Here is a 60,475-nt window from a genome sequence, read left to right as displayed (position 1 = left end):
CTTAGGAAAGTTTCAAATCTTCTACACGTCATGATATATAAGGCAGAGTGCTGCTTGAATAATTTGCTAGCTGAAATTACCAAGTGAGTTGGATAAATCCTAGAGAAAGATTTAAAATTTTGGGGGTGGAGCAATTAAAGTGGTTGAGTAATTAGAACATAGTGCAAATGCTTACTTTGATACTTCAATTATTATATTCATTGAGTAGTTTCACCACCTACAGCAACTTTATTCATAGATGGTGGTATTGTTTTCGGTCCAATGTTCTAGTGTTACAACTGGAACCAAGTTTTTCAATATTTCACCTGTCCATCTCATGGTTATTGACCATGTGGATATGTGAAGTTATAATATGCCATTTTTCAGGCCCATTTATTGCCACGCATGTGTAGAGCATCTCCCGTTCATGTTTATGTTTTATTGCTGCTTTGATAATCTTTTAAAGTTAATTTGAATAGAATAGAGTTGGAAGGGACCAAGGAGGTCTTCTTGTCCAGTCCTCTGCTCAGCCAAGAGAACCTAAACCATCTCAGATAAGTGACTGTCCAGTCTCTTCTTAAAAATCTCCATTGATGGAGTGCCCACAATTTCTGAAGCTAAGCTGTTCCACTGGTTAATTGTCCTCACTGATAGGAAGTTTCTCCTTAATTCTAGGTGGCTTCTCTCTTTGATCAGTTTCCAACCATTGTTTCTTGTCCTGCCTCTGGTGCTTTTGACCCCCTCTTCTTTGTGGCAGCCCCTCAAATACTGGAATACTTCTATCATATCACCGCTATTTCTTCTTTTCTTTAGACTACCCAAACCCAATTCCTGCAGCCGTTCTTCATATGTTTTAGTCTGTTTTAGTTCTGTAACAAACAAATTTTGGATTTGGTCTCTGCTGAGATCGTCAGTATGCACCTCTCCATCATATAGTGTGCAACTTCATTTAGAAGTCTCTTAGTATCTTCATTAAAGGAACTCAGATGAGGATCATTTAGTGACATCTATCTGGTGGTTGTTAGTTTTGGTACTTATCAACACTTCTTCTTATCTCAGAAATGAGGATCTATCCAGAAAAACATGCTATGAATGCACTTTAAACTCCTATTGTGTGTATTTGATCTCATTAGTATTTGTGGCATCCATAGGCAATTATTTCAGCAGATAATCAGATACTTTTAATTCATAATTTCAAGTTCAAATGATAGCAGTGTTCCAATATCTCAGGGGCTGCCACAAAGAAGAGGGCAGGACAAGAAGCAACAGATGGAAACTAACCAAAGAGAGAAGCAACCTAGAACTAAGGAGAAATTTTCTGACAGAACAATTAATCAATGGAACAATCTGCCTCCAGAAGCGGTGAATGCTCCAACACTGGAAGTTTTTAAGAAGAAATTGGACAGCCATTTGTCTGAAATGGTATAGGGTTTCCTGCTTGAGCAGGGGGTTGGACTATATAACTTCCAAGGTCCCTTTCAACTTTATTATTATGGGAAAATTCACTTGTCCTTTTCTTGGGGTAGTCCATGAAGACAAAACAGGGATCAGAGGCCATGAAGTAGTATATCCATTGTCTTTGGAGAATGTAGATGTTTGTGAAATTCAGTATGTTTGTCTACTACTTTAAATTTCAATCATTTACACCTTTTTCTTGGGTAGTGAGAGAAAAGATAGGCAACTAATTTACTGGTTGTACTCACAGTTCAGTATACTGTGTACTTTTCAGTGCAGAGATAAATCACTCCTCTCCCATTTCTTTGTTTAATGCTCATGATGTTCAGTCATTCCAACATTGTAAACAATGCATTATTTGCTAATTATATCCAATGTCGTATTCTGTACACAGATTCACTAAAAATGAAGTTGCTGGAACAAAAAGCAATCTTTCCTGAGGCTGATAAACATATGAATGATGCCTGCAGAAAGCCAATACTAGAAATAAGGATTCTTTGAAAGAAGATGAATTTGTTCATTAAATGTGGAGGAATTATCTCATTAAAGGTCACTCTATTTTCAGTGACATTCATTTTGTCCCAACCTCATCTTTCTTCTCAAACAGAAGGAAAAATGGAAGCTGAAAATTATACCATCACCAGAGAATTCATCCTACTTGGGCTCACCAGCCATCCCAAAAAACGGCTGCTACTTTTTGTGACTGTTCTCCTTATCTACTTGCTTACCATCTTTGGAAACACTCTGATCATCATACTGGTATGGGCTGATTCTCAACTGCATACCCCCATGTACTTTTTTCTTGGCCATCTTGCTGGCATGGAAATTGGGTATGTTACTAGCACATTGCCTCAGATGTTGATTCACCTTTTGACTGGAAATAGGGTCATCTCCTTAGTATGTTGTACACTGCAGGGTTACATGACTCTGGCCATGGGTAGTACTGAGTGTTTGCTACTAGGAGCCATGGCTTATGACCGCTACTTGGCCATATGCCATCCATTGGTGTATGCATTAACCATGGACAGGTATCACCAATTCTTGCTTGCCACATCCTGTTGGACCATTGGTTTTGTGTTCTCTGCAATTTATGTCCTCTGCACCTTTCGTCATCCCTTTTGTGGGATCGTCATCAACCACTTCATCTGTGAACCACCTGCTGTGCTAAAACTTGCATGTGGTGACACAAGAATCACCAAGGTCATTGGTTTTGGTCTCTCGAGTTTCATTGTTCTCGTTCCCCTTTTTGTTATCCTGACTTCCTATGGGTACATTCTGGATTCTGTATTGCACATGCGGTCAACAGGAGGATGGCATAAAGCTTTCTCCACCTGTGGTTCCCACCTTGCTGTAGTAACCTTGTTCTATGGCACTATTATCTCTATGTATATTGTTCCCCAGTCAAGTTCAGCCTCTGATCGTAACAAGAAAATTGCTGTTTTTTACCTTGTGATCACTCCCCTTCTTAACCCCATAATTTACACCCTAAGGAACAAAGACATACATTTAGCAGCACTCAAAATGTTGAAAAGACTTTGAAGAAAAAACATTCTCATCTTGTTTAATTAAGTCTTTTTAGCTTGAGAGGTGGATACTGAAGATTGATGGAGAGGTTGGAAATACTGTATTGAAAGAGAAACTTACTGTAAGAAAATTAAAATTGCTTACCTCATGGTTTTCAAATGGGGAGTATCCCCAAGATTTGTAACTATCACCTACCCTATACAGTGTAGTAAAGAGAATATAAATATACCAATGTCTGTGATAAGTTTATCTTCTTCAAATGGAAGTCTCATAAAACTCCAAATATCTCCATCCACACTCTAGGGCAATAAGTACTTGGTAAATAATGACATCTACCTCTGTTCCCAGAAGAAATTATCTCAATTGTTGAATTATTCAAGAGTAGATAAAATGTTTGTCTTCATTGTTGTAAATTAAGTAGGATTGACCATAAATCAAGGTTAAAGTACTGTCAGAATATAAATGTTGATTCAACAAGCACTGAAGTCTTTTAGTATGGATGTCAAGATTAAGGAACTAGATTGAAGTTGAAAGCCTACAGGAGAATGGAAAAATCAACCATAATTTATGCAGGGATTATTATAATAGGGCTGGAGAAAAAACACACAATATACATAATACAAAAGGAATAGGAATAGCATAGGCAAAAAGAATGGCTTAAATTACTTTTGATAACTTTTTTTAAAAAAGAAAACAACACCTAGCTCTACTATTCCTTCAATTGCTATATTTTTTTCTGGATCTCCAATTTCCAAAAATAGATTCCTGATTGGTAGAGCTTCTCCTCAATTCAGTTGTGCAGAACTTTTGTGATGACAATTCTCCCTAGCCACTACATATGTCAATGTCAGAAAAAGAAAGCAGGTCCATAAATTAGGAAACTAGCATCTTAAATTATGGAATGTATTTAAGCTGTCATTTAACTCTTTATGCTTATAAACCTGTTGTCACAACAATCTCTACACTCTTCATGAGAACAATTTCTTCTCTTTTATAAGCTAAAGTGTTCATTGTGCCACTTGACTTTCAGCTGTTTCACCTTTCTAAGTTGCCATTTTTGAGCATGGACCCCATACTTTCTTAAAATGTGCAGATCCCTTCTATAAAGCCAAGTTTTATTTTGTGTATGTATATGTATATGTGTATGTGTGTGTGTGTGGGAGAAATGAGTAAATAGAAGAGTTTTTATTTCCTAACTTTTTCCATGTTTGTTTCCTTATCCTATTGCTATTAATCCTGCCATTGTCTTCCATTTTCATCATGTGTTATTAACAGGTGTTATTTTGCTGTAATTGCTGAACCGTTTATTTGTTAATAGGATGTTTGAAGAAGACAACAGAATTTAAGGATATCCCATATCTAGCTAACATTTTATCGCCTTAATAATAAAAGAACATGAGATATGTTTTGTTGAGATCAAGGTACATTCTATCTAAAGAATTCCATTGAGTTCCAATATCTCAGGGGTTGCCAAAAAGAAGAGGAAGTAAAGCTATTCTCCAAAGAAGGCAGAATAAGAAGCAATGGATGGAAACTAATCAAGGAGAGAAGCAACCTAGAACTAAAGAGACATTTCTTGACAGTTAGAACAATTAATCAGTGGAATGACTTGCTTCCAGAAGTTGTGGATACTCCAACACTGGAAGTTTTAAAGAAGAGATTGGACAACCATTTGTCTGAAATGGTATAGGGTTTCCTGCCAGAACAGGGGGTTGGACTAGAAGACCTCCAAGGTCCCTTCCAATTCTGTTATTCTTTTATTCTGTTATTCAAAGCATTCTGATATCTGCCAGATTATGAGTGATATTAAAAAAGAAATTAAGGCTGATATCATTTATTGTTTTCAACTTATATTATCCCCCATTGATGTTTTGTAGATGTTTACAAACTCTCTGTTCAATGAAATGGTTTAAGTGTTCTATGTAGTAACATGAGAGTCACAAAGCTATATTTTCTCACATGAGATGCTACCCCTTTGTAGATTAGGATAGCATAGGCTTATGTTCCACTGAAAGCTAAACTGGCATGTTTAAGCCATGAATCAATGGCCTCTTCAAGGAATCAAGAGATAATGTCTGATTTCCATCACAAAGATACTGTACTCTGGGTCATACTGTTTCTCGTCTATATGGCTGCCCACAGAAAAGTTACTTTGAGACAGTAATATAATGGTGTGAAGACTGGAGACAGCAAGATAATTAACAATGGAACTAGATGTCACTGCTTGGGAAACATAAGCCAGGTGCAACCACCTAGCAGCATGGGAATGGACTGTAAGTAGTCTATTATCACAAAAGGAGTGAAAGAATCTTAACATGTGGAACATACATATATATAGAATTAGATTTTCATACAAGTGATTCTTCATTGCAGCTTCATAGTCTATATCTCCAATGAAGTGTCTTAATCCACTCAAATAAAGTCTCTGGCTTCCAATGAGAACACCAGGTTTCTGAGAAAGAGTGGCAACCACTGAAACCAAATCTCTTTATCAGGATTTTTCATAGAATTTTAAACTGGGGCTAGGATGCTTCAGTAATAATGGAAGCATTCATGCTTTCTTTATATTCCTCTAAGACTCACAAAACAGAAAACCTGTGATTTTGTATCTCTTTCATTATATGCACAAGGCCAAGCAAGACATTCTTTTCATACTGTAAGGCATCCGGAGTTATCCTGTGGTATCATGGGCAGCCAATAAATTTAATAAATAATAATAAAAATAATGCCCTAGTCACCCATATGCATCTCCCTTTCATAACAGCAGAGGCAAATGTTCTGTCTCAACTAGATAAAACCGTTTTCTATTTTTAAAAAATATTCAGGTCCCTCTTTGAGGGAAATGGGTGGTTCAGAAATATGAAAAACAAGCAAACAAAGAAATTCAAATAAGCTGTTGCAGATATACTTCCTTAGGCAACAGGATCTCACTTTAAAGGAGAACACAGGCCTTTAACTCCTACAAGACCAATCTGAGCTGATGCTCCCATTTTCAGTAGAACTTATTTGGGGGAAAATAGTACTATTTTGGGGGGAATTTGTCTTTTGGAAGGACAGCTATATCCTTGATGTGTCATTAGTGTAGCTGAGAATAACAGAATATCTGAATTGGAAGGGACCTTGGAGATCTTTTTATCCAACTCCATGCTCAAGCAGGAAGCCCTACACCATTTCAGACAAATGGTTGTCCAATTTCTTCTTAAAAACTTCCAGTGTTGGAGCATTCACAACTTCTGGAGGCAGGTTGTTCTACTGGTTAATTGTTCTAACTGTCAGGAAGTTTCTCCTTAGTTCTAGGTTGCTTCTCTCCTTGATTAGTTTCCATCCATTGCTTCTTGTCTTGTCCTCAGGTGCTTTGGAGATCTCCAAGGTCCCTTCCAACTCTGTTATTCTTATTCCAGTGATGGTGAACCTTTTAGAGACCGAGTGCCCAAACTGCAACCCAAAACCCACTTATGCATCATTGGGTGCCGGGTGGGTGTGGCCCATTGGCTAGGTGTGGCCAATTGGGTGGGCGTGGCCCATTGGGTGGACATGGCTGCGGTGGCAATGGCAGACTGGGTGGGACGAAAAGTTCAATCAATCAATTCCAACTTTGCAAGATCTTTTTTTTTTTCCCACGAGAAGTTGACTGATTGATTGAACCTTTTTTTTTTTTTTGCACACAGCAGCGGAGGCCTAAAGCAAAAAGGTTTTATAAAACCCAACTGAAGGCCTAGGACTGGGGCGACAGCACGTGTGCCCATAGAGAGGGCTCTGTGTGCCGCCTCTGGCACCCGTGCCATAGGTTCGCCACCACTGTTCTATTCTATTCTATTCTATTCTATTCTATTCTATTCTATTCTATTCTATTCTATTCTATTCTATTCTATTCTATTCTATTCTCTATGTGAATGTTAATTACTCAACTATTTCTTATCTTCAGAATATTGATTAGAAGGTGATTGGAGAGTCATTTTATCATGCAGATTTTTTTAATAATGTCCTGGGAGAGGAGATTATTTCCATGGAGACAAAGAGCTCAGCTAAGATTTATTGGGCAGAAAGACATTATTTTTTGTTTATTCTATGAGACCTTTTCACTGAGCATACTGCAAATGCTAATTACACAATATGTTTGCATCACTCCTAAGTTCCAGATTCTCAGGACTTTGGTGGCTGCTTCTCCAGTCAACCCAATGTTGTCCACTAAAATGTTGTCACCCACTTAGTGAAATTGCCACTAAAATTACTGTATGTAGTGTGTGGCAGGATAGACATGTTACATTGTCCACTTTGTTTGAGTACTTGGAATAAATTTGTGGGTTTCATAAACTAATAGCTATTCATTTAGAGAATTCCCAAAGATCATTATAGTTGTACTGCTCCTTAATTAAAACTCCTGGGAACCTAAAGCAGGTAAGATGGCAAAATGAAGAAAAAGTCTTTCTCTTTTGGACAATAAAAAATAAAAAATTAAAGGTAAAAAGTTCTTTCCTTCTGAAGAAAATCCCACAATTTTTTGACATTCTTTGACTGAAAAAATGTGTTCAAAATGTATGTCACAGCAACATATAGATATTAAATCCTCCAAAGAGAACATTTCTATATGTTGACAAAAGAAAGACTGAGCAGAAAGTCATTTTCTCCTTCTGCATTTAATTTTTTTTAGCTGTCAAAAAGTGAGAAAATAATCTACATACATTATTGGAGATTCAAGTAAATAAATATATATATAATAAAAAGAAAGAAAAACTGAAATGAAAAATGAAATATGGAAAAAGCTAATGTTATCCATATAATATTAATTTGAATTCTTTCAGTCCCTCAGTTTATTATTTAAAGTAGATCATATGGAAACATATTACCTCATCTTTCAAAATATTAAGTATTTTATTTTTTTTATTTTTAACCAACAAAACAAAGCAAAACATAACACACATACACACACAATATACTACTCCTTTTTTTTTACAGCAATTGCGTAACGGTAATCTATTATTTACATTTCCCTCCTTGTTCTTCTTTAGAATATTTGTCCTTATTGCCCCGTTATTTCTTATTTACATTTTTCTTCCTTCATGTTCTACTTCTTACTAAGAATCATTCATATTATTATTATTGTACATTATTATACACATATTTTCACTTTTGACCTTTCCATATTTATTCTCCTCTATTATTTCTAGTCTCCAACCAGACATACCACTTGTTCCATGTAATATAATACTCTGTGTCTTCCTTTTCTTTTATCTCTTTTGTTAATTTGTCCATCTCAGCACAGTCCAGGATTTTTCTTATTACTTCTTCCTCTGATGGTATATTCTCATTTTTCCAGCACTGTGCATATGCTATTCTTGCCACTGTTATTATATGTAAAATTAAGTACCATATTTCTTTACTATATTTTCTGTGTAAAATACCCAACAAAAAGATCTCTGGTTTCCAGTCTACGGGTTGGTCTATTATTTCTTTGATCCATTTTCTTATTGTAGACCAGTATTTTTTTGCAACTGGGCATGTCCACCATAAATGATATTATGTTCCATGTACTTTTTTACATTTTCAGCATGTTGGTGAATTGTTCTGGAACACCTTGGCAAGCTTTGCTGGTGGAAGATGCCATCTGTAAAACATCTTCAACTGGTTTTCCTTGAATGCTGCCGACATAGTCAATTTTATATTTATTTCCCATATTTTTTCCCATTTCTCCAATTCTATATTATATCTGGAATTTTTTGCCCATCTAATCATTGTGTCTTTGACAACCTCGTCTTCCATTTTATATCTCAGTAGGAATTTGTATAAATTGCTAATTAATTTTATTTCTGTTCCATGTATAGTTTTATCCAATTCTTGTGGCTCTTTTTGGATTTCATATAATTTTTTGTCTTCTGTATATTTAGATTGAATTTGTGTAAATGTCCACCAGTCAATCTCTCTGCCAATATCTTGTTCCAATTCTTGTTTTGTTTTCAAATTTCCCTGTTCATTTACTAATTCCTTATATCTAATTATCTTATTTATATCCAATAGGTTTGGGTATTTCAGAGCTTCTATTGGGGATAACCACATTGGAATTCTTATATAATGTTTTTGTTTTATTTTTTCCCAAGTCTGTAGCAATGCATTCCTAACTATGTGTCTTTGAAAGTATCTGTGTATTTTATGTTTTTCGTCCCATAGGAATGCATGCCACCCTGCTTGCAAGTCATGTCCTTTTATTGTTAAAACTCTAGTATTTTTCAAATACATCCAATCTTTTAGCCAAGTTAAGCTTGATGCTTGGTAGTATATTTCCCACTCTAGTAACGCCAATCCCCCTTTATCTAAAATATTAAGTATTTTAAACAATACATAACAGACCCATATCCTGCATTAATTCCTTGGTATCAAGAGAATAATTTTATTACCATTTACATACCATTAACCTCTGTAATGAATCCCAGATTTGGTACAGCCAACATTCTTCAGAAAATGACAAATTCTTTACTTTAGGAATATACTTTAATAATCACATTTAAATCTTTGACTATTATAATTCTTTCCAAACTTTTATTAACTTATGATTTAAAACCAAAACATAATGGCTGGACACAGCCACATTGTATGATTGAAAAAACCTTCAAATTGCATATAATGTACACACTCACATACACACATATACAAAAAAAAAAAAAAAAATCTGTTGTCCACCCCTCTAAAAACATCCTTTCAGAGATCCAGTAAACATAAAATATTCCATTCCCCAAATTAATTTCCTTCTCAAGTAATATGAAATACATTTTATATTTCTTAAACCCAGACCCACTGATTTCCCCAAATTGGATAGCCTAGTTCTTTTTTCCACAGTTACTTACTGAAGTTAACTTTAATCCTGTTTTTCAAATTCTTTATAAAACTGAACTGTTGATTTCATATTCAAGGGCACTCACTCGTAAGAATCCTAGGAACTGCAAGTACGTCTGAACCTCAAAAAGCAACGTGGAATACAAAATGCATTAATTTTAACCCAGAGACTTAACATATATTTTCACCACTGAATTATAATGATTGAAATTGCACCTATATATTTAGGCATATTTACTTCAACATAGTGTGATATATTTTGAAAAACATGTAAACCCAACCTGAACAAATTACATGTTCTCTTTCTTATAGTTGTTTGTGAAAATTTTAAATTTCAAAGGCCAAAATTAAACTTTTTCCAGTTTATAGTGTAACCAGAGTATAATTCCTATTACATTTATTTAAGTTGCTAGCCATGTCTGACTTTTTTGCAATCCCTTGGACCAGAACATGCAACCCCATGCTTCCTTCACTGTCTCCAACAGTTTGCCCAAACTCATGTTTGTTGCATTGATGACACCATCTAACCATCTCATCCTCTACCATCCCCTTCTCTTTTTTCTTTAAACTTTTCCACATCAGGGTATTTTTAAAAGAGACCTCACTTTTCATTAGGTGGCCAAAGTATTTGAGCTTTAGCTTCAGTATGTGTCCTTCGAAAGAACAGTCAGAATTGACTTCTTTTAGGATTGACTGATTTGATCTCCTTGCAGTCAAGGGACTCTCAAGAGCCTTCTCCAACATCACAATTCAAAAGAACTCAGCTTTCCTCATGGTCCAACTCTCACACCCATATATTACTCCTGAGGAAACCACAGCTTTGATTATATGGATCTTTGTCAGTAAGACAATGTCTCTGGTTTTTAATATAACTTTAGCAATGACACACATAATTATCTAAAGGGTCTGCATCATTGATCTAGAGCAGGGGTCTTCAAACTTGGCCCTTTTATGACTTGTGGACTTCAACTCCCAGAATTCTGGGAGTTGAAATCCACAAGTCATAAAAGGGCCAAGTTTGAGGACCTGCGATCTAGAGAAACAATTTATATCCAAAGTACTTTATTTCACTTATTGATTAGGGTGGAGGAACAAAGCAGAGTAAGATTTTTAAATTAATTTAATGAATTAAAATAAGATTAGTGAAATATTGAACATGACTTTAAATACTGTATTTTCCGGCGTATAAGGCGACCCGGCGTATAAAATGACCCCCGATTTTGGTGCTGAGTTGCAAGCCTAGAAAGTCATCTTATATGCCGGAAACTACCGTTATTTCTGGCGTATAAGATGACTCGGCATATAAGACGACCCCCGACTTCGGCGCCGATTTCAACACTTTAGAAAGTCATCTTATATGCCGGAAAGTACGGTAATTGGTTTGAGTCAAAAGAGATGAATTCAACAAGACAAGAATCCTCATGGCTTTTCTTCAAAGTTCCTACTTTTCAACACCTTGATCACAGCCCTGTGGACATCCTTATTCCGCAGAGTGTAAATGATGGGGTTAAGCAGGGGAGTGACCACAAGATACATAACCGCAATGTTTTTGTTCCTGTCAGGAGATGAGCTTGAATGGGGGGTTATGTATATAGAGATGATGGTACCATAGAACAAGGTGACCACAACAAGGTGAGAGCCACAGGTAGAGAAGACCTTATAACATCCTGCAACTGACTGCATTTGAAAAACTGAATACAGGATGCAACTATAAGAACATAAGATAACCAGAAAGGGAACCAGAACTACAAATACTGATAGACCATTAAGTATGTCTTTGGTGTGGTTTACATCATCACATGCAAGAGCTAGCAAAAAACGCAGCTCACAGAAGAAGTGGTTAATGTGATTAGCACCAGAGAAGGAATGACGAAAGATGCAAACAATAGTGACCATTGAGACGACGCAGCCTATAATCCAGCAGGAGATGGCAAGCAGATGTTGGTGCTTTCTGTTCATGGCAGAGGCATATCTCAAGGGGTTGCAGATAGCCAAGTAGCGATCATAAGCCATGACACCCAGCAGCAAACATTCAGTACTGCCCAAGCTCGGAGCACTGCCTCCCTGTAAAATGCAACCTATTGAGGAAAGCATTCCTTTTCCAGCCAAGAGATGGGCTAAAGTCAGAGGCAAAGAGCTAGTGACATACGCTATGTCCAGACTTGCAAGATGGCTGAGAAAGAAGTACATAGGTGTGTGCAGTTGAGCGTCAATCTGTACCAATATGATGATTAGCAGGTTACCCAAAACTGTGAGCAAATACATTGTTAGGAAGACCACAAATAGCACAATGCGTTGATTTCTTTGAGAGGTGAGTCCCAAGAGGATGAACACTGCTTCTGAAGTGAAGTTCTCAGTACTCATCTTGCATTCTGCCTACAGAGCAGAGATACTGATGGATAATGAGTTTAATAGCAAAACATTGATTGATAGGAGAGAGAGAAGTTACTATATCCACTATAACACAATGTCAGCTGAGAAATCCTTGGTTTCCAATGCATCTGTCTGGATTGTTCAACAACACTACTGTATCTTTTGATTAGTACAGAACAGTATCAACAACATTGTCAATGGATTATCACAAAGTGCTGCCTTAACTAGATAATGAATCAACTCCTATTTGGGATTGCCATTATGAAAGTTGAATGTTGAGATATTCACATATGATTTATCCTCCAAATAGAAACCACTTTATTAATATAATCTGGATTTTCTACCTAATATCTGTAGCAGAACTATAGACCATTTTCAGCAAGAGTGACAAACATCAGATGGAAGAACAGTAAGGAGTAATATGGAACACTGGCTTTCTTTATCTGAAACCTCCACAAAAGGAATATATGTCCTTAAGTAAAAAAAATCCTTTGTCCGTTGGGAAAGAATGCAATAAGGATCATCTTCATTCAAAGTTACCAATAACACAGAAACCTATAAATTGCTAACTCATACTAATCAGTTCAAAGCTCTCAAAATCTTTTGAACAATTCCTTTACATTATAAGCTAAACTAGATTGTTATTTATGTGTTTTTTAGATTGTCTTATGACCCTATAGGGATCATAGACTGCTACAGTCTATTTGATCATCCCTACTAGTATGCATGAATTAAAGTAACAATATCTCAAGGGGTTATGAAATGATAAGATTTCCTTATGTTTAGGTGACATTCACAGGCAATTGTAGGAATAGCAACCCTAGGTCCTGCTTTTTGGAACATTTTTGGCTTCTAATAACCTAATAGAAATAGGGTTATAACTGGACTGGGAAGTGAAAGAAACATACTGAGTGGCGAACGAGAGAGAGAGAGAGAGAGAGAGAGAGAGAGAGAGAGAGAGAGAGAGAGAGAGAGAGAGAGAGAGAGAGAGAGAGAGAGAGAGAGAGAGTTTGTCTTCAAGTGCCAAGAAAATGGTGTCAGTTAAATCCACAAGAGCTGAATTCAACTTGAAATATATTATACCTTTATGAAGCAATTATTCAGGATCTGAAGAGAAGTGAGAACATGTTAACTTCCTTCTTTATTATAAGGGGAGCTTTGGTCAACTAGAGACCAACTTAATGGAAATTACTCCACTCCCCTTGGTCCTCTTCAGTAAGTCATTATACATGTTTTGCTCCTTCTTTTAACCTCATAATTAATGTTTGAGGTTTAAAGAAAAAAAATCTTCATCTAATCAGTTTGTGTTAAATTTTTGGGTTGCTGTGAGCTGGTTTACAATTGGCTTTGAATGAGGCAGAATTTGGAAATTCAGTGAATTATCGGAGGTCAATGCAGATAAAAACATATGTTGAGCTTCTGATATTATATTTACCTAATTCAAACACAACAATTTAGGATGATTCTCCTGGTAATGGGGTCTAAATAGGAGGAAAAATATATGCTCCCATTACTAAACGTTCAGTCACACTAAGATGATTTTTCCATTTTCAGGAGATATCCTTCAGAAGAAAATTCTGCATGATTGTCAGATGAAAGCAATCAGAATTACTTGTGAAGAGTCTCAACAGTAGTTTATTACCATTCAACTGTTACAAGAATCTTACCAGACTCACTGCATTTCTTGGGAATGGCAAGCTAAGGTTTCAAGGATTCTGGCGGGGGAAGGGGGGGAGAACCGGCTTGTGCTTTTCACTGCAGTGCAACAATTCTAAACTTGGGCCTCTCTTGTCCTCTCCCTCCAGTCTAGGTGGAGATTCCACCACAAGGATTAGAGCTTGATGAAGTCTCTTATGTAAAGCAAAACATCTAGAGTAACTTTGATGAATAACAGTTAGATGTTCTAGAATAATAAGCCATAGACAAAGTGATATTCCTAAGAAATAGAAGATCATGCCAATGAGTTCTACTATTTCTTATTCCCACATGCTCTAAGGGGTTGGAGGAACATTCTGCGTGGTGCTTTTTAACTAGTCCTTGTTGCTGAATTAAGAAAGGAGTTGCTTTTCAATTGGCATGTCAACCTTCAGCTTGAGTATCCAAATAAAATCCAGGATATCTTTCATTTCTGAAAATTTTATTACAAAGAATTCCAGATTTATTTAATATACCGGGCAGGAAAATTCTAATCAGATAATATTTCCTGATTATTATTTCAGTTCTTTTAATTATAGATTTTGAAACTCAAAAAGCATCAAACTTCACAGACACCGATCTTGCTAATAAAATTATTAACTTCATGGTAGATGCAAATAACATTCGGTTCTCTTGTCTAATTATTCATAGCAAATTTCCAAAGATTTATGCACAAATGTTTCTCCTTAGCCAAAATTTCTGTAATATGAAACACATTGTAAAGCAAAAGAAATGATTTGATGCAATGTACCAGAAAAATTACCTTTGAATCAATATGGGAATAAATGATCCTTTTCGCAAAATATAATAGGCCAATATTTTTTTTATGTTTTCCGCAGGATGTACAAAAGTTGCTAAATCTTGATTTTTTGTTCGACCCTTTCAACAGGTTTGCTTTTATATAGACTAGAGTAGACTAGACTATAGACTAGACTAGACTAGGCTAGACTAGACTAGACTAGAATAGAATGGAATAGAAAATAGAATAGAATAGAAAATAGAATAGAATAGAAAATAGAATAGAATTGTTTATTGGCCAAGTGTGATTGAACACACAAAGAATATATAAAATATGTAAAATAAATATCAATTAAAAATACAGTGATCTTTGTCAAGCATTTAGTCAAAATCATTTTTTTTAAAAAATGGAATAATGCAAATTAAAAATAGATAATTTGATTTTTAACCTATAAAATGATGCAATTATTAAAAAAACCATTTATTTATTTATGTATTTTATTAAATTTATTGAAACCCTCCATCTTACCACAAGGTAACTCTGCACAGTTTAAAATATACATATTTACAATATGTAGCATACCATGTATATATATAAAGTTAGGATGAAGGAAATCTGCATTAGGTTTATAAAAAGTCACCTTAAGATAGACTTCTGCAGGCTATGGATTGAGTACTGGGACATTATCAGAGGTTGAGCTCTTTGGAAATCATGAATAGAATAGTTTTCCTTGGTAGAAGGAAAATCATGGAAACAAAACAGCATATTTCCAACCTCCAAAATTTTCTCCCTATTAGAATTGGATGAAAATCAATTTCTGCTCCAGAAGGTGATGGACTCTCCTTTGTTATAGATTGATTAACACAAACTGGATTGCTACTGTGAAATATATTTTGGATTCCTTGCTTTTAACAGTGGACAGGAGAAGTTCAAATTCTCCTTCCATCTCAATGTTCCCATTACAACAGACTCAATGAAGTAGAGGCTGATAGAAGAATTTGGTGTTCCAATTTAACATCCCTTTCCCTTAACATGTCAGCCTGTCTGGTCCAGCTATATTGTCATGCAACGCTCTGCCTCAATACTGGTTAGCAAAAACTTTCCATAAATTTAGGGAGATCCCTGATTAAGAATGTCAGTAAGCATAAGATTTAGAAGATGAATTGTAAAATATCCTTCACTGAAAAAAGTGAGATGAGATAACATCTTGGTCTTTATGAACTAACTGCTTGAATTTTAGATGGCCCCAATTTAAATCTTACATTTTGGGCATACAACGGTTTTAACTGCAATAGTATATGTCTATAAGCATACACAGAAAAATTGTGTGAGTGTATCATTTATATTATTGTTCAGGACAGTATTGTTAATTTTTTGATTTGGTTGTAAATCTTCCTCATCTTCTTCCTCACTGTCTTTTTTTTCATTTCCAGATTTAAACTGATACTGGATTTCATTCTGTGAAGAAAGAGAGATGAGTTAACCTCTAGGCAATTTTTGAGAACTAACTGCTTGAGTTTTAGATGGTTCCAATTTAAATTTTGGGCATGCAGTTGTTTTAACTGCAAAGGTATATGTTTACTGAGCAAAATTGTGTGAGTGTACCTTTTACATTATTGTTCAATACATTTTTGTGTGTGGTTGGATTTGGTTATAAATCTTCATCTTCTTCCTCATTATCTTTTTTTCATTTCCAGAGTTAATTAAACTGATATTGGATTTCTGGAGAATTTTAGACATACCCTTCAACAATTTCTATTGCAATTCCGATTCAGCATTTCCAAGGGTTATCTTTCACAGACAACCTTTTTTTCTGTTAAACAGTATAAAGGAGAAGTACTTGATTTCTATTGTTGATACCACATTGTGCTACAGTGTTTTACACCAAGATACTAGCATTAGGTTACATTGGCTGCTGAGAAAGCTACATTCCTTGCACAATTATGCTATTTCTTGTGAGTTTCAAACCAAACTAAGAAAATTTGCTTGAAAATTTGTCCTAATATTGTCCCATTTTTTTTACCTCTACAGAAAACTATCAGCATACAGGGTTCTACGGTGCTTTTTTTGCAGCGGGTTTTCAATAATTAAAAAAAGATTGAGATCCTTCTGCTTTTTGTTCCAAGCCTTCATTTGAACGATGTTAGAGGAATCAGAATAAAATTGCATTCCAGTTAGGTGATAATCATGTCTGATGTTTCAGAAACTACTCACAGATGAACAGCTAAATCATTTTAGTAAAATATTGATATTGACCTTAAATAATAGCCTTTAAGTCAAAATAGATGAATTCAACAAGAGAAGAATGTTCATAGTTTTCCTTCAAAGTTCCTTCTTTTCCATACTTTGACCACAGCCCTGTGGACATCCTTATTCCGCAAAGTGTAAATGATGGGGTTAAGGAGGGGAGTGACCACAAGATACATAACTGCAATGTTTTTGTTTCTGTCAGGAAATGAGCTTGATTGAGGGATTATGTATATAGACATGATAGTGCCATAGAACAAAGAGACCACAACAAGATGGGAGCCACAGGTGGAGAAAGCTTTCTGCCATCTTGTAGTGGACTGCATTTGACAAATGGAATACAGGATGCAACTATAGGAACACAAGATGACCCCAAAGGGAACCAGAACAATAAATGCTGACAGACCATTGAAAATGGCTTTGGTGACTTTTATATCATCACATGCAAGATCTAGCAAAAAATGCAGCTCACAGAAAAAGTGGTTAATATGATTAGGACCACAGAAGGAATGGTGAAGGATAAAAACAACATTGACCATCGAGAAGACACCAGCTATGATCCAGCAGGAGGTGGCAAGCAGATGTTGGTGCTTTTTGTCCATGGCAGAGATATATCTCAAGGGGTTGCAGATGGCCAAGTAGCGATCATAAGCCATGACACCCAACAGCAAACATTCAGTACTCCCCAAGCTCAGAGCACTACCTCCCTGTAACATGCAACGTGTCAAGGACAGCACACCTTTTCCAGCCAAGAGATGGGCTAAAGTCTGAGGCAAAGTGGTAGTGACATACACAATATCCAGGCCTGCAAGGTGGCTGAGAAAGAAATACATAGGTGTGTGCAGTTGAACATCAGTGTTTACCAATAGGATGATTAGCAGGTTACCCAAAATTGTGAGCAAGTAGATTGTTAGGAAGATCGCAAAGAGCAGAATTTGTTCTTTTCGATGAGAGGTGAGTCCCAAGAGGATGAATCCTGTTTCTGAAGTGAGGTTCTCAGACCCCAATCTTGGCATTTTGCCTACAGAGCAGAGATATTGATGGACAATGAGTTAAATTGCAAAATATAGATAGGGAAGAGGAAGAGAAAATTGTACATCCAATCTACTATAATACAATGTCAGTTCACACATCTTTGATTTCCAATCCATCTATCTGGATTATTCAGCAACACTACTGTATCTTTTCATTAACATGGAACAGTACCAAAGATAGTCTCAATAAATTATCAGAACATGCTGCATTTTCCAGATAATAAGTCAACTCCTGTCTTGCGATTGTCATAACAAAACCTGAATGTTGGAACAATTCATACATGATTCATCCCCAAACAGAAAACAGAATACAACACATTAATGGAATCAGAAATCATTAGAAGAGAATATTTGTAGCTCAGGGTTGAACTGTAGGGTTTTGGTGCTCCCTATTCTTGATAGTTTTCTTGCAGATTAGGCTAGAACTGATGATGTTACCTTGTTTGGTAATGAAATGTCTACAAAAAAACCAACAAACTCCATATCAAGGATCCCACAGAATCAAGCATTTCTGCCTAATATGTATAAGAAGGCTACAGACCAGGTTCAGCAAAAGTGACAAAGATCAGAGGAAAGGATAGTGAGGAGTAATATGACACACTCATTTCCATTATGTAGCCTTCACAGAAGAAATATATGTTGTTAAATATCTTGTAAGAACTCTTTTCTTCTTTGGAAAAGAATACAGCCAGGATCTACTTCATTCAAACTTACCAATAACACAGATACCTATAAACTTATAACTCATACAAATCATTTCACAATTCTTAAAATATATTGAACAATTGCTTGATGTTGTCAATTAAGATTATTATTTGTGTTCTTGTTAGATTATCCTTTGCTCTCCTACATAATTCCATTGAAATACTGAAATCCTTTATGGACTTTTTGCTGGCGAAACAGTGACATATGGATTGAATGATTAGAAAGGGTAGATTGTGGAAAGAAAGAAATTATGATATGATTTCAGTCAGGGTAACATAAAAAGTATTTATAACAGTGTTAAGAAAATTGGAAGTTATTTATTTCTTTTTTTCTTTTTCCTTCCTTTTTTCTTTATTGTTTTTTTTACTTTTGTATTACTTTTTCAATTTAAACTGATCAAAATAATACAATAGAAACCTACCTCTGTGTTTCTCCCAGGACTTCATCAGCTATCAGGGAGATCTGATTCATTCTATCAGTTTCAGACAGATGGGTAAAAGCTGGAGTAGCTGCTAGTACAATTCCCAGAGAATGATGCTGAAATATAGGGAAATCTTTGGGCACAGTCATCAGAAACTCTCATGTACATAGCCAAATATGTTCCTGATACGCCAAAAGAAATGGGACTGTAGCTAGACTGGAAAGTAAAAGAAATGGCCTGTAAAAAGAGATAGAAGTAAAAAAAAAATATCTCTATTCTATTGTAAAGAAACTGTTTCAATTAAATATACTGGATATGAATTCAACTTGAAATATATTTCACTTTTATGAGGCAACTATTCAGAGCCTGGAGAGAATTGGGAAGCACGCTACCTCCCTTCTCTATTATAAAATGAAAATTGTGTCAGATAGGGACCCACTAAATGGAAATTGCTCTGCTCCCCTTGGTCTTCTTCAAAAGGTCATTATATATTTTTTCCCTTCTTTAAATCTCATAAGTATGAGAGTGACTACCTAGAAAGCTGAAATTTGAAATTTGATGAAATTTGCTCCACTCCAGATTTGGGCTGATTTACCTCAGAATTTGAGAACTTTCCAAAGATTAATTCTAAGGAAACTTAATGAAGGACTCACAATGATCACCTTTTCCTTTATTTTATTTTATTTTTTATTATTTTTTTTCATCAACATATGTTAATTTTTCCAATCAACAAGTTGTCTGGATGATCACCTTTTCCATGTGTGTTCTTTCTGCACTTAGACATTAGTCCGCACCTAATATTCTTATGGGAATTGAGGGTTTTGGATAACTTCCATTTTGGTAGTCCTAAAAACCTAAAAGGGAAGTTGAAGAAAGCAGTACTGAATAATTAATTTGGCCAATACACTAAATCAGTGGTTCTCAACCTTTTTAATGCCGTGACCCCCAACCAGTCGTAAGTCGAGGACTACTCAACTGGTGCAGCACCGTTTGCAGAATGGGACTTTTGGCGGGCTCAGCAGGGCAGAGACAACTTGGACAATTCCTATTGGCTTTTGAAAGCCAATAGAATTAGACTCTATTCAAGAGAGTCTATTCTTCTGGTTGTTAATTGCGAAGTCGTGTTCGACCCATCACGACCCCATGGACAACGTTCCTCCAGGTCTTCCTGTCCTCTACCATCTTCTGGAGTCCATTTAAATTCACACCTACTGCCTTCAGTGACTCCATCCAGCCATCTCATTCTCTGTCGTCCCCGTCTTCTATTGCCCTCAATCTTTCCCAGCATTAGGCTCTTCTCCAGTGAATCCTTCCTTCTCATTAGGTGGCCAAAGTACTTGAGTTTCAACTTCAGGATCTGGCCTTCTAAAGAGCATTCGGGGTTGATCTCTTCTAGGACTGACCGGTTTGAACGCCTTGCAGTCCAAGGGACTCGCAGGAGTCTTCTCCAGCACCATAGTTCAAAGGCCTCAATTCTTTGGCGCTCAGCCTTTCTTATGGTCTAACTTTCACAGCCATACATTGCAAGTGGGAAAACCATGGCCTTGACTATATGCACTTTTGTTGGCAGGGTGATGTCTCTGCTTTTTAGTATGCTGTCTAGATTTTCCATAGCTTTCCTCCCCAGGAGCAAGCGTCTTTTAATTTCTTGGCTGCAGTCCCCATCTGAGGTGATCTTGGAGCCCAGAAAAATAAAATCTGTCACTACCTCCATTTCTTCCCCATCTATTTGCCAGGACTTGAGAGGGCTGGATTCCATGATTTTGGTTTTCTTAATGTTGAGTTTCAAGCCAACTTTTGCACTCTCCTTCTTCAACTGCATTAAGAGGCTCTTTAGCTCCTCTTCACTTTCTGCCATTAGAGTGGTATCATCTGCATATCTTAGGTTGTTGAAATTTCTCCCGGCAATCTTAATTCCAACTTTTGATTCATCTAGCCCTGCCTTTCTCATGATGTGCTCTGCATATAAGTTAAATAGGCAGGGCGACAGGATACAGCCTTGCCGGACTCCTTTTCCAATTTTGAACCAATCAGTGGTTCCGTGTTTGGTTCTCACTGTTGCTTCTTGACCCGCATATAGGTTTCTCAAGAGACAAATGAGATGGTCTGGTACTCCCATCTCTTTAAGAACTTGCCACAATTTGTTGTGATCCACACAATCAAAGGCTTTTGCATAGTCAATGAAGCAGAAGTAGATGTTTTTCTGGAACTCCCTAGCTTTCTCCATGATCCAGCGTATGTTGGCAATTTGATCTCTAGTTCCTCTGCCTCTTGAAATCCTGCCTGTACTTCTGGTAGTTCTCGATCCACATACTGCTGGAGTCTAGCTTGTAGGATTTTAAGCATAACTTTACTAGCATGTGAAATGAGTGCAATGGTGCGATAGTTTGAACATTCTTTGGCATTGCCTTTCTTTGGAATTGGAATGTAAACTGACCTTTTCCAATCCTGTGGCCACTGTTGAGTTTTCCAAATTTGCTGGCAAATTGAGTGTAGCACTTTTACTGCATCGTCTTTTAAGATTTTGAATAGCTCAGCTGGAATACTGTCACCTCCACTAGCTTTGTTGTTGCTCAGATTTTCTAAGGCCCATTTCACTTCACATTCTAGGATGTCTGGTTCGAGGTCAATGACCATCTCATTGTGGTTATCTGGGATGTTAAGCTCATTCTTGTATAGTTCTTCTGTGTAGTTTTGCCATCTCTTCTTAATCTCTTCTGCCTCTGTTAGGTCTCTGCCATTTTGGTCCTTTATCATGCCCATCTTTGCATGAAACGTTCCCTTCATATCTCCAATTTTCTTGAAGAGATCTCTGGTCCTCCCTATTCTGTTGTTTTCTTCTATTTCTTTGCACTGTTCATTTAAGAAGGCATTCTTATCTCTTCTAGCTACTCTCTGGAATTCTGCATTCAATTGGGTGTATCTTTCTCTTTCTCCTTTGCCTTTCGCTTCCCTTCTTTCCTCAGCTATTTGCAAAGCTTCCTCAGACAGCCATTTTGCTTTCTTGCATTTCTTTTTCTTTGGGATGGTTTTAGTTGCTACCTCTTGTACAATGTTGCGAACTTCCATCCATAGTTCTTCAGGCACTCTGTCTATCAGATCTAATTCCTTAAATCTATTTGTCACCTCTACTGTATATTCATCAGGAATATGATTTAGTTCATACCTGAGTGGCCTAGTGCTTTTCCCTACTTTTTTCAATTTAAGCCTAAATTTTGCAATGAGAAGCTCATGATCTGAGCCACAGTCAGCTCCTGGTCTTGTTTTTACTGACTGTATAGAGCTTCTCCATCTTTGGCTGCAGAGCACATAGTCAATCTGATTTCTATGTTGACCGTCTGGTGATGTCCATGTGTAGAGCCGTCTCTTGGGTTGTTGGAAAAGAGTGTTTGTTATGACCATCGTATTCTCTTGACAAAATTCTATTAGCCTGTGCCCTGCTTCATTTTGTACTCCAAGGCCAAACTTGCCTGTTATTCCGGTTATCTTTTGGCTTCCTACCTTAGCATTCCAATCCTCCATGATGATAAGGACATCATTTTTTGGTGTTAATTCTATAAGGTGCTGTAGGGCTTCATAGAACCAGTCAATTTCATCCTCTTCAGCACCAGTGGTTGGGGCATAGATTTGGACTACTGTGATATTGAATGGTTTGCCTTGGATTCGAATTGAGATCATTCTGTCATTTTGGGGATTGTATCCCAGTATTGCTTTTCCTATTCTTTTATTGACTATGAAGGCTACTCCATTTCTTCTGAGGGATTCTTGCCCACAGTAGTATACCTGATGGTCATCTGAGTTAAATTCACCCATTCCTGTCCATTTTAGTTCGCTGATTCCTAAGATGTTGATGTTCAGTCTTGTCATCTCTTTTTTGACTACGTCTAGCTTGCCTTGATTCATGGATCTTACATTCCAGGTTCCTATGGAGAAAAAATCTTTACAGCATCGGACTTTCCTTTCACCACCAGATATATCCACAGCTGAGCGTCCTTTCGGCTTTGGCCCAGTTGCTTCATTCTTTCTGGCGCTACTAGTACTAGCCCTCTGCTCTTCCCACTAGCATATTGGACACCTTCCGACCTGAGGGGCTCATCTTCCAGCGTCATATCTTTTTTACTTTTAGTACTGTCCATGGGGTTTTCATGGCAAAGATACTGGAGTGGTTTGCCATTTCCTTCTCCAGTGGATCACATTTTGTCAGAACTCTCTGCTATAACCTGTCCATCTTGGGTGGCCCTGCACGGCATAGCTTATAGCTTCATTGAGTTACGCAAGCCCCCTCGTCACGACAAGGCAGTAATCCATAAAGGGGAGAGTCTATTCTATTGGCTTTCAAAAGCCAATAGAATAAAAGGGAGTAGCACAGCTCAGGAAAAGGGAAAAAAATGGTGGACTGTGTTGTTTGGCGACCCCCGTGAAATGGTCGTTTGACCCCAAATGGGGTCCCGACCCACAGGTTAAGAACCACTGCACTAAATCATTATCTTGTAGCAGTTTGCCACAGTCATGTTCAAGAAAAAAAAAGTTTCTTAAGTTTGGGAAAAGCCCTGCATTTTAGAAATATCAATAGGCAAAAAATATTGGAGGAACCAAAGTAAAATTTCCTTCTGTGGAGAGTGTGTGATAACATCTAAGGCAGTTATGTAGGGTGGCCACTTACCTTTTAGTGGATCACAATTTAATTCTTTGTATATTTTAGATTGGCTTTAGATTGCAAATATGTATGTGTGCGCACGCGTCCATGTGTTTGTGTGGGTATGTGTAACGTGGGTATATCCTTATGCTATAGCTCAGTGCTGTCAAATTTCTTTGTAAATCTCCTTGCATTCTTCTTTGTCCTCCTTTTTTCTTCTCCAGAATAAGAAATAAAACTGACATATTATTTCAACAAGTTTTATTGGAATTCTCTGTAAGTCATTTTCCTTTTTTTATTTATACACCATATATTTTAATTGTTTTTATTGGAAATCTTGATCACATATTTACCGACAATATTTACCGACAATATTTTAAAATAATTGTAGCAGTATATTATAGTCAGCCAGATGTTTAGACTAGATTTGGCATTTTTGTCCATCTCTGGATTCCTTCCCAAGGACCTAGGATTGGCAGATATAAAAGTCCTTGGGGAAGACTCAGTAGGTGGATAAAAATGCCAAATCGAACATCTGGTTGACTGTGCAGTAGTAGTAGTAGTAGTAGTAGTAGTAGTAGTAGTAATATTTTTAATATTATTAATAATTATTAAGAGACTAGACAGCCACTTGTCTGAAATGGTAAGGTTCTCCTACTTGAGCAGGGGGCTGGACTAGAAGACCTCCAAGGTCCCTTCCAGCTCTGTTCTATTCTATTCTAATTGGTACAAGATATAGCTATAATATTTCAGGTCATTATGTTAGTAGTATCTACCATGGTTTGAGATATCAACAGTAAATAGATGATACTCAACTTTATATCTCCACCCCTGGGGACCCAAGTGATGCTGTGGCTGCCCTCCTGCAGTGCCTGGAGGCTGTGGAGGCCTGGATGGGGGACAATAGGCTTTGGTTGAACCCTGGCAAAACAGAGTGGCCTGGAGTTTCAAAGCTTCAAGATTTCAGACTTTAACCTCCTTAGTTCTGGATGGAGTGGCACTATCCCAGACAGACTCGGTCTGCAAATTGGAAGTTCTCCTGGACTTGCAACTCCAGCTGGAAGAGCAGGTGGCAGTCATGGTTAGGGAGAGCCTTTGCACAATTTCATGTTGTTCATCAGTCACGGCCTTTGCTGAATCAGGAGTCCCTGTGTTCAGTTACTCAAGCCCCAGGCATCTCATCTTTGGGCTACTGCAATGCACTCAACATGGGGCTACTCTTCGTAATAATAGTTTTATTGGTTTGTCAAAATATAAAATGCAAAGAAAAATTCAAAAAAGTAATAAAAAACTAGAATAAGGGGGAGGGAAAGAAAAAAGAAAAGAAAAGAAAAAAAGAAAAAAAGGCACCAACTCCCAACTCTCTTTAGTATAGTAGAAGATGACATTACAACCACAACTTTTCTATAACAATAAACCTATCTAATTAAGAAAAACGAAATCAAGATTTCATTTTATTTTTTCATTGCAAGCCCAAAATCTGGAAGCAATTTCAAAAGAGATACAGGGATTAAATATATTCTTTTCTTTGGATAAAAGAATCAGTTTGACCATCTCTGCTTCTCTTTGCGGTGGGGAACAATATATATCTCTATTGACTCATTAATTTTTATCATAATTCCTATTAAGGGAATCCTCTATAAAATTTCAGTTTTTTTTTTTTAAATCTGGACTTGCAAATCTTGCTGGAAGAGCAGGTGGCAGTCATGGCTAGGAGAACTTTTGCACAACTTCATCTTGACTGTCAATTGTGGCTTTTGCTGAATCAGGAGTCCCTGTGCTCAGTTACTCAAGCTCTAGTCATCTCATACTTGGGCTAATGAACGGGTAGACAACCTTGGCTCTTTTATGACTCGTGGACTTCAACTCCTAGAATTCCTGAGCCAGCTGGCTCAGGAATTCTGGGAGTTGAAGTCCACGAGTCATAAAAGAGCCAGGGTTGCCTACCCCTGGGCTAGTGCAATGCGGTCTACATGGGGCTACTCTTGAAGAGCATTTGAAAGCTATAGCTGGTGCTGAGTGTGGCAGTGTGGGAAGTGGTTAGAGCCTGCAAAGTGGCCCATTTTACACCACTGCTCAGTGAGCTGCACTGGTTGCTGGCTTTTAGCAATTCAATTTTTTTGGTTATCACCTCTAAAACCCTACATGGTGTGTGTTCTGTTCTGTGCATTGGTAAGGCATTGAGACGAGGCAGAGGAATAACAGACGCTTCTTTATTGACTCTCCAACAGAACCAAAACAAAATGGCGTGGATTCCTTTATATATCCCTTTGCAGGGACAGTGTCAGCCAATCAATGCCACGGATTCTCCTGCCTTGCACGTGCGCAATAGGCTGGAGACAGCCTGTCTGGTCCTGGGCAACCATGTAGTCTGCCCGGGTCTCTTTTAACTTCCTGCACCTGCTAAGTCACTCAGCAGGCCCAGGACATAACAATGAGTGTCCTGGATAATTGAGGAACCATCTCACTCCAATGGAACTGGCCTGCTCCACCCATGCCAGTAAAGGGAGCATACTGCGGATCCTTAAAGAATTACAGCTGGCCAGGTCCAGGAAAAGAGCCTTCTCTGTTGTGTGTCCTGCCCTTTGGAATATCTTATCATCTGCTCTTCTGCCCTTCTGCAAGCGCCTTAAGACCTGGTTCTGCAAGATGACTGGGGCCCCAACAGGGGAACATCACACTGGAAATGGTTGATTAATTAAGAGCTAATCCCACTTCCCCCCATACATCCATCTCCCTCCTTCTCCAGCTTGTGACAATGATTTTGTTTTGATGGTATTTTGATTTTGATATGGATTGAATGGATTATCTTTGTTGCTAAAATTGATGCAATTCTTCTATTTCTGTAGCTCTGTCATTTTATCCTAGACTTTGATCAACTAGAATAGAATAGAACTGTAAGGGACCTTAGAAGTCTTCTGGTCCAGCCCCCTGCTCAAGCAGGAGAACCTATACCATTTCAGATAAGTGATTGTCTAGCTCAGGGTAGGCAACCTTGGCTCTTTTATGACTCCTAGACTTCAACTCCCATAATTCCTAAGCCAGCATAGCTCAGGAATTATGGGAGTTGAGTCATAAAAGAGCCAAGGTTGCCTACCCCTGGTCTAGCTTCTTCTTAAAAACCTCCAGTGATGGCGCACCCATGATTTCTGAAGGGAAACTGTTCCACTGGTTAATTGTCCTCACTGTTAGGAAGTTTCTCTTAATTCCAGGTTGCTTCTCTCTTTGATTAGTTTCCAACCATTGTTTCTTGTCTTGCTCTCTGGTGCTTGACCCCCCCCTTTCTTTGTGGCAGCCCCTCAAATACTGGAATGCAATACTGCTATCATGTCACCCCTATTTCTTTTTTTCTTTAGACTACTCATACTCAAGTCCTGCAGCCATTCTTCATATGTTTTAGTCTCCAGGCCTTTGATCATCTTAGTTGCTCTTCTAAGAATTTATTTGCTTTAAAATCTTTCTTAATATTGCCCCACTATTCCTACCTCTTCAGAAATCCATCACCACAACTATGCAGTAAAAACAACAGAACACCAGCACTTTTCCCAATAATGAAGACTAATTCAATACATTTAGATTTTTCTGATTTTTTGTTTCAAGCAGTTCTTGTCATTTGAAGATCCAGATTTAAACATCATTCCAGACAATTAAGAACCTCCCCACAAGTTATCATCTGGAGAATATTAAGAGTGTATAGCAGACTTTAGTTAAAATAGACAAATTCAGCAAAAGAGGGATATTCCTGGCTTTTTCTCAAAACTGCCTCTTTTCAACATCTTACTCATAGCCTTGTGGACATCCTTGTTCCGCAGGGTATAGATGATAGGGTTAAGGAGAGGAGTCACCACAATGTACAAGACTGCAATTTTTTTTCTCCCGGTCAGGATATGAACTTGATTGGGGGATTATATATATTGAGATGATGGTACCATAGAACAAGGTGACCACAACAAGGTGGGAGCCACAGGTGGAGATAGCTTTCTGCCAACCCGCAGCTGACTGCATTTGACAAATGGAATACAGGATGCAACTATAGGAACATAAAATAATAGAAAAAGGAACTAGAACAATAAATGCTGACATACCACTGAGAATGGCTTTGGTGTGTTTTATATCACCACATGCCAGCTTCAAGACAAATTGCAATTCACATGTGAAATGATTAATGGAATTACGACCACAGAAAGAATGATGAAAGATGCAAACAGCACTGACCATTGAGAAGATGCAACCTAGGATCCAGCAGGAGCTGGCAAGCAGGTGTTGGTGTTTCTTGTTCATGGCAGAAGCATATTTCAAGGGGTTGCAGATGGCCAAGTAGCGATCATAAGCCATGACTCCCAAGAGCAGGCATTCTGTACTGCCCATGCTCAAAGCACTGCCTCCCTGTAACATGCAACGTATTGAGGAAAGCATTCCATTTCCGGCCAAGAGATGGGCTAAAGTCTGAGGCAAAGTGGTAGTGACATACACAATCTCTGTGCCTGCAAGATGGCTGAGGAAGAAGTACATAGGTGTGTGCAGTTGAGCATCAAAGCATACCAATATGATGATCAAGAGGTTACCCAATACTGTAAGCAAGTAGATTATGAGGAAGACCACAAAGAGCAAAATCTGTTCATTTCTCTGATGGGTAAGTCCCAAGAGGATAAACTCTCTTCCAAAGGTGAAGTTCTCAGATCTCATTTTGGCCACCTCAGGAGAGTGGAAATGTTGATGGGTACTGAGATAAAAGACAAAAATCAGAAACAGAAGAGGAAGAGAGAATTCTGTTTTCAGAGCATTATGTTGTTGTTGTTAATTGCGAAGTCGTGTCCGACCCATGGACAACATTCCTCCAGGTCTTCCTGTCCTCTACCATCTTCTGGAGTCCATTTAAATTCACACCTACTGCTTCATCAGAGCATTATAGTATAGTATAATCTCAGCTCTGACTTCCTTAATGGCATATCAGTAGCCATTACTGATCATACGTTTCTGGAGTCCTTAGTGCTCTCTGAGCTTGGTAGTTTCATTACCAAACATCATGATGTTACCTAGTTTGGTAATGAAACATCTGCAAGAAAACCACCAAGCTTACAGAGCACCAAGTACTCCACAATTCAACTCTGAGGTGCAAATATTCTCTTCTATCAGGATCATAGTTTGTTACCAGGAGGGCCATATGTTTTCAGTAATACCAAATTATAGTAGCAATCTTTCTACCCATTAGACTAGTGCATTGCTTTTGGCAAATAATGCATTAACTATCTTGGGAGAACAACAGTAACAGTAACGCAACAGTCTTACCTATGATTTATCCCAAAGACAAAACATTTTACAAGCTAGAATTTCTACCTAATAGTTGTAGGATATGTATGTAGATACGTTTCATCAAGAAAGAAAAATATAGAATTTGTAAGGAGGAAAGTAAGGAGTGATATGACTGACTAGTGTCTGCCATCTTGAATAATTTTCCATTTTCTTCTTCTGAGATGTTTCATCAACTTCCCAATCCAGTCTATAACTATAGGATCTCTTACTGATTTCCTGTTTGAGTTCTATCTGATCTTTTTTCACTTTTTTCACTTTTGGAGACCAATTACAGTTATATGCCACTTACTCAGTCCTTCATCCATAAACTGATAAAAATAAAGTCCTCAGGAGCCAAATTCAAATTGAAAGACTCTTTACCTTGATTCAAATGCCTAAAGGGAAAGGAGCAGCACACTGGCTTCCGTCTTTGTTATAAGAAGATTTGTAAATTTTTTTGCAGGTGGATTTGATGATGTAGAATTGCTTGACACCCTTGATTCATCTTCTGTAGATCATTATAAGTGTTTGCTCCTTCTTTAAAACTCATGGGAACCTGGGAGACTAATTTAAAATAAATGATGTAAACTTAATTAGTCTGCTTCCCTTAGCAGCTCCAGATTTAGGCCTAAATCTGGAGTTGCTAAAGGAACTTCAGTTTTGCTCATTTCCTTGCAGTTACATAAATCTCCAATGATGGAGCTCCAAGATAAATTCTTGGGGATAGTAGCCATCTTCTTCTTCAATGTTGATGGTGCTAGTGGGGAAATTGTACCTTCATCAGCTTGCCATATGGATTTGGGGTCTTCAAAATCAGTTGTCCAATATTCTAAGATGAAGGTACCCAGAAAGCTGCAAGGACAGTTTGGGTCAAGAGGCTAAATTAATCTGCCCTCAATACCCTTATGTAGCCCTGTAATAGTATTATGGAACTGGATGGGTGATTGTTATGGGAACATATACAATAATTGAAGAGAAGTGAACTAGATAAGATGACCATAATAACTTGATTTATGATTAGATAGAGCCTGAATGGGTTAGGGAAGCTAAGACCAAAGAAATAAAGATTAATCTAATTAACCAGAAGTAAAACCTTCATTTGCTTCCTTCTTTGTTTCCCATTCATATGTAACAAAACTGAGGAAGTGAGGGTAAGACTAAGGGGAAAAAAACCCAAATGTATGAGCTGTCTATAGGTAAAGAGTAAGTGTCATATTTTAAGAAAGAACATGAGACATCTAAATAGGTTGGAGAGATATTTATTTGGAAACCAAGTAATCTGAAGAACAATTATAAACATTGATTCAGTGGATTTGTTAAATGGTGCTTCTGACATGAATGGGTTGGGGAGTGGGTTTCTATTTCTATAGGTTGGTTATTTTGATTTAAATAACAATTCCCTACATTACTGAATGGTATATTCCGAAGGGAGAATTACAATTAGTTTCAACTGAAGGTGAAGAAAGGACCTCATTCAAATGCTGATTGAACTGTTGAAAGAAAAATCTTTATCAGGGTCCAGTCCAAGCTGGGAATAAAAAAAATGGAGACTGCTTTAGAAAGAAGGTTGTAGTTTATTGAAGAGGAGAGCCAGACAGAAAGATGGCTCTGGGAAAGCTGACCACATGTAGCTAGGAGTGGTGGATTTTTATACCTTCTGGGGCTTTTGAGGTTGTTTCCTGTTCCTGTTTGAGGCTTTGTATTTCCTGTGTCATGAACTTTGACCTGAGTCTGAGTGTGCCCTTTTGGTACTGGTGGATTAATCCTATTATGTTTCCTGTCCTTAGAATTTGAGTGGGGGTATGTAGATTTTAGGGGTCTTTGTCTTCCCAATTTCTTCAATTTCTAGCTGGAAGGCTCAAATCTTTCTGAAAAGATTATTGAATTTGCATTTCTAAAAGCTTGCCTCTGCTGAGTTTTTTGCTTGGGGGAGAGGGGCTGGGGCTCAGTTTCTGTCTTTTTTAAAGGTCTTTTCCATTATTCCTTTGGGGAAATATATTCTGCTTTTTAAATATTCCCCAAAATAGGAACTGAGAAATAATAAGACATAAGTCAAAATTAAGAAAAACAGTGATCAAGCCATCATTTTCTCAAGAACAGCACTTCCCCTTATAAATAACTTACATAAATCTTGAGTAATTCCCTCATGATGTTTATTTCAGATTTTAATTTGGAGGACATTCGTATACACTTCTTAGCCACCTTAAAAGTAAATAAATGCCAGGGCATCATACTCTACTGACAAGACTATTCTATAACATTTGACTAATTTAAAACAATTTTTAAAACAAATATTCTCTCATAAAAGTGAATAAGAACGGGGTGGTGGTGGTGGAGGAGGAGGAAATGGAACAATATCACTTTACCAACCTTAATACATAACATTGTCAGCCTCTTTGTTCATTTTCCCAAAAATGCTGAAGGTGGACCTTTCAGATAGTTTCTCCATAATGAATATAAAGCTAAAAAATGGTTGCATTACCTCCGAATTTGCTGAGGGGATATCAGAATTGTGCAAACCTTTGTCCTCTCTTGTCTTCCCAAAACACAATGATCTATGAGCTGTGGTGGCGCAGTGGTTAGAATGCAGTACTGCAGGCTAATTTTTGCTGACTGCCAACTGCCAGCAGTTCAACTGGTCAATTCTCACTAGCTCAAGGTTGATTCAGCCTTTCATCCTTCCGAGGTCGGTAAAATGAGGACTCAGATTGTTGGGGGGCAATATGCTGATTCTGTAAATTGCTTAGAGAGGGCTGTAAAACACTGTGAAGTGGTATATAAATCTAAGTACTAATACTATTGCTATCAATTCAGTATGCAACAAGGTAACCTCTAAACCAAGGATATACTATGAAGATCCCAGTGCTTGCCTTTTCTAGTGTTTTGTATTTAGCATCTTAGCCAATGCCCCATGAACATCCTTGTTTCTCAGAGTATAGATAACAGGATTGAGCAGAGGTGTGACTACAATATAAAAGACAGCAATTTTCTTGTCACTGTCTGGAGTTGTGCTTGAACGAGGTCTCATATACATAGATATGACGGTGCCATAGAACAGGGTGACCACCGCCAAATGGGAAGCACAGGTGGAAAAGGCTTTGCTTCGGCCAGCAGCTGATTGCATATGTAATACAGTTGATAGAATGAGCCCATAGGAAGTCAGGATAACTGAAAGAGGAATCAACAGGATTAGAACTGCTGCTCCAAAAATTATGTTCTCAGTAGCATAGGTATCAGCACATGTAAGTTTCAACACTACTGGCAGCTCACAGAAGAAATGGTTGATGTGGTTGGGGCCACAGAATGGGAGGCGTAGGGTACATCCTACATTCATCATAGAGAGCAGAAAGCCACCAGCCCATGAAGCTGTGGTGAGCTGCAATTGGCGCCACTTGTCCATGGCAACAGCATAAATGAAAGGATGACAGATGGCCAAGTAGCGATCGTAGGCCATGACCCCCAAGAGAAGTCCTTCAGTGCTACCTAAAGACAATGCAATGTACATCTGAGTTGCACAACGTATGAAGGAAATGGTTCCATTTCCAGAGAAGAGGTGGGCCAACATCTGGGGCACAGTGCTGGAGACATAACAGATCTCCAGACTTGAGAGGTGAGTCAAGAAGAAGTACATAGGAGTGTGAAGCCTGGAGTCAGCCTGCACCAGTATGATGATCACAAAGTTTCCCACAAGAGTAAATAGATAAAAAATGAGAATGACAACAAAAAGCAAAATCTGGGTCTTACGGTCATTAGTGAGTCCTACTAAGACAAATTTTGAGACCATGGTGAAGTTTTCAGCCTCCATCATCAGCTTCTGCCTGGACAAAAAAATCTATTAGTTAGTGAGATTTTCTCATATTATATCACTTTAATCTTCCTTTCTCAGTACTCTTAACATTTCTTGGATGATAGCTCTCACATCCCACAAGACTGTTTGGAGGAATCAAAGCCTATCAAAAATGAACCTCCATTAAAATTAATTAATAATGGGCTAGGAACACTTTATAGTCAGAAATACAGTAAGGTATAAGAATTCCTGGCTTTGCCAGAGAATTAGATTGAATGGAAGAAAATAGTTATGAGCAAAGGATTAGACAGATAGAATGGAATCACTTTTTTAGATGACTGATTTGTGTGCTCCTTTTCTTTCTTTCTTTCTTTCTTTCTTTCTTTCTTTCTTTCTTTCTTTCTTTCTTTCTTTCTTTCTTTCTTTCTTTCTTTCTTTCTTTCCTGCATGAAAATATCCTGAAACCTCTGAACAAAATATATGCCTGTTGATCAATATCTTAGAGCAAACTAAGCATTATCTGGACAAGTGGCACTCTTTTTAAAAAATTAGAAAGAAATTGGTTAGATTAAGTACAATGTGATGCTTTCCAGATGCATTCTATTATAACTTTTATAATCTCCAGTCAAAAGGAACAATATAGAAGTAGAACTCCAATACATCTAATTGATGCTACTTACAGAAAACTGGTCTTTCACTTGCAATTGAGAACAGAGAAATTCAAAAGTTATTTAAATGTAGGTTTATTTCAAGGTAGACTGTAAATTAAAACAGTTTTGAAAGAGGGAAGAAGGAGAAGGAGAAGGAGAAAGAGGAGGAGGAGGAGGAGGAGAAGAAGAAGAAGAAGAAGGAGAAGGAGAAGGAGAAGGAGAAGGAGGAGAAGAAGAAGGAGAAGGAGAAGGAGGAGAAGGAGAAGTTAAAAGGGAATCTCTTTCCAAAGGAGACCCTTAATTGAAATCTGAATACCTTTGATATAGTAACAATTTTGATCTCAGTGAGAACCGAGGCAGATCTTCTATAATATTGCCAGCCAAAATATATCTGCAAATAAGTGGTGAGCCTTCCTTCTGCTGTAAGTTTGGCAGTTAGAAGGATAAAGCAATCTCTCATTTAGTTCTGTTTTTACAGCCTAGGGAAAGCAAATATTTCCTTACATCAATAATAGCTCTCCAGAAAATCTTCCACTATATCCCATTCCTGAACTGGAGACTCTATCAATCTTAACCATGCAAAAGATGTCCAGTGTCAATACATTTAGTTTGCAAAATTACTTGGATATAATTTCTACCAGAGTGTTCAAACACTACATTATCTGGAAGATAGCCCAATCAAACCTGCATCATTAAACTGCTTGTTCATTCTCAGTCAATACTTGAAGGTGAAAAATGTGCTATCTTTCTTTCTTTAAGTTATTATCTGGCTGAAGCTTCAAATATAATAAAGACTCTGAATCTATTCTACAGGGACTTTTTTAATTCTTTTTTCAATTATTCAGAATATTAACTCACTCTATGGGGATTTTCTTTAGCTAAGAACACAAAAGAAGATGCTAGAAAGCCAATTAGCTTTATTTTTGTTGCATGACAATTGTGTTAACTTTAAAGCAAAGATGAGGATGACAATGATAAAACATAAAAATAGTTGCATTAAAATTGATAGCAATACTGAAAGAATTTCCATCCTTTTGTTTTAGTATAGATGGAAGAAGACCAGTTGTCACTTCTTATCTAGGGAGATTAATGGACAGAGTTGAGTAGAACAGGGAGATTAATGGATAAAATTGAGTAAAACTTTATTCCATTTGTATGACCACACAGAAGCATTTTCTCCATGATGATCTGTTCCTGACCTGGTCCTATCTCTTTTAATGACAATTCCACTGCCACTTTGTTCTTGTATAAATCTACTGATTAAATAACTATGTCCTTGACCCACTTCCTTTTAATTTTCTTATAGACCAAGAGAAGTCTCACAGTGTTCATATGGGTAGACTTATATTCAAATAGGACAGAGACTGATGATAATAACAAGATATTGGGGAGGGTCATATTGACCTATACAAATGTATATACTAAAATAGTATTTACCTCAGAATTCTACATAGGGATAAATTCTGCACAAAGAAATTAAGGGATATAAGTTGACTTCAGGACTCCAAACAAGACAAAGCAAGGTCAGGGCATTTTAGAGCATCCCAGGAAATTCTGTTGTGGGTCTCAAAGTCTCTCATTTAGAAAAAACAACAACTTTAACAGAACAACAAAGTAAAATTTGCATCTGTATAACCAGTTTGTTTTCCCCTTTCCTCCACATCATCCTATCTGATCTAAAAATCAGATGATGACTCTGACTGTAGAGAACAGATGTGCCAAACTGGTGGCCCTCAGGCTGGATGCATCATGTGCAGGCCACACACACCCCAGCTCCGCAAAGGCAAAAAATGTTATGATAGGTCACATGATGTGATCAAATTTGACACCCATGGTATAGAAGCCGCTTCAACAGGACTTGTGGAATGTCGGCCTCAGGAAACACAAAACCAAGAATCACAGTTACAGCTGGCTGCAGTTTGATTTAAAAGGAAGCCTGAATCATGATCCCTTGTTGAAAGCAGCTGTCTGGTTTCTGGATCTTGTGTCATGTTTGGACTCTTCTTGTGGTATTCTGCTCTCTAGCCTGGATGATAATCCTGACTTGACTCTCAGAACCTTGGACTGGATTTTGGACTATTATTCGGTGTATTCTTATTAAAACCAAACATTTAGCTAAGCTCTTTTCAGAGGCTCTGGTTTGCTTTGTGTTCCTTGTCTGCTGTTATCATCATATCCTTGAGGAAATCACTAATTACCATAGCAACTATGTGTGTACATGTGGGCATTTGAAACTAGAAGCAGAACAATCCTTATTTAAATCCCACCCCAAGTTTAAACACTCCATTCCTCTGATGAGGTTTCTGCAGTTCACAGATACTGTTTGTTTATTTGTTTAGGATATTGGTAGTCCATTCAGCACACAGAAGATCTTGATATTTGTTTGCTTGTTTGTTTAAGATATTTACAGTCCACTCTCCACACAGAAGATACTAATGCATAAATTCATGAAAAAGCAAAATGAAACATGAACATCAGATAAAATAAGTAATGCATTAAAACACAACATAATCCATGTAATAACTTTGACAGAAAATACATCTGCAGAACATCCAGTTAGAGAAGTTTGCACTAGAAAATTTTTCTGGATTTTTTTTTGAGTCTTAGCCTTTGCCAAAGTCTTTGTTGAATAACTGGAAGGTTCTGGCATCTGATTGCTTTAGTTTCATTGTAGCTTTCTAGGATACTTTAATTTTAGAATGGAGTTGGAAAGCCACCATTTCTCATGAAAAGGGAACTACCATATTTTCCGGCGTATAAGACGACTTTCTAGGTCACAAAAACCTTCTTAAAAGTTGGGGGTCATCTTATATGCCGAGTCGTCTTATACGCCGGAAAATACGGGTATTCTATTTTATTCCTTTACATATGTGGTTTGGTATAGTACTCATCAAGTTTTCTCTCCCCCCCTCACTCAAAAAGAGTCCTTGATTGGTAGAGTGGCAGTGGGGAGAGCAATTAAACTCTAAGCTGTTTGTTTCAGCTATCCGTCCCCGCGGCTCACCTCTAGCAGGCTTGTGGTTTGCAGCTGCTTTTTGCTAACTTGAAGTCACAGGCTGGTAAATGCCTGTGGGTCTCAATCTGTCTCCTCGCTGCTTCGCACTTTCCAAGCTGGAGATCAGGGTGGGAGGGAAGGATTGGAGGGAGAGGGAGGAGGGAAAGGAGGCGTGTGTGTGTTGTGTGTGTGTGCGCACGCTTCTCCTCGCTGCTTTCTGAGCTGGGAAGGATTGGAGGGAGAGGGAAGAGGGAAAGGAGGCCACGCGCATGCACACACACGCTTTGCATTTTCCGAGCTGGAAATCGGGGTGGGAAGGAAGGATTGGAGGGAGAAAGGAGGCGTGTGTGCATGCGTGTGTGTGTGTGTGTGTGTGCGCGCACACTTCTCCTCGCTGCTTTCTGAGCTGGGAAGGATTGGAGGGAGAGGGAAGAGGGAAAGGAGGCCACGCGCATGCACACACACGCTTTGCATTTTCTGAGCTGGAAATCAGGGTGGGAGGGAAGGATTGGAGGGAGAGGGAGGAGGGAAAGGAGGCATGTGTGTGTGTGCGCACGTGTATATGTCAGAAAGACGGGCGGGGCCCGAGAGAGTTGCAGTAAATACTAGCCTGAAACTGGCTAGAATTCATGGGATGGAAGACCAAGCGGAGGAGATCCAGTCTCCGGAGATCCCGGTGCGCAGCCCGGGGGAGTCGCATGCATGCCACGCGCACGCACACACACGCTCAGCACTGGCATAAAAGGGCGCCTGCAGAGGAGAGAATACTGTACTCATTTGGGCTTACAGGTGGCCAATGAGAACTCAGAAAACTTCACTCCCTTTCCTCCCTCCCTCTCCCCTTCTTCAGCGAAAGGGTGTATTAGCTTGTCCATTTTTTCCCTAGGGCATATAAGACGACAGGGAGGGCTGGGCAGGCAGGGAGAGCTGACCCACCCAATCCAACCAGGCTTTGTATACAACAACAAGCCAATCACCGGTAAGGTACATCGCTTGCCAGTGATAAGGTATATCGCTTGCCATGATTGGCTGGTTGTTGTATACTGGGTACGTACCGGTACAATACAGCACCAGTATCTGTACCAGTTCATACAGTAGAGCATCAGTACATACAGTACTGTATACAAATGTCCAACAGTCAAGATGCCATCATGGCTCCACCAGCAAGAAGAAGGAAATATGAAGCCAGTTTCAAACTTAAAGTTGTAAACTTTGCCATGGAACATAATAACTGCGCTGCTGCAAGACAATATGGAGTAACAGAAAAGATGGTTCGGGACTGGAAAGCAAATGAAAAAGCGTTAGAGAGTATGGCACCCTTGCCAATGTGGGTGCCTCTTCTTAATGCACACTTACCCCTGTAAGTGTGCATTAAGAAGAGGCACCCACATTGGCCAGAACTTGAAAAACATGTAGCAGACATGGTGAATGACCATCGCCAAAATGGTTATGTAGTGACACAAAATAAAATATGTTTGTCTGCACTTCAGTGGGCCAAATCTAACCCAGATCACAGCAACAGATTTAAGGCCACAGTATCTTGGTGTACTAGATTCTTGAAAAGGCATAATATGGTACTGAGGCAAAAGACAAAAATGGCACACAAATTACCTGCAGATCTTGATAGCAAAGTAATTAGTTTCCATCGATACGTAATACAACAGCGCATTAAACATGGCTATGCGTTAAGTAGTATTGGAAATATGGATGAAACTCCAATGAATTTTGATATGGTTGGAAATAAAACTGTCCATCAAAAAGGTGAAAAAACAATTTTAATTAAAACAACAGGACATGAGAAGTCCAGTTTTACAGTGGTACTAGGATGCACAGCTGATGGTGCCAAACTGAGACCAATGATTATTTTTAAAAGAAAAACAATGCCGAAACTCAAGTTCCCTGTTGGTTGTTTTGTACATGTGAATGAAAAAGGCTGGATGGATGAAGAAGGGGTAAAGCTATGGCTTGATAATGTATGGAGCAGGCGACCAGGTGGACTTCTTCAAAAACGTAGTCTACTGGTGTGGGATATGTTCAGGGCTCATTTAACTCCCAGCACCAAGCAAAGGCTTGCAAGAATAAACACAGATGCGGCAGTTATTCCTGCAGGATTGACATCGTTGGTACAGCCACTGGATGTGTGCCTAAACAAGCCATTTAAAGATCGCATTCGAGAACAGTGGAATGAATGGATGGTTAGCGGCGAAAAGTCATTCACAAAAGGAGGAAACATGCGTGCTCCACAGTTGGATGTTTTGTGCAAGTTTGTCATAAAAGCCTGGAATGATATTGATGCAGAAACAGTAATCAAGTCTTTCAAGAAGTGTGGCATATCAAATTCATTAGATGGTATGGAGGATGACTACTTGTGGCAAGATGAAGAGGAAGCTGAAGCTGAGACCACACCATCTGATACGGAATTCGATCCATATGATGACTGCCTTACAAATGTACCACAAGATGTCATTGATATTTTTATGATATCAGATGATGAACAGGATGATTTTGAAGGCTTTTAAAGGGAAACTGTCACGCAAGCAAAACCTGTAAAAATAGCTTGCAGTTATGATGGGCGTTGCTGACTCGCCAGGGACTTGCCCGGCACTTGCTCTTTCTATTGTTTTTTATCTTCCTCCTATCATCATCAGTTCAGTTTGGTTAGAAAACAAACAGCATGGCAGCTCCCATGGTTTTATTGTCTTATCCTTCCTTTCAGCTTTAGAGTGAATTAGGAAAAGTTTAATCCACTTGCACTGTTTTATGTTTATATGTTTGATGACAGCCTTATGTTTATAAATGACAGTTTTTCTGCTAAGTACTTGCATGTCATAAGCATTTGAATTAAAATTACCATATTGAAATCAAATCTGATGTTTTTAAATTTTTATTTGGTGTGCGTTGGAAGAGGGGTAGTTTTATACAGTGAGTATAGCCCAAACTATATTTTAACTGGAAAAGTTGGGGGTCGTCTTATACGCCCAGTCATCTTATACGCCGGAAAATACGGTATTTCCCATGAAGAGAAATAGGATTGAAGTAGATGATGACCAGTGTTCTGCATGAAGCCATCTTGGAGTGATATTTTTTGGAGACAATTTAAGCTAAAAGGGTAAGGCAAATGAAACAGGTCCAAATCTGGAGTCATCATCTTTTGAGATTAGTCTCTCAGATGCCCCCAAGGTTTAAGGAAGGAGAAAAACATTGATAATGATGTACAGAAGAATTCCAAAGGGAGTGGAATTCTCATGGGGCTATCTCCATCTACTTATGATCTTGCAAAATTTTCTGCACATGTAAAAGAAGAGGCCAGTCTGTTGTTCACTTCCTCTCAGACACTAAATAGGTGAATTCATGTAGTGCTTTCCTCATCACCACAGAAAGATTTAAAATTTCATTTATCAACAGATGGCAAGGTAATTCTGGAATAACAGCTTCATAAAAGTAGAGTCATCTTCAAGTTATGCTCAGTGCCTACTGATTTAATGCAATTTCCATGGCAACACTTTGGGTGTGTTTTCCCACTGCCTTTTTCTAGGTTGTTTATTTGATTTCTCAGTCAAGCTCATTGCGTTAGCTCAGATAGCATTTTTAGGGTATATGGATGACAGTGTAAATCACTATATTTCAGCATCATTCCCTGGAAATCGAATTAACATCTACTTAGACTTTAGCACCTTATCTGAAACTAGTAGAAAGAGGCGGATTTTGCTGAGTGATGATGAATGCCTGGAGAAAGGAAAGAGGTAATTTTTTTATTTTATTACTTGTAAATGTTTATGGATGAAGGATCAGCTAAATGGCTGATTGCCTTCCAAGATCTCAAAAAGCTAAAAAGGATAAGGCCTGGCTAATACTTAGTTGGGAGATTTATATGAAACTCCAAGACCCAGATGTAATGGCTATGTGTCGCTGCCTTGAGTTATTTGTAAAAATAATAAAGGTGGGAAATAAATATATGTTACTGTTTTAACCATTAAGTCATGTCCAACTCTTGGTGCTCTCTATGCTACCCTGTCAAGCACAACTTATTTCAGTTGTTGGATGTTCATCTTTGCTATAAGTTTTGAGGTTATGCAAGCCAGCATGTTCTTTGCTTGTCCTTTCTTCTTGTTCCAATAACCATTCCTAGCATCACTGACTTATCCAATGAATTTGCACGCATGACGTGGCCAAAATAAATCAGATGCAGCCTTCTGAGTTTGGCTTCTAGTAAAGTGGCTGCTTTTATATGATTCAACATGTCTGTTGGTAGCTCTGACTATCCATGGTATATGCAATAATTTATACCAGTACCGTATTTATAAGGCATTAAATCTTCTTCAATCAGCTGTTCTTAGTGTCCAGCTCTCACACCCATACATCATTATACGGAAGACTATTGCTCTAACTAGTCTGCTTTTTGTATTTATATCAATATATCTGCTTTTCAAGATCATATGCATGTTGTTGTTGTTGTTGTTAATTGTGAAGTCGTGTCCGACCCATCGCGACCCCATGGACAACGTTCCTCCAGGTCTTCCTGTCCTCTACCATCTTCTGGAGTCCATTTAAGTTCTCACCTACTGCTTCGGTGACTCCATCCAGCCATCTCATTCTCTGTCGTCCCCTTCTTCTATTGCCCTCAATCTTTCCCAGCATTAGGCCCTTTTCCAGTGAGTCCTTCCTTCTCATTAGGTGGCCAAAGTATTTGCATGTTAAAATGTACCAAAAATTAAAATTCAATTTAATTTAATAAGGTGAGTCAATTCTGAAAAGTTTCTGAGAGTTGTAAACTGATTGGTAAGGGTGTGGAGGGACACATGTTTCTGTTCTCAGGAAAATTTGAATGAAGATAATGTTGATGACATACTGGTAGTTTCTCTAAGGAAAAAAGAACTTTTCATGTAACAGTTAGGCATATACATTCTGCTGACAAATATATGACCATTTTTTCCCCACAATGATATATTAGAGATTAACAATGAATGAACTGAGATTTTATTGCATTGGAGTAGATATATTGTAGTTGTCTCCTTTTCTCCCTCTCTCCCTCCTTCCCTCCCTCCCTCCCTTTATCTCAGTGTGTTTCTGTGTCTCGATTTTGTAGGCAAGATGCCAAGATGGAATCTGACAATGTCATCACTGAAACAAGGTTCATCCTCTCAGGACTCACCCATCACCGAAAGGAACAGATCCTGCTCTTTGTGGTCTTCTTCATCATTTACTTGCTGACAGTTTTGGGTAACCTTCTGATCATTGTATTGGTATGGATTGACACCCAACTGCACACTCCTATGTACTTCTTTCTCACCCATCTTGCAGGCATGGAGATTTTGTATGTCACGAGCAGTTCACCTCAGTTATTATCTCATCTGATGGCAGGAAACGGAATAATATCTGTAACACGTTGCATGTTGCAAGGAGACAGTGCTTTGTGTATGGGTAGTACTGAATGTTTGCTATTAGGTGTCATGGCTTATGATCGCTACTTGGCCATCTGCAATCCATTGAGATATGCCTCTGCCATGGACAGCAAGCAGCAATATCTACTTGCCAGCTCCTGCTGGGTCATAGGTTGTCTCTTCTCAATGGTCAATGTTGTTTGTATCTCCCGTCACCCATTCTGTGGTCCCAATCGCATTAACCACTTTGTCTGTGAGCTGCAATTTCTGCTAGATCTTGCATGTGGTGATATAAAACACACCAAAATCATACTAAATAGTCTAGCAACATTTATTGTTCTGATCCCTTTTACGATTATCTTATGTTCCTATACTTGCATCCTGTATTCAGTTTTTCAAATGCACTCAGCTGCAAGTTGGCGTAAGGCTTTCTCCACTTGTGGCTCCCACCTTATTGTAGTCACATTGTTCTATGGTACCATCATTTCCATATACATTCTCCCCCAGTCAAACACAATTTCTGATCGGGACAAACAAATTGCAGTCTTATATGTTGTGATCACTCCCCTACTGAACCCTATCATTTATACCTTGCGGAACAAGGATGTCCATAGGGCTGTGGTCAAGGTGTTGAAAAGATGAAGTTTCAAAGAAAAACATGAACTTTTTTTTTAGTTCGGGTCTACTGGTTATCAATAAAAATACCTTCAGATGGTGATTTTGAGGACAAGTTTATTTATTTATCAAGGGACTTCCGGTTTTGCGCGCTAACGACAGTCACGGGCTTGTGGATTCTCCACACCCCCATGGCTAATTTCACCCTGCCAGGGGACCCTAAATGGGTCTAAGTCACCCTGGAGAGGTAGTGAAGAAATAATGGAGCTCCAGAGATTCTGGAATAGCAGCGGCCATTCCGTTCGACTTGGGGAAAGCCTTCTAACCTGACAGGAGAAAGGCTGGCCATTTTGCATCGACCAGCCCAAGCTACTAGCAACCAAAGTCCAAAAGCATTAACCAGCACAACTGTGAACAGCGTGCTTGAAACTGGGTGAGGAATCCGATCTTCTCTTTTCTATTTTATACGTAATTTCCTGGAAAAGATCCCCAAGAAGCAAAATACCTCCGAAAGGGAAGGAGGGGGATTTCCACCCCACCCTTATACTATCAGAAGCGGCGAATTAATTTTTTTATGGAGGATCAAAATACATGGAAGTGAAATGTTGCTGACACCTAGTGGTGGATGAAGACTATGATGGCTATGACTTTAATATAAGACTTGGCAAAACCTGGGAAAAGCTAATCTGTGTCTGTGACCTTCAAAGCTTTTTTTTTTTTGTAAAAATTTTTATTTCAATTTTCAATACAATTAATACTTTCAATACATTATATATATATAAAAAATAAAAAATAAAAATATCTTTAGAATAAGACCTTAGGTGTCGCTCGTCTATCTCCCCCCGACTGCATCCACCCTCTCAACCTTCCTTCCTACTTCCCTACTCCCTCTCTCCTCTCATCTCCTCTCTCTCTCCCCTCATCCCTTCCTCCCATCCAACTTCCTTCCATCCCTTCCTCCTCCCCTCTCATCCCTCTTCGGATACAGTTCAGGGGAAATACCCGAGTGGCACCTCCCTCTGAATTACTCTATTTTATACATTAATATTTCTATATATCTGATCTACTTAATCCCACCCATCCACTCCCGCCCTACCCCTGCTTCCCGGAGCAAAATACAGGGTTATTGTAAACAAAACAAACACAAGCTATAGCTTTAAAAAAAATATACAATAAACAAATTCATACTTAACCCTTAACTCCCTCTAAACTTTAAAAATAATAATATAAACAAATCTACTATAAATGGAATATTACAAAATTCTATAAATAATAATTATTACATCAAGAAAAAGTTAATCATAAAATAAATGGAACTTTAAAGTTCCTTATTTATTCTGAATATAATCTATCCACCTTCTCCACACTATAATAATTTTTTCTTGTGTATGGTCCTTTAAATAAGCAGAAATCTTTGCCATTTCCGCTAAAGTAGAAACCTTAAGTATCCATTCTTCTAAAGTAGGCAGAAAATCCTTCTTCCAATATAAACCTACAAGTAACTTTGCTGCAGTTATTAGATTCCACATTAAAATAGTTTCATTAACATCTAAATCCATAAAAATACCCAATAAAAATAATTGAGGAGTAAACTTTATCTTCTTTTTAAAAATCTTTTGAATGTTCCACCAAATCATTATCCAAAAAGCTTTAACCTTCTTACAGGTCCACCAAAATGAAAGTAAGTTGCATCAGTACTACCACACTTCCAACATTTGGGCTGTAAGTTAGGATACATACAAGACAATTTTTTGGGATCCAAATGCCACCTATAAAACATTTTGTAAAAATTTTCTCTCAAATTTTGGGCCTGTGTAAATTTAACATTTCTAATCCAAATATTCTCCCATTGATCCAATAAAATCGGTTCCTGGATACTCTGAGCCCATTTAATCATACAATCTTCAAAGCTTTAACAACAAAGAATAGCTGTGATAAAAAAAGACAATATTCTGGGCTGTAGACAAAGAGAGGATTATAAATTTCAGAAAAAATTTTGAACTATTTGGATTACAAATATTTATTGGGACTCTAAAGCTATTTACAGAAAAAAGAAAGGAAGAGAAAAACTTAAATTCTTGGTCATCACGAATCAGAGACATGTAGAAAGATCATATCAAGAAAACATAAATACTTCACAGGAGGAGGTATAAAATATACTGCAACTAATTCAAACAATGACTTTAAACCACAAAAAATTCAAAATAACTTTGAAAATATAAATCAATCTATTTCCAAATTAATTCTACAACAAAAAAATTCCCAGAAAACAAAAACAGAGAAGGAGCATATAAAACAGATAAGAAATGGAAAAAAATAACTTATCCCATAAGACTACAAAATAAATCTGAGGACAAGAAAACAGATTGAATTAAATGGACTGTAGCGATGTCAGGAACATGAGAGAGAAAGGAAATGACATTAGAAGTGGAGAGAAAGAAAAAGAAAAAGATCTTCAACAAACATGGAAAGGCAGAAGCCCTATACAAAGACACTTCACTTGATTTACTTTTTATAACTACAATAAAATTTACAAACATATGGAAAAATCTTTTGCTTCAGCAAAATACATTGATTATGAAAGATATTGGGCAAAGGAAAAAGATTAAAGTGGAAACCAAGAAAATAGATGATGGGACTTACCAGAGAGAATACTTAAAAAAGATACATTTGTTTGAATATGGTTAAAGAAATAGAAAAGATTTGGAATATATATGTTATTCTAAGAGGGATGAATTCCCTAAATAATATAATATATTCCCCCCCTTTTTTATTCTCTTTCTTGATATGAGTAATTTAAAAAAGCTGAAATGACTTAGATAAAGGAAATTTTTTAGATATTTAAATGTGATTGAATTTAAGAAAATTATAATGGATTAAAAATGTTTTGAATAGAGTTAAAGGATTAGATTATTAGATGCATTAACTGGAATATTTAAAGATTAAACATATTTTTAATTATAATTAATAAAGAATAAGAAATCTTGGAAACAAATATATATTAGCTTAGGAGGGATACATATTTTAAGTAGTATATTATTTTTTATTTTTCTTTACTCTTGCTCTCTTTTCTTTTCTTTCTTACTGTTTTATCTATCCCTTAGAAAATGTAAAAGTGTGAGATGGTTCATAAGGAAAAAATAGAGTCAAATTTTTAAATGTAATTAATTTTTTTTAAAAAATTAACCAGTAAGAATACTAAGAATTACCTTTTCATTTTGACTTTAGAAGTGCTATTAACCCAAATTAGAATTAATAAAGAGATAAAAGGATTACAAAACAGAAGAATATAAGACGCAGGCATTTGCAGACGATATGGTTTTTTTTTTATAGAGGAACCACTAGAGACAGGAAATATCCTAATGAACGAAATAGAAAAATATGGAACAGTGGCAGGACTAAAAATTAATAGAGAAAAGACTAAAATGTTAGTTAAAAATCTAACTGAAAAACAGAAAAGGAAACTAGAAGAAGATTTGGGACTGCAAATTGTAAAAAAGATTAAATACTTAAGAATTTGACTTACTATAAGATGTTCTTCAATAAAAGAGGACAACTACAAAAAATTGATATTACAAATGAAAAAAGACTTAGAGGTTTGGGGATAATTACAATTATCATTATTAGGAAGGATCTCTGTGATTAAAATGAATGTATTGCCAAAATTATTATATTTATTTCAGACAGTCCCAATAAAATTAGAGATTTTTTTTTTTTTGAAGAATTAGACAAAATAATTAACAAATTTATTTGGTTGGGTAAAAAAGCACGAATAAAGATCAAAATGTTACAAGATAGTAGAAGTAGAGGCGGCCTTGGGCTCCCAAAATGGGAAACTTATTACCAAGCAGCTGGGTTACTTTGGATTAGGGATTGGATAAATTTAGATAATAAAAGGGTTCTAATGATTGAAGGACATGATTTGCAGGCTGGTTGGCATGCCTTCTTATTGGGAAAATACAAGAAGACACATACATATTTCTACCAGCACCAGATAAGAGATGCGCTGATTTGGACGTGGGAAAAGGTTAAAAAGAGACACTATATGAAAATCCCAAATTGGGTCTCACCGATGGAGGCAACGATTCACCCAAATACATTGGATAAAAAAAGGATGATAAGGTACAAAAAATTATTAGATAACCAAGGAAATCTTAAATCAAAGGAAGAATTAAAAGAACAGGGAATAAGTATAGATTGGTGGCCATACCTACAGATACAATCAAAATATAGTAAAGACATGGAAGAATATGGAATAAATTGGGTACCACAGCAATTGGATAAAATATTAACAGGTAAGGAAGGAAATTTTTTAACAAAAACCTATAAACATTTACTGGAGGTAGAATTGGAAGAAGAAATAGTAAAAGGTCCAATGATAGCATGGGCACGAAATGTGGGCCGAAATATAGAATTGGAAGAATGGGAAAGAGTATGGAATAAAAATTGTAAATTAACATTGTCAACCACATATAAGGAAAATCAATATAAAATGTTTTATAGATGGCATTTAACACCGGCAAGACTGGCTAAGATGTATAAAAATATGAATCCGGATTGTTGGAAGTGCAAAAACAAGGAGGGAACATTCTACCATATGTGGTGGCAATGGTCCAAAGCAAGGATTTATTGGGAACAGATAAGGAGATGGACACAGGAGATAACAAATGAACAAATTGAACTTAAACCTGAATTATTTTTATTAGGTATAATTAATTCAAAGATTAAAAAAAACAACTCCAATACATCATTGTACACATAATAACAGTGGCACACATCGTATATGCGCAGTGTTGGAAAAGTGAAAATATACCAACAAATGAGATGATTATTCACAAGATACTAGAATGCATGGAGATATACATGCTTACTCTAGAAATAAAAGACAAGGAAGCAACAGAATTTTGCGAGATATGGAATAAATGCTATGTTTGGTTAGAACAGAGAAATAAAATGTATGAAAATTAATGTAAATAATTGTAAATAATATGTAAGAGATATATAACACAGTACTGTTAAGAAAAAAAAAGTATTTTATTTTGTTTGTTGTAAAGTGAAAAAGGAAAAAAAAAGAATACCTAGAATTTGGTGGGAGAAATAAATTAAAATAAGGACTATAACAGGATCTATGATAAGGCAACCAGAATGATTGGATAGAAAAGAAATATTATATTGATGAGATTATTATTTTTAGGAATATTGGGAAAAATATATATTTAGTTGTTATCTATTGAAACAATAAGAATTGTATTAACTCAGTGTTTGCAAAAGATGATATTGTAGGAAAAGAGGAAATGAACTAAAACTATTATGTGGATTATGGATTATGGAAATCAATTGTTAGTGATTGTTTTATAAATGTAAACCCAGACAACACACTGTTCACCAATTATTAAGTGATTTATGTTTTTAAAAAACCAATAAAATATATTACAAAAAAAGTTTATTTATTTATCAAATTTATTTGCCACCTATCATGTGATTCAAGCTAGGACATATTAGGAGCACTTATTAGTGAACAGGAATCAATTTTAATTCTGGGTCTACAAATTTTGCTGAAAAGAAAAGCTGACAATAAAACAAACATGTTTCAATTTCTCTCTTGATTATTTAAGAATCAGCTTCCTTGAGTTCTTTCTAATTTTAGCAGAAAAATGCACCACCTTGCATTAGTTTCCTGAAGAAATTAGAAACTGAAACAACATTGAGAGGGATTGTGAATATCCTGGAAGGAAACAAAGGGAAAGAATCAAGATCATATGAAGGATTACTACCGCTTTATAATGCCTTGGTAAGACCACACTTGGAATACTGAAACCAGTTTTGGTCACCACAATATAAAAAAGATGTTGAGACTCTGGAAAGAGTGCAGAGAAGAGCAACAAAGATGATTAGGAGGCTGGAGGCTAAAACATATGAAGAACAGTTACAAGACTTGGGTATATAGTCTAGTTAACAACAGAAATTTTGGGCTCAATTGTGGTCATAAGTCAAGGACTACCTGTACTGTAAAACAAGAGTCCTAAACTCCTGGCATGCCAGCAACCACGCAAACAAGCTAAACTCCATCCATAGGATGCAGGCAGCACACAAAACTACACCCCCTATAATCTGCGGAAAAAACCCTCTTTCCATGGAACCAGTCCCTGATGCCCAAAAGGTTAGGGGCCATTGCTGTTGAACCTCACATTCAACAGAATGTTTTACTTCGACTCCTCTTACAGGGAATGATAATACTGTTAAATGGAGGTTTCCTCAGATTTCAGAAGAGTTTTTGCTAGACATGACTATGGCAAAATATTGAAGAGCAATATGGTTGAAGCAGGTTCATGTTAAGGCAATGGGATATAGCACAGGAGCATTGAATTCTCCTGCTAGCATTTATATATTTCATTGGGTCTGTTGTAATGGAAATGGGGACATGTAAGGTTGCTTGGATGGGCCCAGTTTATTTCACTGTTAATTTAGTGATTCCAATCCTTAATATATTAACCCTAAGACCATAGCAATGCCTATTCAGTTTGTGTTTCACTACATACCCCGAAGATGTGCCCAGCATCTTCAGGGCTAATGTGCTCAATGTGCTTTACATTTTGCCCAACTCCAATTCCCTACCTTTTTCATCCTCTGACTCTGCTCTTTGCTGTCTGGCCTATTTTCTTTCAATTTTTATCACAATAATCCTTCGGAGATTGGAAAGCTGATATTTGTGGGTGGAGATTCATTCTCCAAGCCTGTAGATTGGTTTCTGAACATTTTGTTACCAGGCTAGGTAACATCTTCAGCGGAGTTTAGGGAATGTCAGTGTTGGTGGTGTTTTGTTTATAAGGGCTTTGTGGGGTCAGTAGATTTTGTGATGGGAGGGTTATGTCAGGTGAAGGTTTTGTGATGGATCTAGTGATAGGTCTTGTGATGGGTATGATAACTTTCCCAGATAATTCCCCAGATACCTCTCTAGATGTCAGCTCGGGAGAGGATGAACCAGTTCCTATCAGAAACTAAGTTGACTGATGGCTCTGAACAGCTGTCTGGAAGGAATTTTGCAGACAGTCAGTGAAGAGGAGGAGGAACTGCCTTCTGCACCAGATCCGAGAACACGTAGAGCAGAAAAAAGGCAGGAACAGAGAAGATTAGCTAGACTATTCAAGAGGAGAAAGCCTCACCCTTCTTGATGGGCTGCGTTGGAATCTGACTATTTAGCATAGCAGACAGAGTGAGGCATTTCTGGAAACGTGTTTGTTTTCTAGCTATGTATTTTCTGGTCATCGTGATTCCTGCCTCACTTTGGATTGACACCGTAATTGAATCGTGCCTTGGAAACTCTGGACTTTTCTTGCCTCATGAGCTCTCTTGTGTGTAGATTTACAGTAAGTTTGCCTGATGGATTTAAGTTTGTCTGGTGGATTTATTTTGTTTGAGAAACTTTCAGGTGCTTTGTGGACTCCGGCCATTGCTCTGTGGACTAACCTTGGTCTGCTCATGGCTGGACTTAACTGAGACAGTTCTGGGTTTTGGTGAAGGGAATTGCTGAGGAATATTAATAAATTCACTAAACCACAGTTACATCTGTGCGTGAGTGAGCAGACAGCACAATAGGTCAGGTGTAGGTCATGTCAAGCAAGGTTCTTGTGGTGGGTCTTGTGATTGGGGGTTCACATCAGGTGAGGGTCATTGGAAGGTGTAGTGCTGATTAGGGAGGTTGCATGTGTTGATTGAGGGTCAGTGCTGTCACTGTTTGGCTGTGTGGTTGATTTGATTTCGTAGGCTTGCTGTAGGTCAATGTGTCTGTTGACGGAATTGCTTGTGGAGTGCCAGGCTTTGATAAACTTGTGAGTGTGGTGGGTGGTAGCATGGCTGATGATTCTTGTATTGCTCCAATTGAATAGTGCTGTTCGGTGGGTAGAAATTAAGGATTTGGGATCATGACATTTGACTGCCAACTGGTGTTCATGGATTCTGGTTTTCAATTGACATGATGTTTGTCCCATGTAGAATTGGTTGCAGCTGTTACAATTGATTTGGTAAATTACATTGTTACTTTCATCTTTCTATATCTTATCTTTGGTTCTGGATAATTCCTCATGGAGTGTGGCTCTGGATTTGTGATCTATTACTATTCCTAGAGGTTTAAGAATTCTGGCTGTCATTTTCGACACTCTTTTTGTGCATGGTAAGGTTAGTTTTTGCATGTTGTATAAACAGAATAGTTTTCCCTGGTGTACTTTTCATTTTTCTAATAGCCAACTTCCCCATTTAACAGTTTGTGTGTACAAAACTCCTTCATTTTCTTTATTTATAATCATTGATTGTTGAGCCCCATCAGTTAGGCACGATATCAGGGAAAACTTCAAAGTGTCTTTAACTCTAGCCTGGGTAAATATAGAATACTGGAAACAAATTTCCCAGCCATATTTATACAAAATCAATTAAGACAGAGTCTCTGAATGATGTAAAACACTCTTGAAAGGTTTTTTTTTTCTACCTAAGGATGTTGTCATTTATGAAACTGTTTGGATTACTATCTCTTGATGGTTTATGCCTTGTGGTTTATGGAGGAGTTCCCTCATGAACTCTTTGTCAAGAGCACACATGTCAAACACAAGACCCGGGGGCCGGATGTGGCCTGCTAAGTGGTTTCATGTGGCCCGCGAAGCCACATGAAACCACTTAGTGAGGGAACGGCCCCCACTGCTTTGGCCCTGGCCCAGGCTGGCCAGCTGGGAGCCAATGTACAATTTTGTGGTGGCCATCTATGCTGAAACGCATTCAGTCTCCCTCTGACTTTGCCCTGTTACCCATCATGAACAACCTGGCTAAGGAGAGCAAACACAGCAGCAGCAGCCTTGAGGAGGAGGTAAGTGCAGCTGGGTGCCCTCCTGGGGAAGTGGGGCTGGGCTTGGTGCCACGGGTGCTCGAGGGCATTTGACTTCTGCTGCCCAGGGCTCCGGGCAGCCTGCAGCACCATCTAGCCCTCCCTCACATGGCCTGAGAGGAACAGTGAGGCTCCTCCAGTGGACCATGCCTTGACACTTGCCCTGGTCCCACCCCCTTCTGCCAGAGACCCTCAGATCTGTCCCACTCCTGTCCAGGCCCCCACAGGCACCATTAACGTGAACAATGTAGAGCTGGCCATACCCACCCAGTAGGCCACACCCACTCCCTCCACGCCCACCCAGTAGGCCGCACCCACCCTGGTCACACACCCCCAGCCCCCCAACTGCAATGCTGATGCAGTCCTCAATGAAATTGAGTTTGACACCCCTGGTCAAGAGTATAAATGATTTTTGGGAAATCAGGCAGGCCAATTGTACAATGAAACTTGGAAATTCATATGTATGCCACCTTTGCCTTTTTGCAATTACATAAATGGAAGACTCTCTATTCAGTTTCCTTCCCAGCCTCTGTAAAGTATCACAGTGCTAGCAATTTGGTTCAAACATATCTCCTTTAATGATCATTCCATAGGAAATCAATTTCATATTTTTATCCACATTTTTATTCCAAATATTCTCATGTTATTCTATCCACATTGATTTCTAATCTAGAGATTACTTTGCATACCCATATGTATCCATATTCCACTATTAAGAAATTATTTGTAATGTAATGTGTCATTAAATAAAAAAAAGCCACTATGCCTAAATATATTGAGCTTTCCCCTGTGGGGGATATTGGTAGTTTCTAAACATGATAAATAAGTAAGCTACCTAGATGTTGTGATTAGGACAGCAAAATCATGTAAAATAAATGTGAATAAATAAATAAGGAAGGAAGGGAGGAAGGAAGGTTTTAACTGGTTTGTTTTATTCATTAATGAACTGTATTTATTTGAGCTGTCAAAGTTTTTCATTAAAGTAATATCATGTTGTTTATAAATATAATGCTTGCACCTGCTTTTGCAAGTTTGTGTCATATACCCACAATTATTACAAATTTGAATTTGGATCCTAAGAATTGAGAGAATACTTAGAAAGAAGAGACAAATCCAACCCATCACGATCACATCTGTTTCAAACATGGATGTCCATTTTCAACCCTCTTGACTAGGATATGAGGAAAGACATGCCTTATTAATCTAGGAACTGTTACTCAGCATAATTAATGCTAAACTCAAATCCATGACAGTTTGGGCTATTTTATGTATTTACAAACAAATATAGGCCATACTCCAGTTGATAGGTGGATGAATGGATGATGGAGCCTTATGAAATCTATGTAATAATCTAACTCCATCTTCTCTGTAGGGAAGTGATTAAGCATTTATTTAAAAATGAAGCTATGTAATGTTAGAAATGATCAACAGCATTTAAAATAAAATCAGTAATAGTACATGAAAAATTTTATGTAGAGGGACTCTAAAAGTCTCTGACTGCCAACTGGGTCAGTTACTCAAAGAAAAAACCCTAAGTCTTACAAAAAAAATCTAGACAGATGTTTCACAGTTCTTACCAAGAATGGAATTCAACTGACCTATCAAGAACTGGATAACATTATCATAAACAGTTTTGTGGGTTTGAATAAACATGTTCCCATGTCCACGTTGTTTTAGATGCCTAAAAGGCAAAGGTCCATCTTGCAAAAAAAAAAAAGGAAACTACTTTAACAATATATAAGTATGTCTGTGGAAGTGTGGGCATATTTGAGGTTCAGGAATATCAGGAATAGAGAAATTGTGATAGACTAGATTTCTACCAATTGAGAAATATCAATAAGGACTTAACATGGTGGTCCTATTTGCAAATTCAAACAAGATATGAAAAAGACATAAAAATAATGGGATTTTACAAAAAGCTGACTCCACTTGATAAAATACTTTTAAAAACAGATGAACATTTGATTAAGAAGCTTTATAAATACTTATTAAATGGAAGATGGAAGAAGAACAAGTAAAAGAGACAATGATAGTATGGGCGAAGAACTTTGGATATTCTATAGAATTAGTAGACTGGCAAAGATTGTGGGATAAAAATATCAAACTTACTAAAGCAGTAACATACAAAGAAAAATTATATAAAATGTTTTATAGATGGCATATGACACCAGTTCACTTAGTGAAAAATGTTTAAAAATTTATCGGATACATGTTGGAAATGTAAGCAAAAACCGGGTACTTATTATCATGTCTGGTGGACATGTTCTATTGCAAAAAAATATTGGTCTAAGATTCATAGATGGTTAGAAAAAATGATGAAAATCCAGATAGAATTTACAGAACTGTTCCTGTTAGGTATATTAAGACCTAATTATGGCAAAGAAAATGATTATTTAATATTACATGTATTAACAGCTGCAAGAATAGTATTCACCCAATTTTGGGAAAATGAAAACCTACCATCACACCAGACTATAATTTTGAAAATCCTAGATTGTGCAGAAATGGACAGATTAACGTTAGAGATGAAGGAGACAGAAGATTCAATCTTCTATAAAACCTGGGGAAAATTTTATCAGTGGGTTGAAACACGTTAGAATAAGAAGAAATTTTAGAGCTTTATTATATTAAGTATTAAGCTTGATGATTGGAAATAGTTGTTATGCTATCAACTATGTTAATTATTTAAAGGAATATTACTGTTTTACCAAATGTCAGTTGCAACTTTACCGATTTATTCTTATAAATGTCTACTATTATATAAGCAATAATACTCAATATGAAGACCTGGATGACAGCTTGTTCGCTGAATTACATATTTACTGTAGTTATCCACACCCTGTCCCCTTTATCCCTATTTCTCTGTACCCGCACCGACCCCACCTTTTCCCTACTGATATAAAATCTAATAAAATATTTTTTTTTAAAAAGAGTGAAATATCAATAAGGATTTCTGACCAGCTCTTCATAGCTTACAATGAGATTAATTCATTTTGCCAATTTTATCTCCCAGATTAGACTACAACATAGATTATTTTGTGATGACTTCCCATTCAAGTATTAAACAGGTTTTGCTTTTCTTAGTTTTAAGCCAAGAATGGTTACTACTCCAGTTTGTGTGTCCCAGAATGAAATGCTGATGTTTCCTCCCCATGAGAGATCTGAAGGAGAAGAATTTCTGGTTTCTCAGCAACATCGACAAGCCTGTGTAACAACTTCTCAGTAGAAATCCAGAAGCCACTCCCAACATTTAGGTAATCCTTAGAAATTGATCTATTGACTTCCAGTTTCAGGAAGGTGAGCTCCGTCTTCCACGCTCGAATTCATCTCACTGGGGGACCTTGGAAAAGGTCAAAAGTTGCCCTGTAGGGACGATGAGCAAGGAGGGGACCCCTGTTTGATTGTGGGAGGGTGGCAACTCTTCTGCTTGATCCAGGGCAGCTTTCCAAACCGCCGGGGGAAAGACCGGCCATAGCAATATGGCTCGTCAATAAGCTGCTGACAGCTGAAGTCAAAATTACTACCAAGTACCTTTAAAGCAATGCAGATGAAACTGGGTGAGATCTGATCTTCTCTTTAAGACTTTAAATATCTTTTCCTTTAAAAGCTGCCCGAAGTACTTTTCCCCCTGTGAGGAGAGAGGGAAGGGAATTTCTACCCCACTCTCTAAGAACAGCAGTGACTAACTACCCAGGGGAAGCAGAGCAACTATAAGAACAATTCTAACCTAATTGGATGCATACGCTTTTGAAACCTGTGGGCTAAAAGTTTTCTTATTCTTATGGAGATGTTTATTTTTATCTAAAAAAGAGGAAAATAAATAAACCTTGAAAAATATCATAAAAATGTTGGATTTAAAAAGCTTTAAGCGGCATTGGTGACATCTTGTGGCAAAGTATGGTATTACAATTTGTTATTGCCTAAAAGAGACTTGGCTTGAAGCCCAGATTTTAGAAAAAATTCTCTTGACCTTGACAGGTACCACCTTTGAAAAACTCAGCTGTAAAGAAGGAACTTTTGGGCAGCATATCTGGCCTCTTTGAACTATGAATGTAAACCTTTACTGATTTTCAGAGTTATATGTGGGGAATTGCTTTCCTATTTCTTTACATGAGAAGCATCTGTTATTACATGAGATGATGGAATACTTTGGACTATAAATTTTTACTTGGTAAACAATCTCCACTATAAAGACTACCTATAACATGTGAAATAGATGTCACATACCCAGTTATAAAAAATGAAAAACTATTTTCAACATTTGATTTTAAAGTTTTTAACTTAACACATTATCAAGAGAATATGGCTGAAAATCAGGAAAAAATCCTTTCTATGTTGAAATCAATACACAAAACCATTCTTTCAGCTTGTGAGAAGATGCAACACAAAGGAAGAAGATGCCAGCTTAGATACACAAACCCAGACCTTGACTACAACCAAAGAACTAACAATGCAGAAAATAGCAGGAGAACTGGAACAACTAAACACCAAGACAGAAGACCCAATTGATCAACAGATCCAGTCAACAGAAAAATCAGAAAAGGGTTTTCTTTTTCCATTGAGAATGAAAAAGACTTTTTACATAAATCAGAAGAAATTTGAGGAAAAGGAAGAAGAATAGATTGAATGGAAGATAAACCTATCAGGACAATTGTGGGAAACTGGAGTAATAGGGAGGCTATTTAATGAATACAAATGGGCTAGTTCTTTCAAAAACCCTGTAATTGAGTGGACTTTTTTATTTCAAATAATACATATAATACTAGAGGGAGAACTGTTCGATTATTCAAAAGTATTGACATGGAAGGTCAGTTGGCAAAGGAAGAAAGCCAGAGTAAGGCTGAAGGAAACTAGGGTTTTGGTTTATTAGAGGGGATTTCATATTACTGATTAGAGCAGACATGTCAAACACAAGGCCCGGGTGCCAGATGTGGCCCGCGAAGTAGTTTCATGTGGCCTGAGAAGCCATCCTGGAAACAGTGAGGGAACTGGTGGGCTGGGAGCCAATGTACAATTTTGTGGTGGCCATCTATGCTGAAAGATCTCCCTCTGACTTTGCCCTGGTACTCATCATGAACAACCTGGCTAAGGAGAGCAAGCACAGTAGCAGCAGCCTTGGGGAAGTGGGGCTGGCTTGATGCTACGGGTGCTCGAGGGCCAGGCTGGGCATTTGACCTCTGCTGCCCAGGGCTCTGGGTAGCCTGCACCACCATCCAGCCCCCCCATGGCCTGAGAGGAACAGTGAGGTTCCTCCAGTGGACCATGCCTTGGCACTTGCCCTGGTCCCACCCCCTTCTGCCAGAGACCGTCAGACATGTCCCACTTCTGTCCCACTGGCACCATTGACATGAACAATGTAGAGCTGGCCATGCCCACCCAGTGGGCCACACCCACTCCCTCCACGCCCACCCAACAGGCCACATCCACCTTGGCCACACCCACCCAGCCCCCTAAGGGCAACTGCAATGCTGATGCGGCCCTCAATGAAATTGAGTTTGACACCCCTGGATTAGAGGGTTGAATATGGTGGAAAATAGATAATATTTAGAAAATAAAGTAACATTATAATTGAGTAGGTAATATGTGTAATATGATTAACAGACTTTTGGTTTAATATGGTGGAAAATAGATAACTTTTAGAAAACAGAACAGGATTATATTCAAATAGATAAGATGTGTATTTAGAATATTAGATTTTATTATGAAAAGGGAAAAAGGAAGAAGTTGAGATAATGGAAACTTTGGTTACCTAAAGCTTGGAAATTATAAATACCAAATGTTAATTTGAATATTGATGGGAAATTAAAGCTTGGGAAAAAAGTAATAACAGGACATTGATTGTATATAAGGATTGAATGCAAACACAATTAAGATAGGTATAAGCTAAAAAGTATTGATAAATGTAACAAAGATGGTTTTACTTAGCTGATAATAATAAGATCTATACTAGCCTAATATGAGATAATAGAAAAAGAGAGGAAATATCTGATGTTGTAACTTGAGATTTGTACTAAAGATTTATGTATGTTATTGAATTATTGATTAACCCAGTCACCACATTGCTTTTTAAATGTTTAATTGTAAGAATAGAAAATTAATAAAATATTATATATATAAAAAGAAATTGATATATTAAATGCAGCTGTATAAATTAACTACATTAAAAATGTAGGCTTGTATTGAATCTTAAAATAATACATTTTTGACCACTCAAAACTAGTGGTGGGATTCAGCCAGTTCACACCAGTTTAGCAGAACAGGTAGCTAATTTTTTGTTGCCCAGACCCAGAACAGACATATCATGGTTCCGACAGATGAAACTCTTCAAAGAACTTCGAGGCATTGTTTACCTTAAAGAATCTTTTATTTGAGTAGCATAATATTGGCACTTCATAATCAAAGCCAAACCTGAATTCCCCTCCCCTAGGCACATAGTATCAAAGCACAATTCCCTCCTCCAATTAACAATCATAAATCATATTCCCCAATTAGCTTGAAGCGCGGGCTTCCTCTCCAGCTCTCCAGCCCGCCAATTCTTTATCAGCTCTGGGCTCAATAACCTTGATTTTCATGCTATGTTTAGTGTTGTTATGTCTAACTGGACTCTCATTCACATTCCCCCTCCTAGCATCATCTAATTCTAAAAGCGAAAGGGAAAAGATGGCTACATTTCCATCTATTGTCAATGCAAAAATATCCAATGTTAGCAGCGTTGACAGGACATCTGGAAGAGGAATCCACACAGAGAACCAGTTGTTCACATATTTGAATCCCACCACTGCTCAAAACTATACAATGAGATTAACAGCTAAAGTTTAATTTAACAAGGGTGCGATTATACAGATTTCAGGTCATTTTTTCCTTCTCATCAGGTACTTTCTATCATTCAGCTCAGGCCTGATCAAGATGATGTAGCATTTGGGAGAGAAAATACAACCTAGTAAACCAGCACCAGAGGCCAAGATGGAGAAGACCTCCACAGCTACCACATATTTCCCCTTGGTGCTGAGATAGGCTGGAACAAAGGAGAGCCAAACACTGCAGAAGACCATCATGCTGAAGGTGATGAATTTGGCTTCATTGAAATTGTCTGGTAACTTTCTTCCTAGGCAAGCCATAGTGAAGCTGATCATGGCCAGGAAGCCCATAAAACCCAGCATGCAGCAGAACATGATAGTTGAACCCTCATTGCATTCCAAGACAATTTCTTCAGTCAGAGAGTACATATCAACATCAGGGAATGGAGGAAAGGTTGCCAGCCACACCGCACAAATGGTGATTTGAGTAAGGGAACAGGAGAAGATGATAGACTGGGCCAGTGGTTTTCCCACCCATTTCCTGATTCTAGAGCCTGGTTTGGTGGCCATAAAAGCCAGAACTACAATCAGAGTTTTGGCCAAAATGCAAGAAATTGCCACTGAAAAGATAATGCCAAAAGTAGTTTGGCGAAGCAGGCACCTCACCTGTTCTGGTTGACCAACAAAAAGCAAAGGGGAAAGAAAAGAGAGCAGGAGGGAAATGATCAGGGTATAGGTGAGGTTCCGATTGTTGGCTTTGACGATGGGAGTTTGTCTGTATTTAAGGAAGATCCAAAATATTTGACCCATGGTGCAAGAAAAGAAAAGAGAAAGAGTGGTCAGGCTGATCCCTAAAGGTTCTCCATATCTCAGAAAACTGATATCTTTGGGAATGCAGTGATCTTGCTCTTTGTTTGGATAATGATCTTCTGGACATGGAGTGCAGGAATCCATATCTGAAAAAAAGAAAAAGACAATTTCTCTGTAGGAAAGATTTTCATATACTGCATCATGTATTCCAGGGATACTTTATCTCACACAAGTAGCTCCAAACCAGGTTGCAATGATTCATAAGGAAAAACATTCATAAATGAAAACATCTTAAACTTAATAGATGAGAGCATTCTAGAGGTGGGAGACATCCTACAACCAAATAAAGCTAAATTAGCTCCCTACAGATATTCCTTTCTCAGAAACTAATATTCACACATGGATTGTTTTTGAAACATAAAGAAAATGTATATCCAATGAGTTCCTCCTTTTCCACCAAATTTAATAGTAACAACATGGAACAGTAAAGGTCCTCCTGGTGACACCCATGTTGTCAGTCAGATCAAGCAATCAATGGTACAGATATTACAGTCAGATTGTCCTCACATCCCTATGCTATGAATCCTAAACCAAATTCAGTATGATTGGAAACTCAATGAAACTCAAAAATATTATCTCTTACCCATCTGGCTTGAGATCATCCTAGCTGGGCATGGAAAGCAATCATAACAGCAAAAAGGATTGCCTTCTTTTTTTATCCGCCTGTGACCCAAATGGCAAAAGTCATTACACAAGGAAGAGGGTGGTTCCTGTGTGCAGATGAGAGCAGATGTCTTAATATCGACAGGGAAAACAATATTATTTCTCAGAAAGAAAAAAGGAATCAAAATCCTAAGACCTCTTATTACTGCTGTATTAGTTACAGAGAAAATATGCCAAACAGACATAAAAGTGAGCACTGGATGATCCCTTCTCTGATCAGTTCTAAAAAAGCTATGATGTATTCTTGAATCTTCATGATGCCTTTGTTGGTTTAATAAAGAGACGGGAAAGGGAAGGAGATAAGATATAAGCAGCTTATTTTAGAGGCTCACACTTCCTGAACTCATTTCCCCATGAACTATCAGGAATGATCACCACAGTAATGGAAGAAATCAAACAACCACCTTCAAAGCAACCAGAGTTATTTTCATGAGCAAATATTAACCTGAAGAACTGCCCAGAGACAGTTTTGTAAACTGCCCTGAGTCACTAAGGTGATATGAGCAATGTAGAAATTAGATAAATAAAGAAAATTAGATGGTCCTCATCCACTATATCCATTGTACCTTATGATATGGCCTGGGCCACACAATGGCATCTAGAGAAATGGAGAAGACTTTGGAGCAAGGGGATCAATATTTCCCACCTTGACACGAAGAAAGGTCTGATTTGGGAATGTCACCCAATTGATAATATCAAACCCAGCTTTCAGTTCCCTGTTTTCATCAAAAGAAATTCTTTCCTCAAGACTATTGTTAAATGAGAGGCTTCTTAAATAATGGTGGAGCTAAATAGAAGAAAGGGAGAAGGGGAAAAAACTCAAGAAAATTAGGGGGTATAAATGATGTATTTCTAATATTTAGATTGCTTTGTAAACATAATAAAGCCCCTTAATTTAATGCATATGGATTAGTTTA

General features: G+C 37.6%; 6 protein-coding genes and 1 pseudogene across 7 annotated transcripts in view; 2 read left to right on the top strand and 5 right to left on the bottom strand.

The window, feature by feature from the left end:
• The first annotated feature begins 1,931 nt into the window (after nt 1–1,931).
• On the top strand, nt 1,932–2,973 carry LOC120297465 (olfactory receptor 472-like). The gene has a single exon (XM_039320108.1). The coding sequence runs from the start codon at nt 1,942–1,944 to the stop codon at nt 2,971–2,973; it is 1,032 nt and encodes a 343-aa protein (XP_039176042.1). The 5' UTR covers nt 1,932–1,941.
• An 8,232-nt stretch (nt 2,974–11,205) lies between these two features.
• LOC120297464 (olfactory receptor 2D2-like) lies at nt 11,206–12,150 on the bottom strand. Its single transcript, XM_039320107.1, has one exon. It carries the CDS (start codon nt 12,148–12,150, stop codon nt 11,206–11,208), a length of 945 nt encoding a protein of 314 aa, XP_039176041.1.
• Nucleotides 12,151–15,083: 2,933 nt separating this feature from the next.
• Nucleotides 15,084–19,387, bottom strand: LOC120297469 (olfactory receptor 2D2-like). Its single transcript, XM_039320113.1, has 2 exons — nt 19,001–19,387; nt 15,084–17,861 (listed from the first exon to the last, which is right to left on the bottom strand). The coding sequence occupies exons 1-2, from the start codon at nt 19,023–19,025 to the stop codon at nt 16,903–16,905; spliced, it is 984 nt and encodes a 327-aa protein (XP_039176047.1). The 5' UTR covers nt 19,026–19,387; the 3' UTR covers nt 15,084–16,902.
• Nucleotides 19,388–27,358: 7,971 nt separating this feature from the next.
• LOC120297463 lies at nt 27,359–29,386 on the bottom strand (annotated as a pseudogene).
• Nucleotides 29,387–30,785: 1,399 nt separating this feature from the next.
• Nucleotides 30,786–34,145, bottom strand: LOC120297479 (olfactory receptor 2D3-like). Of its 2 annotated transcripts, XM_039320140.1 has the most exons (3): nt 34,050–34,145; nt 33,682–33,844; nt 30,786–32,746 (listed from the first exon to the last, which is right to left on the bottom strand). In XM_039320140.1, the coding sequence occupies exon 3, from the start codon at nt 32,734–32,736 to the stop codon at nt 31,804–31,806; it is 933 nt and encodes a 310-aa protein (XP_039176074.1). In that variant the 5' UTR covers nt 32,737–32,746; nt 33,682–33,844; nt 34,050–34,145; the 3' UTR covers nt 30,786–31,803. The 2 variants fall into 2 exon arrangements, with proteins under 2 accessions (XP_039176074.1, XP_039176073.1); XM_039320139.1 differs by lacking the exon at nt 33,682–33,844 and having other exon boundaries at nt 33,870–34,097.
• A 5,805-nt stretch (nt 34,146–39,950) lies between these two features.
• LOC120297471 (olfactory receptor 2D2-like) lies at nt 39,951–42,457 on the top strand. The gene is made up of 2 exons (XM_039320116.1): nt 39,951–40,103; nt 41,447–42,457. Exons 1-2 carry the CDS (start codon nt 39,958–39,960, stop codon nt 42,381–42,383), a joined length of 1,083 nt encoding a protein of 360 aa, XP_039176050.1. The 5' UTR covers nt 39,951–39,957; the 3' UTR covers nt 42,384–42,457.
• Nucleotides 42,458–58,079: 15,622 nt separating this feature from the next.
• The window catches only part of LOC120297462 (vomeronasal type-2 receptor 26-like), a 7,625-nt gene continuing 5,229 nt past the window's right edge, over nt 58,080–60,475 (bottom strand). The window contains exons 5-7 of the mRNA XM_039320106.1: nt 60,205–60,345; nt 59,479–59,605; nt 58,080–58,981 (exon numbers count right to left, since the gene is read on the bottom strand). Coding sequence (XP_039176040.1) covers nt 58,080–58,981; nt 59,479–59,605; nt 60,205–60,345 — 1,170 coding nt within the window. The remainder of the gene's footprint in view (nt 58,982–59,478; nt 59,606–60,204; nt 60,346–60,475) is intronic.

Source organism: Crotalus tigris, unplaced genomic scaffold, assembly GCF_016545835.1.
Source record: "Crotalus tigris isolate CLP2741 ecotype Arizona unplaced genomic scaffold, ASM1654583v1 scf7180000023622.256236, whole genome shotgun sequence".
Classification (NCBI taxonomy): Eukaryota; Metazoa; Chordata; class Lepidosauria; order Squamata; family Viperidae; genus Crotalus; species Crotalus tigris.
The sequence above is the reverse complement of the archived record's forward strand: the minus strand, read 5'-3'. Positions and strand labels throughout refer to the sequence as shown.

What these genes read in the sequence shown, in the direction of transcription:
- LOC120297465 (XM_039320108.1), top strand. Translation starts at nt 1,942, where the DNA reads ATGAATTTGTTCATTAAATGTGGAGGAATTATCTCATTAAAGGTCACT.
- LOC120297464 (XM_039320107.1), bottom strand. Translation starts at nt 12,150, where the DNA reads ATGAGTACTGAGAACTTCACTTCAGAAGCAGTGTTCATCCTCTTGGGA.
- LOC120297469 (XM_039320113.1), bottom strand. Translation starts at nt 19,025, where the DNA reads ATGAAGTCCTGGGAGAAACACAGAG. An exon ending in GTCCTGGGAGAAACACAGAG is followed by an intron (nt 17,862 to 19,000) that starts GTAGGTTTCTAT and finishes TCTGCTCTGTAG; the next exon opens with GCAAAATGCCAAGATTGGGG.
- LOC120297479 (XM_039320139.1), bottom strand. Translation starts at nt 33,943, where the DNA reads ATGGTTAAGATTGATAGAGTCTCCAGTTCAGGAATGGGATATAGTGGA. An exon ending in TCTGGAGAGCTATTATTGAT is followed by an intron (nt 32,747 to 33,869) that starts GTAAGGAAATAT and finishes TTTTTTGTCCAG; the next exon opens with GCAGAAGCTGATGATGGAGG.
- LOC120297471 (XM_039320116.1), top strand. Translation starts at nt 39,958, where the DNA reads ATGGATGACAGTGTAAATCACTATATTTCAGCATCATTCCCTGGAAAT. An exon ending in TGCCTGGAGAAAGGAAAGAG is followed by an intron (nt 40,104 to 41,446) that starts GTAATTTTTTTA and finishes TCGATTTTGTAG; the next exon opens with GCAAGATGCCAAGATGGAAT.